The sequence below is a fragment of the Lissotriton helveticus genome, chromosome 4_1 (assembly GCF_964261635.1).
Source record: "Lissotriton helveticus chromosome 4_1, aLisHel1.1, whole genome shotgun sequence".
NCBI lineage: Eukaryota > Metazoa > Chordata > Amphibia > Caudata > Salamandridae > Lissotriton > Lissotriton helveticus.
The window spans coordinates 2132906237-2132978325 of NC_136063.1; positions in this window are offsets into that span (position 1 = coordinate 2132906237).

Below are 72089 nucleotides of genomic sequence, written 5' to 3' on the forward strand. Positions count from 1 at the left end.
TAACTAATTACACTGGCAAGTGTAATGTAGTGGGCGGTGCTTCTGAAGTGAGGGGAGGCCCCCATCGTCTTAACCCCCCAGGAATGAGCAATTGTGGAATTGTCTGAGGGTGACGTGATGGAGCTAATAAAAGAAGCCTGGACTTTCAGGAAGTTAGTTACCAGTCATGATTTTCTGTCCTGCTCCTGGGTCATGAGCTGGTCCACCATGCATGCCCCCACAACAGCAGGGTTAAGAGAGCTGACTGTGGGTCAATATTTAATTTGTGCCGGTGATTGATGTGGCATCACCACATTTAATTGAGGGGACCAAGACTCTTATCCACCTCCATCCAGAACAGTCCTTCTTTTATTTCTACTAATGTTTACTGGAATAGAAGTTTGGCCAATGTAGAGATCCATTCAGAGATTTTGCAGCCTTTCTATGTTCAGTTCCTCAATGGAAACAAATGAAGGGCTGTTCTCAAATTCCCCTTAATTTGTCTGCATGCTGCTCCCCAACCAGACTGTTTGTTGAGGCTACAGGTGGACAGCTATCCAATGTAGTTGATGTCTCCAACCAGCCGTGGAGCTTGGTACAACTGATCAAATTTGGAGGCCCATACTCACTCCTCATGCAGCCTCATGAGAAAAAAGAATCTGTACGAAATATAATTTTTCCGATTTCCAGATCGCGAATCCATAGAAATAGCTATTTGTGAATCACAAAACAATATGTATGAAATCGCTGCAAATAGCGATTCCTAAAGATTCACATTTGCAAATAGGAAATTGCAAAATAGGAAACTGAGCTTTCTGGCTGCGTAGTGATTTCAGACTAGGAAGTTTATTAATATAGGTTGTGGTCACAACCCAGAAGCCTAGGAAAATGCTGGAAGTAAGAAGTTTTCCAGCATATCACATCATTCCTGAGAACACCATGTCTACAGAAGTTGGGAACAAGGACTCAGGGAGCAGGACGGAGAAGGTAAAATTCTCAGAAAAGGAGTTGGAGCTCCTGACAGAAGAATGTGTCTCCCATATGGATCAACTGCTTGACAGTATCAGAGAGCCAAAAAACAAAGATCTGGACCAGCGTCTTAGAGAAGGTGAACTCCCCAGGAGTCACACAGAGGACCAACCCAGAGATACACAAACCGTGGTATGCTCTGAGGTCTCGCACGAAGGAGAAAGTGGCCAGCAGGATGGCTGACGGTCATGGAACAGGTGGTGGACTGTCAAAACAACCTCCTCCCACTCCGATGGAGACACTCGTTGAGGGGACTCGAAAACCAGGCAGTGTGGCAGGAGTGTCTGACATTGACACCTCCAATCCAACAGGCACCAGCCAGGGTAAGTAATCTTCCCTTTACCTACCTAACATAACATAATGTCAGAAAATGAATATTTCATACATCACAGCAAGAATAACTCAATTGAGATGGTTGCCCAACCCTGGCAACCCTGGCAACCGCTTTTTCGGCCTGTCCTGCCCCCCCACTTGCCCTCTTGAACAACTCTCTCTCGCTTGGGGTGGTCCCCAGTCAGTTCAAGAGTGCCGAAGTGGTCCCCATACTAAAAAAAAACAACGCCGACCCCTCGGTACTGGGCAACTTCCGTCCCATTTCTCTTCTTCCTTACCTTAGTAAGGTACTTGAGACTCATGTGACCAGCGTCCTCAGCTCCTTCATTGAGGATTCCAACTTTCTAGACTCCCAGCAAGCCGGGTTTAGACCTGCCCATTCGACAGAAGCGGTCATCCTCTCTGTCATGGAGGAACTTCGTAGAGGCGCTGACTCCAACACCAGTCAAGCCCTGGTGCTCTTAGATCTGTCGGCGGCCTTTGACACGGTCGACCACACCATCTTAGTCGACCGTGTCAAAGAGTCGGGCATCAGCGGGATGGCCCTTAACTGGGTTCGCTCCTTCCTGGCGGACCGCCACCAATCAGTCCGTCTTTTCCAGTTTACGGCAGATAGGACGAGGGTCACCTGTGGCGTTCCACAGGGTTCGTCCCTGTCACCCCTTCTTTTTAACCTGTACCTCACCCCCTTGATCCGCTCCCTCCGCGGTAGGAATGTCACTGCATTTAATTATGCAGACGACATTCAGCTCGTCTTCAATCTCGACTCCTCGGATGAAGCGGCCCAAGATTTCCAGTCCACCCTTTGCCATATCAGCAATTGGATAGGCGTTCATCATCTCAAACTTAACCCCGACAAGACGGAGCTCGTTCTTGTCGGAGGCCCATCCAATCCCTGGAACCCCACTTTCTGGCCCCCTTCCCTCGGTCCCCCCCCTCTCCCTGCTGACAAAGTGAAAAGCCTGGGGGTTTACATCTCCCAGGACCTCTCAATGAAGCACCAGGTCAGTGCTACTGTGTCTTCCTGTTTTTTCCAGCTCAGGAAGATCCGGAAAATAGCTCACTTTCTGACCACTGAAGCCCTCACCTTAGCACTGTTGGCATTAGTCATCTCTCGGATCGACTATGCCAACGCTCTGTACGCTGGCATCCCACAATACCAAATTAATAGATTACAGCTGATACAGAATCAGGCAGCTCGCCTGATCTATCACCAACCTAAACACCACCACGTCCGCCCCCTCCTTAAAGCCCTCCACTGGCTTCCAGTCTAGAGCGCTGCAAGTTCAAACTGGGCTGCCTGACTCATAAATCTTTGGCCGGCATTGGCCCCTCCTTTATCTCCTCCCTCCTGCACCCTTATGCTCCCTCCAGGCTCCTCCGTTCTTCTCATCTTGCGCTCCTACAGACTCCCCGTTTTAGACGCAAAAAACACGGAGGCCTCAGATTCTCTTTTTTGGCACCCTAATTCTGGAACTCCCTCCCGTTGGAACTGAGACTTTCTCCCTCCTACCTCCACTTCAGGTCTCTCCTAAAAACTCACCTCTTCCGTAGCATCTACACATAAGCCTTCCTCTCCCCGCCCTCTGCCTCTCACCAAACAAAGTGACCAGCGCCAAGAAACCGTCTGGTGAATGCCGCGCTTTATAAATAATTTTTACATTACATTACAAAGTATCATGGTAGTTGGTTGCTGTACTGTGTGCTGATGACTCCACCAAACATATCTGTACAAAATAAATATGTCACAAACACATGAAGCACGGTTACATCAATATTGTAGACAAACATTAACCATTTATTTACACTAACTATATACATACATTTCCACAGATCACATCCCAGACATGTCAGGAATCATTGCAGCCGAAGGGGCTGCTGACACTCATATGGAAACTAAGGACACACCATTACCATCCACTCAGCCCATCACCCCTATTCCAACTGACAGGAGAGCAACCATCTCTCCACTGCCAGAGTTTGTAGACAGTGATGAGGGACTATCGCAGAGCAGGGGCCCCACAACATCGGAGGGCAGAACACACAGACAGCGTAATGATCAAACATCCCCAGTCTGTCATGGTAATGTGTCAGACGACATGTCGAAGAGTTCTCCTGTGAATGGTGGCTTGGGGAGGTCCATCATCTCCGTACAGCGCCTGCAAACAAAACGAATAAGACTGACTGCTGCGAATTTCTAGGTCAATGCAGAAATCGGAGAAAGGGTAGGACCGGTGGCTAGCTGCAGTGAAAAAGAGTACTGTGTGCAGAGACAGGGGCACAGGCAATACCTGGCAAAGCTTGATTCATTCCATCACCCAATTGGCAGTAACCACAACAACACCTGCAAGGCAGACTGTGAACATACAGAATGACATGGCTCACTGCTGTCAGGACATTGCACGTGGGCTAGTACAAGTGACCACACCCCTAAGAATATACAGACCCACAACCTCTGTATTCCTAACATCCAGCCCCCACCTGTGAGCAAAGAGGGTTCTAGCCTCAGTGGCACATCCATTCAGGAGGCATGCAGTTCCAGGCGTTCACGCCAACACACTTTTGAGGCTGACATGTCAACAGTCCCACAGGCCAGTGTCACTGACAAGGCACCCAACCCCAGAGGCTGAAAGAAGTGAACCACTGAACACTCAGAGGAATGAGTTGCCTTTGTTTTGTTTACCATCACGTAATTTGTTGTTTATTTTTAACAATGTTACATCCACAAGGATACAGTTGATCCTTGAGTAAAACAATGTTGTCACTATCTGAATAAATGGTGGTCTCAGTTATGCACGAAGTGGGAACTGTGCTACCCTGAAGAATATTGGGAAACAGTGCTACTCGGCAGAACATCAATTTGGTTTGTAGCAATAATTGGGAGGTATTGGGGATAGTTATATATTAGTTAGCTTTGCTAACCATGATGAACAGGAACCTGTGAAAGAACTTGGAAAAGGCACTTTGTGACACCCCCTGCCACAGATTTGACTCTTTGGTAATTGCCAGAAGGTAAGAGGTGTAAGCAACACAATGATTGCACATGTTGTGGGATTGCATCGCTTTTGAGTGTTGGGGTCTGTAGCTGAGGTTACAACTTTGCAATTAAATCAATTATTATCTGACTACAGAGTCTGTACCTCTCATAAACCTCCTCAATCTGTTCAAACAGGGTGACCCTCACCCTAAACATCCTCTACTTTCTCCTTCTCCTTCTCTGTCTCTGAGCCAAAATCCTCTCCTCCTCGCCAGAACATACAAAGCCTGCGAAAGGTCCTGATGTATTTTGAGTGCCTTTTTATATTTTGCACCTGGTTACCACCTGATCCGATTCTATGGTAAATGCATTTTCTAAATGGCCAGTTTGCGACTGGTCACAATTAGGAAATTCGCTATACATGCGGTTATCAATTCGCAATTCGGAAATCCCTATTTTCGATTTCCTATTTTGCAATTTCCAAAATGCGATTTTTACTATGTAGAAATTCCATTTTGCACCAACGCAAATGCCTTTCATACATTCTGAAATGGCAGTTTGCATTTCCTAACGGCCTGGAATTGTGAATCGCACCGTTAGAAAATGAAAACTGCCTTCGTTCATATGGCCCTCAGTTTGCTACAAATTAAGCACAGCTGTGATGAAATGGCTTTAATTTTTTCAGGACTCAACCCATAGACTCAGTCGCAACCGGCATGACTCTCGGGTGAGGGGTTGCACGGGGAGGGAGGGTGAATAAAAAAAAATAAACTTACGTTCACCTCCGGCCCGATTCGCCTCTCCTCTCTCTGCTCCGAGTCCCAGGAAGCAGGCAGCCTCCCTCGCCTCCCCTAAGCCAATCACAACCCTGCAATGGTAGTGTTGTGATTGGCTGAGACACAGACCGCACAGGCGTCTATTGGGAGGTAGTTTTCTCCATGCAGGCTGCATGCAGCCTACAAGGAGAAAATGGGAGAGTGCGTATGACTGGTTTGGTCAGCCCTGGGCCGACCATACAGTTAGCGCCCACAACAGTGGACAAGCCACTCCTACCCTGCCCTGCAGCTGGACCGCCTGCCCCAAAACAAACCCTTCTTTCTGCTTTCTCGCAGTGCAAGAAGCAGAACCATAAAATGGTATTCATAATAGCAGTGAGGCAACGCTCCTCCCCCCACATGGAGGAACTGCCCCTGCACAGACAAATGTACTGATGCACCTCCATCTAATCCAGAACCAAAGTAGCCTCCCACTCTTTCCTATATTTTCTCTTGTTAGGATTCCTATACTATGTCTGTAGCAGAAAGAGTTTAAAAAAAATTTAGTTTGATGCTGATGTCGATCATACAAACATTTAAAATCACAGTACAGACCAAGAGAAAAAATCGAGAAAAGGAAAAAGTTCATAAAATAATCAGGTCTGCAATTGAATTGTCACAATGCCACTCAGATAGTCAAAGTTCTTTAAAAAAATATCAAAGTAATTAATCTTGAGAATTCATCATGCTTACAACTGTTCATGACTGCACACATTTTGCTTGATCCTGCATATGTATTTAGCACAGCTGAACTCACATTGAACATCTCTGTCCTTGAATTCTAAATATGCGCTAAGGATTCTGATAGAGCGCCATGTCGTTTGAAAAATTGTAGGGGTGCATCATATCCACCCGTAGTCAGCACCGGAATATTTAGAGGGCCATGTTATTGTGTGATTTTATAATGTAGTATTAGGCCGGGGATCAGTGCAATATGTAGAATTATGCTCATATCATTTATAGATTAATGTAGTGCTTTAGGTGAGAGAATGATGCCTTAATTAACTTAGAATTAATTGCTTTGTGTATAAATTGTGCATTAGGATTGAACCTGTCATATTAAAGTTGCACTGTAGGCTGTCTAATAGGAAACATGATGCTTTAACATGAGAATAATGATTGCCAATGGATTGATTAACGAAATGCTTATGTTGCTGTATTGGAAATGCATTTAAAGGAGTAAAGGCCTGAGACATGAAAACGCCAGCAGAGGCCTAACTGTGTTTTTTTTTAGCATGGCTAGAAATGTCGAGTTGGAAATATACCTTGGGAAAGAAGCTCCTGTTTGCAGTTGAATTTGGAATTGTAACTTAGAGCGTGCAGGGGAATTGTTTCTCATGCATTTCTTTTTCAGGTGCAAGGCCATGTAGCTCCTTAGGTAGAATGAGCCATTGTTTAGAAGTTAGACTGGTAGGAGTAGGGACGAAGGAGTCTACAGGAATGTGCAGTTGCAACTTTTTGCGGAGAAGGTGCCTGGGATCCAAGGACACAGCAATGGTTTCTGGAAGAAGAAGGTTCAACGCTGGAAATTACGAGGGGCTGCGCCTGCCTGAAGGAGGAGTGTCATGAGCGTATCCGTTGTTTTTGGGATGTTGTATTAGGGAAAGTGCCACGAGGGTGGAGAGTCAGTTGCTATTGAGGCTAGGGTTAGAGTTAGTTGGAGTCCTGTCTAAGGCAGTCCAATTGGATATGCAGTTAGACATGGGACTTAGAGGGAACTAGGCAGGAGAATTTAAGGAGCATCTTAGAACAAGCTTGGTAGTTTAGGCTACTTACTTGGAAAAGTGAATGTGGTTCTTAGGGAGCCTTCACAGCTGACACCTTTTTCTCTTGCCTGGGAGGTATGTTAAGTAGGGATGTCACTTTAGAATTAGTGTAGGGACAGACTAATCTTTTCCTTTCCATTGGAGCAGATGCGTTCGAGTTTTCCAGTGGGATCTGTAATTGCGTGCCTAATGCTTCTTGAATTAACTTTGCTATTTATTTTGAGTCGTCTGAGACTCCTGCGTAGGATTATGTTTGTATTAGTGCCTGTTTATATTTTGTTAAGCTCTTGCTGAGGTGCTTGTATGTTCAGTTGTTTTTGGCTTTGTAATAAAATGTTAAACTTTTCTTCTGAGTTAGTGGTCCTTCAGATTAAAATGCATTGATTTAGGGAATCTGTCAAAAAGGTCGACCGGGGATTCCTCAGAGTGGTAAGGTAAAAATCTAGGTGGGAATCCCAGCGTAATCAATTCCTTTGCATGAGTGAAGGACGAAAAGTACCTTTAGCTGGTTCAACACCTTATCTCACACCAATTATTTAAAGACAGGGAAGTCTTATCTCAGTAATTTTTTTTATCTTAACAGGACATTGTCACTGCTCTATGGTCCTTAAAGACGGACACCATTGTACTGCTAGGTATAGACAATGAACAAATTGCTGTCTTTAACAAGCTTTAGATCTTTTTCCCTAGATTTCCTACATACAATAGACTTCAGCTTAGCTCCACATTTTAGACAGAATGTATCATTTGGATAATCCTTCAGGTTACAATAACTAGGGTAGGTACAAGATTGAACTTCTAGGCACATCCACATTAAAATGCATTGAGTGGCCGGGGGCTCACTATAAAGAACCAATTTAGAATAGAAATCAAAGTAGTCAACCAAGCTGACCTAACCCCTAGTCCAGCCTGGCGAGTTTTATTGGCATTGCAGATGTAAGTGAAAGGAGCCACCATCAATCTTCAGTCTCTTTCACATCCAATGTCCTGGAAAATGTAAGTAACCATAGCTCAGACAGAAAGGTCAGAATTAGGGTCACTTTAGCAAACTGAGGGGTTTATTTATGAAAATAGTAACGCAAGTCACCTTGCTGCACTGCCCTGCGTCACTGGGAAACTGCAGGAATGCACCATATTTAAGCAATACAGCGCATTCCTGTTATGTCCCCCTGGGCTGATGCCGTTTTGGCAGCTTAGTACCAATGCAGGCATGCTTGCACAATGGTGGTGCAAGTATGCCTGTGTTGTAGGCAGGATTGTTTTTGTGCAGGAAGGCGCACATTCCTGCACAAAAACAATCCATAGAGGTCTTTTCCTCTTTCTATATGTGCTGCAAAATATAGAATAAGATATTCCTCCTTGTTACGCCTCACCTGGGGAGGCATATCTTTTTGGCGGGTGCTGCCATGCCCAATAAGCCTCACAAGAGGGCTTTGTCAGAGATCTTTTCTTATCTGTTCATCTGATGGTGTTCAGAATGAAGACAGTTCCATTTTTGTTCCATGAAGGCAAATAGAAGTAATAGATTAAGACCATAATCCTTAAATTGTTCTCCGAGATATAAGCAGCAACTACCTCCAAAGATCTCAAGGGAGAAGGAACTCTTAGGTGGATGTATGCTATTTAAATGCACTTTATCGCAATATAGCCTAATATACTATGGTGTAAATAACAATTTGTTGCATGCATCAATTCCTGACAGCAAACTAAGACTATGGCTCCCTTTATCTAGACCATAAAGAGGAGAAAATTAAGTGATCAATGTAAACCAAGGTTAGGAAGACCCAAGCTACTGAGCTACTTTTTCCAAAGTGCAGATAACATATTCTGCAGGTACCTGTTTTTTGTTAATTGATAAACCTTTATTATTCATGCTTTACCCAATGACAACCATGTTGGTCCATGCTTAAATCACTTGATTGGTCGTCCATTTGACGGAGCCCTTTGTGTCATAAAGAGTCTTATTAAATTAGGATAACAATAATATTTGAGCACCTTATTTACATATGTTTTCTGTAGGTTGTGAGCTATAAATACTGAGCCATGGTACTGAAATAACTATGTTCAGAGGGACCTTGCTAGTCTCAGATTAGAAATATGAAATTGTCACACCCTAACCTAACAATAGCTATAATCATCACAGCTTAACTGGGGTATGAGCTAGCTCTGTGACATCTGTGTTTCCCATTTACATAGTTACATATTATTTTTATTTGGTTTCAGTAAAAGTCCAGATGTTGTAATACAATGTGTCTGAGCCAAGTTCTATATGTGGGAAATCTGGGTGTGTGAAGCTGAGTGAGTGTGAGTGTCTTAACCCATGGGCCCAAGCATAAAAATAGATCTTTGTCTGCAGTACATAGGCTTGTATTCACATGGTGCCTTGGTGGGTTCTTGCATAAATCTACATTGTAGTGTATATTATCTGATGCATTTTATGCAACAGCAGGATTGGGAAATGGGAAAGTAGCCAGTGAGTTGGGAATTAGAACATAATAAGATCAGTTTAAATAAATGGGATAAATTTACGTGCAAGATATTCCTGCTGGCTTTTTGCATTGTGTAAGTTAGGGCCAGATGTATGAAGCCCTTTTCCCGTTCACAAACGGGCCAATTCTCCGAATTGGCCCATTTGCGAACGGGAAAAAGCCTTTTGGGATGTATCATCCCAAAAGGCCCTCGCAAACTAAGGAATCGCAAACTTTGCAAATCCCTATTTTGCAAATGCATTTAAGGAATCACAAATTGCGATTCCTTAAATGCAATGCAGGAAGCATCCAAGTTGTGCAATTATCCCTTAAGAAATCGCAAATTACCACCAACTGCAAGTAGGATTGTGATTAGCAACTTTTTTTGAAAAATTCACTTGTTTGCACTTTTCAAAGTGTCATGTGCGCCACATGTGCACGCATATATACTTCAGGGGTGCTACAGGGTGTCCTTTTGACACCCTTGCACCCTTGAAATTGCATTCCCAATTTACGAGTGCCTGATGGGTACTTGCAAATTTCGAACACCTTCCCATTCATTCCTATGGGCCTCTAGACCCATGGGAATGAATGGGAAGGTATTCCTTAATTGCGAATCGCAATTTGCGATTCGCAATTAAGAAATATTAAAGAAGCGCAGTTATTATTGCGATTCCTACATACATAGCATTTTGCAAGTCCTTAATAGTGATTCGCTAAAAATCGGTATTAAGGACTCGCAAACGGCTAGGATGATACATCTGCCCCATTGTGCTTACGCTTTTATGCTAGGTTTACAAAAGAAAATATTCACAATGACAACAAGCAGGACTTACAACATACTTAATCACAACTCTACATATAAATGCGTACTGTTGACACCTATGTCACAATTGTATGTTATACATATTAGATGTACAGCATACAATTGCAATTTCTGTTCATAATTGGAAAGTCCATTAAAGTGTACATATACATTTTCACAGTGATAAATCAAATAAAACACAGGAGACTTCATTGACACGTCATAGTAATAAAATAATAAATGGGTTGTAAAGTGCTTGGTTATACCGTTCGGTGTGTCCCCGTGCTGAGACCAAGACCTGAGTTTACTATTAGAGATAGAGAAACAACAATACATTTAGGGAAATCTCCATCAGATACTAAAAAGAGATGAACAGCCAGGATTTAAGTTTGGTCCTAAAGATTTTCTCAGAGAATTCTGCTCTCAGGTGTGACTGTAATCGATTCCAGGCTTTGGAGGCCAAGAAAGAAAAGATTGTCCAGCTAGTCTGGCCCTACAGATCCAGGGCACCCGTGCTAACTTGGCTTTAGAAGACCTTAAGTCATGAGATGGAGAATACGGTTGAAACATGGTGCAAAGATGTTTGGGGCATTTCTGGGTGAGAATTCTTTGACAAAAGCACTTGGTTTCGAAACAAAATCTTTTTTCCAAGGGAAGCCAGTGAAGAGAGGCGAGGGCCGCTGATGCCGATGACCTTCTAGGGAGGTTGAATACCCGGCGTGCTGCCGCATTTTGGACTCTTTGAGGTTTTTTCAGACTACCCTTGGTAGCTCTCAAGCACAAGACATTGCAGTAGTCAAGTTGTGACGTTACCAGAGTATGAACAATGGTTTTTCGTGACTCATTAGGAAGTAAGTCTAAGGTTTGCCTTAGGGTCTTGAATTTCCCTGCTACACTGATGATCTTGTTTTTAAAGGTAAGTTTGGAATCAAACCAGATTCTTAAATTTGGGTTCAGGCATCTGGCCAAGGGCATTCGGCCACCAGTTCGATGTCCAGTTGGATGAGGCCCTTACCGCAATCAAGATTTCAGTTTTGTTGGCATTTAGCTTCAAACTGCTATTAGCCATCCTCGAGGCCAACTCTGCCAGGTAGGATTTAGATTGTTTTATTGGCTCACCCTTGGACTATGAGAGAGTATCAATTAACTGAGTGTCATTGGCATATGACACTAATCTTACCTTTTACCTGTCAATAATCTCTGCTAAAGGGCAGATGTATATGTTAAACAAGGTGGTGCTTAGAATTGAGCCCTGCGGGACTCCCTGAGGTAAGGTGAGGGTCTCAGATATGAAAGGCTTCTTGGCAACTTGAATACTACAATCAAGCAGGAGGGATGTAAGCCACTGTAGCGCAATGCCACCAAAACTGCACTCCCCAAGCCTCTGTATCAAGGGGCCGCGGGAGACGGTGTCAAAAGCCACACTCAAATCAAGTAATATCAGGGCTGAGGTATGACTTTTATCCCCACTCTGTTTCAGAGTTTCCTTGCAAATAGTAGAGCTGACTCAGTGGAATGGCCTGCCCTAAATCCCGATTGGGAGAAATGGAGCAAATCATTGGCTTCAATGAAGCCTGTTAGTTGATTATTGACATGTTTTCAAGGATTTTTGCAAAGAATTGCTGAAGAGAGATAGGTCTCAAATTTTCCAGAATCGTAGGATCTAGTGAGAGTCTTTTATGAACGTGGAGCACCATTGCGTGCTTCCATTTCTTCAGGACTTGCCCTAACTTGAGAGACATAGTGATCAACTGATTACGAAGAAGAAGGATAGAGGTCACGCTTAGAGGCAGTTTTTTGGGCGCGGCTGGGTCAAGAGGAGAACCAAATTTTATTTGTGGGAAAAGAGCTTGAGTTCATCAAGGGAAGAGCAGACAAAATTGACCATCCCACCAAGGTTGATTAAATCTTCTCTAGTAGCTAGTGTGTTACAACCCTTCTTAGCCTTGATCGGGATAGTGTCATATATCTTAGCTACTTTCAAAGCAAAGAAAGTGGAAATATTGTTACAGTTTTCTATGGAGGGAATTCCTGTTGTAAACACTCGTTCAGGAAAGGATAATTAATTGACTATATAGAAGAGCTCTTTAGATGATTTGTCTATACTTTCAATTTTCTGTGCATAGAACTCTCTGTGAGCGTTTCTGATGAGCTTATGGTACTGTTTAAGCTCAAGTTTAAGGCAAGAAAGGCTAGTCGGGCTAGTAGTGTTTTCCCCAGTCACGTTCATGGCATGGTCAATGTTTCTTGGTGGCTGCTAAGTGCTCATTATACCGGGGTGCAAAGCAGGAGTTTTTAGGTTGACTCCGGGGAGCTTGGGGGGGTGGGGGTGTATACCATCTAAATCTGCATTAATCCATCCATTTAAATTGTTCTCTGCTAAATCCATGTCCTCGCCTAAAGTAGGATCAGTGACTGCTAAAGCCTCCATGGAGTTCTCTAAGTCAATCTTAGCCCATTTCCTAGATGAGACCATCTGATAGTTATTACCACATAGGGTGGATTTAGGAAGTGGAAGAGAAAAGGAATCATGTAATGGTCTGACCAGGATATAGTGATAGGAGTTTCCACCAGAAGTGAGAGAAAGTTAGAAAAGATGGGGTCCAACCTACTGCCTTTAACATGTGTGGGTGCCCAACTTGTTGACAGAGCTGAAGGGTCTCTAGGTCTCTAATTAGGGATCTCGGCCTGTTGCAGGAGCTTTCCTCAAAGTGGAGGTTAAGGTCACCTAAGATGATCATCTTGTTGTGGCATAGGGCAAGTTGGGCGATGGTATCTACGAGAGTCGATGTGAATCTAGCAGCTGGCCGGGGCAGAGGGAAGTCCTGTTAGCGTATAGCTGCTCGAGAAAGTTAGAGAGAAGTGAGCTGCATCACACTCCGCTATATCCACCTCGCTGAAAGAGCACTTCATAGTGAGTTTGAAAATAATTGTGATGCCTCCACCTCTCAGGGTTGAGCGGTCCCATCTTATGATGCCATAGCCTTTTGGTATAGCGTATAGAATATTTGGGCAGGAGGCTTCTGTTAACCCGGTTTGCCTGAGGAATGAGGCGTACGGTTGTTTATAACTGAGGTTGACAAAGATTTCATGTTTATGTTTCAGTAGACAGTGGCAGTTTATGGAGAGGCAGAGTATTAGACCTGTGGGTGTTAGGCTGCACTCCCTGGGACCACCCGCGAGATTACCAGTGGTGCAACCGCAGGAATTGCATTTAAGATGAGAGCCACCTGCCTCAATAGAATTCCAGCAGTCTCTCGGTAGAGCTGGAGCCAGTTTCTTTAGAACAAGGGCGGAGTAACACACTCTCTGGGTGTTAAAACGGGCAGGGGTTCTGGCTCCAGGCCCCGAATGATGGCGCTCCCGCTGCTCATTTGTGCATTGGCCATAGTGAAGTATGCCGCCTCAGGAAGGGCATGTCAATTCTCCAGCCAATACGGACAAGGGCAGGCAAACCAAACACTAATCGGGGACCAGAAACCCGCACGGGTCAAGTTTTTGACCCAATTTATCTCTTTGGGAGATATTTTTTATTTAAAAAATGTATTCACCTGATGATACTTTTTCATCAAGACTAGTGTTGGTGTATTTGATATTAGATGTCTCATAAGCTCCCTCTTAGGCCAATCCACAGCAACTTTGCATTCAACCAACAAATCACCTGGAACCACAATTTCAAATAAGGTATTCTAATCGATCCACAGAACCTTTGATAACTTTACAAATCGATCAACCCATATGTACCATTCCACTGAGTTTTTTCACAATTTCGGAAAATCATTTGTGAATGTCGCAAAATCAGTCCTGCCCCAAGGTATGTGGACATAACCTCCAACAGGCATTTCTCTCATGGGAAGTATGTATATATTCTCTTCCTCCTCTGTTCCAGATGGAGGTAGTTCTATTCTGACTTTCTTCGGCTCTTTTTTTTTGGGCCATCTACCTTCCCATCGATTCAGCTCACTCCACTTTCATACATAGGCAATTACTTCCTTGATTTGTAATTTCATTTCTGACAGTCCTATGTTTGCAAGATCCCTGTCATTAAAGCTTAAATGGTAACTTCTCTGTAGGACTTTTGATTTTTGCAAGTCAATTTCATATCTGTGAGCCAATTCAGACAATCTTTCACAAGCCTGTCCTGCATGTCTAGTAATGTGTTTACACATGAATAATAGCTTATCATCCCAATAGACATTTAATTGGTACATGCCAATATTTTCCAATATCATTTTGTCTAATTCTAGTTTTAATTTAACCGCTTCTATTGTCTTTTCTCTCTCTGAAGCCTGAGTATTCCTTCCACTTGTTCCAGGATTCCCTCTACCAGTCATGGTGTCTATACCCTTGAACCAATCATCAAGTTCTCGGGCAGTAAGACCAGATTTTTCTACTGGGGTTTTAAGAATTATCTTTCGATTAAGGCAATCACTTTTTGCATTAGGTAGTGAGTTCAAAAGAGACATGTCAGAATTTGACAAACCCATAGTTTTTTCTGCCCTGAGGGTACTGTAATTAACATTTGGAAGCACATTAATTTTAGGCATGAAAAAGGATGACGATCTTTGGGAGAACTTTCCAGTCAGGTCAAACCCTGTCTGATTTATTGTTAGGGCACACAGAGAAAATTTCCTAAGAGAACATTTAAGTTGCATATTTGTGACGTGGAAGTGTGGAGCCAATATTATACTGCTCCAATCCCCCCTTTGATAGCAAATCAAGTCATCACATCTAGATACAATTTTTTTATCAGATGGACAAATCACAATCTGGTTGTTTTCAGCATCTTTCTTCTCGATACCTCCAGGAACTTCATGTCATCATAGTATTTGCTATGTTTATTTTCTAGTTCTATATCTGCTCTCTTTCTCTTTTTTACTTGTGCACATTTGTATCCCTTATAGATTACTAACAGAAATAATCCACAAAGAGCAATAATCAGTAACGGTTTCAAGATGCTTCCAACAATTCCACTCCCTAAGTTTCCAGACCATCTTCCTCTAGAGAAATCCATTCCCTATTACTTCCCAAGTGCCTGCTGCTTCTAACCCATTCAACTCTCCCTGTAAGTCCGTACTGTATTAATGTATTTCTTAAACTTTTTACTTTTGCCTGGAATGCAATTACAACATTGTTGAACTTTTAACATCCGACAGACTCCACTCTCTTTCGCGAGAAGGACGTCTAATGCAAGTCTATTCTGCAAAACCATTGATCTGATAGCAACCATCTTCGTAGTCATGACTAAAAATCCTCCAGCTGTACTGGTGGACAACTTTCCAACTACATTGGAAACCTTTGTAATCTTATGCAAATTTAGTATCACTCTTACAGATGGCATTATAGCACCGAAGATGTTTCCCACAATATCACTAGCACTGGCACCTCTCTTAGTTCTCAAATGTTCTTCCCTGGTGGGTCATCAATATGTCTCACATGATAGACTTTCTGAAAAATGATCCCAATGTAACATGTTCCATACCATCTCTTGAGTAACCTGCATTATGCTCATTTCCCACAAATGTAATAACTCCAGGAATAACAGGATCTGCTCAATCCAAATATAACCCCCAATTTCCACGAACTTCAAAAGTATGGTCACATTCACTGTTTCCCACATAATTTGTGCCTAAATAGGATCGGCATAATTTCCCATTGCCAATCTAGCGGTCATGCTGCTAAGGTTTTTACTAACCTATGTTTACTTTCTACTTTGGCCAACTAGGGTATATTATATTTGAATGATTTGCTGCTTTAGCCAATAGATCTCTTCTTCTGTTTTCTATTGTATTTATGAATTTCTTCTCTATGTTTGTTGAGGAATAAGTTAAATGATGTATATGCACATAAGCAGTGTCTGATGTTATATTGGGTCTAAAGAGATGTCTAACTATCTCTGCCATTTTAGTATCAGACTGACAATTCAGATGCTTCAATATAGGAACTTCTTGAAAGTCTAAATCATAACTTGAGTAATAATATTGAAGATAACCCTTTCCATAGATTAGGCTCAACAGTAATTTAAAGGTAACTTCATATGTCAATGTAAGATGATGACAGGTAATTCCCTTAGCCTAGGAGGCAGGCAATTGCATGCATACATATCAATCCCTAGCATCCATAGTGTCAACATATTCATAAAACAGTCTGGAATACATATTCAATAAATAGTCTCCTCAAGATGTATCTACATGTAAGTCTTTCTCATCTATTGAAGGTAAACAACTGTCAGTAGGAAGTTGTATTTTAGGGGCACGTCTAGACCTAAACTTCTCTACATGAGAAGGGTGGGGTAAGCTGAACATTCTAAGCAAAGCAATGAATACTAATGTCACAACAACAAATACTCCTACACATAAGCATCTATGTCTACTAATACTAGGGCTAGGCTCCATGAGTTCTCTGTGGTTAATCCCTCTGTGTTTAAGTAGAAGATAGGGCACAGTCCTCTCGGTTTGTTTCCTCCTGCCTGCGCAAACAGTAAACAAGATTCAAGTGTATTTTCTAGAAAAAGTAGGTACAAATGATCTACGTGATATTTTCTTACCCCTACTCCATGTACTTCTAAGTGACAACCATACGCTCCTTCAGAAGACTCGAGCCATTATACTCTTTTTAGTAATTTTGGCAAAATCTGTTAAGTTCTTTCTAATAAAGTGCAGTTAAAACTCCCTAATGATCACATTCAAGATGAATTGACTCAATCTAGTGACAAAGCAATTTCAAAGCTCAGTTGAGCTTCAATGTTCAGGTCAAGGAGGCTCAATAGAATAAGAATTTTTATAGCAAAATGTCCAAAACGCTCTTTCCCAGTCATTGACAGAAAGATATGTCAACTCAGGTGAGGAGTACCTACAACACAGTACTGTTGCTTTCTATGATCTGCTCACTGCTAACCTTCCTCATCATTGTCTCTTAGGCGAGATCCTTCACTATCTTCTGGAAAAGTGTATGGCACATGCACTTCAGGCAAACTATGTCTCCCTTTCTCCTGTCTTCTTGGCCACCGGTCTCCAGGTATAACTTGTGTTACTGTTGCACTAGACCCTACGCCAGGGTCTGAATCTGGCTCATTCACCACTACAGTATGAGACCCTTCTGTACTGACTTCAACTGTTGACTCTCTCAGTCCCTCCTCAGGCTTAACAAGTGCTGTCCCAGCTTCTTGCTGATCCCTACAGTTTGACTAACCTGCTCCCTTTGTCTCACTGTAACCAGCAAATTGTAAAGTCATATATTGTGTAGGGTGATACATATATCAATATTTAAAAGCACAAGACTGTTTCTCAACATAGAGAAATACATACATATTTATGAGCCAGATACATTTCATAACAACTAACACAATCCAAAGACTGTAGGTCAATTGACCATTTTAACACACATAAAATATGAAAACTTGATTGGGCATCCTTATAACCTAATTGTACACATTCAAACATATGCTCTTATTTTTTGGCGTGGATATGTCTGATTTGAAATGGAGCACCTATTCTTTACGTCGACGTTTCAACCCCCAAATGTAGAGTGTGATCACAAAACATCACCTTGGGGTCTTCTTCAGGACTATGAACACAGTGGTGAACAGCCTGTTAAGATTGTTTCTCGGTAATTAATGCCTTTAAAAACAGTTGTAACATTTCCGTCTGGATGTGATTATACTAAGGAGCCAATAAGTGCTTCCTGAGAGGAAATTAATTCTTAGTAGTCTATATATCTCATATCAAATGATTATTGTAGCAGGGACTCGCTGCCGAGTACGACTTTTCAGCATGCCGAAGAATTTATTTATATAGAGAAGCTCAGGAAGCACCAATTGCTCTTGTTAGTCAACGCCATTACTGATGATTGAATGAGCACTGTGGCAATCTAAGAATTCATTTGCCACTCAGGAAGCTCTTATTGACTCCTTAGTACATCCAGTCGGTAACTACAATGTAGCCTCTGTTCGACCTGTAATGCTGTGCATATCATCTTCAGAATCTCATTATTAAAATTCGTTCCTCTGTTTGACTCCAGAGAAGTTGGGAACCCGAAGCGTGGTATTAAATCACTCAGCAAGAACATAGCCACTGTGAGACTATCATTTCTCTCGGTCAGGTAAGCTTCATCCCAAAGCAAGAAGATGTACACAATCACTAGGACATATCTCATGCCATTATACACAGGCATCTTGATAAAGTCCAGTTGCATCCTGTTGAAGGGACCTCCTGAATTCCCAATGTAACTTCTGCCTACATTCTGCTGCTGACATACAACACAACTGTGTGCACAACCCTTCAGCCATCAGTCTGAATCTGGGGTGGGTTAAACCTTGTTTGCCTGAACAAACGCACTATAGCATCTCTAACTAAATGTGAAGGTCCATGATAATATCTCACCGTTGGAGGCAACAAGCTATCTGGCAACACAAGTCTTCCATCTCCGGAAACACAAATGTTTTCCTCATCTCATTTTACAGAACCAGCTCTAATCCAACCTTGCTGTTTCGCTTCTCGCACTTCCTCCTGAAACACAGCATGTTTAGTAAGAGCAATCAATTCAGCCACTTGTGCAGAATATACTCCTTGTAGCCAGGAAGCTTGAACCACACCTGAGACAGTACAGACTGCGTAGGCAGCACGCAGGCTTCCTTCATGGTCTCATAAATGGAAGCCATCAACAAACATCACACAATTTGATTCAGGTTGTGGCTCATCTTGTATGTCAGGTCTGGGCTTGGTGCATATTTCACTAACTTCAAGACAGTCATGCTCAACTTCTCCTTCACCATTGTCATATCCAGGTACGGACAAGACCGTTGCAGGGTTAAGTGTAGTACAGCGTTTTAAAGAAATATTTTGCATGGCAAGTCTGACCTGCTCATACTTGGTAAGGCAGTTACTGGTAAGATACTGCGTTTTGGTGTGAGTTAACAGTATCTCTACAGATTGGGGAACAAAAACAGTTAGAGGATAACCCATAACAATGCTCTCACACTGCTCGATGCTGATACCTGTGGAAGCCACAGATTTAAGACAGCCAGGCAAAGCAACAGCTAATGGGTCATGTGTAGCTAAAAAATATGCATAGGATCTGTGAGTATTCCTGTGCATCAGGGTTAGCACTGAGAGAGTGTAGCCCTCCCTCCTACTGCAAAACAAAGCAAAACATTTTCTATAAAGTCAGGCCCTCCCAGTGCTGGGGTACAGTGTAGACATTCTCTCAGCTCTGAGAAGGCATGCATGCAGCTGTCATCCCGTGGTACCAGATCTGACACATCCTTCTTGCATGTCAGCCTCTGTAAAGGCTTGGCCACTAAGGAAAAAGTGAGAGTTCACTGTCAACAGTAGCCCACAATTCCCAAGAACATTCTGAGTTCTTTCTGGGTAGTTGGTGAATTAATTTTCAGAATCACCAAAATTCTCTCTTGTGAGTGACACCCTCCTCGCTCCTTTCTCAATGTGATGTCCTAGGTACAGGGCTTCTTTCTTACAGTACTATAATTTGGTCGGGGACACTCTATGTCCATCTCAGCTAAATGGTTCAACTGATTGCAATTGTGTCTCATTTGCAATCCTCCTGTGTATTTGACGCCACCAATCGATCGTCAATATACTGAACTAGGACTAAGTTATAGGGCATCAACAGAGGCTTTTGATTCTTTTTAAGTATCTGGTTGAAGATAGGAGGACTCTCTGTATTCCCTTTTGAGACTTGGCACCATGCCAAAACATGGCTGCTGACCCACAATGCGAAGAGAAATTGGCTATCCTCATGTAGTCTATGAAGAAGAAGGCTCACCATAAGTCGATGACAGAGAACTACTCGGCCTCACATGGAATCTGAAACAAAATTACAGCTGGATTGGGTACCACAGGACAACAAGGGCTCACAATGTCATTAATTCTTCTCAAATTCTGCACTATGCAATACTTACCATTGGGCTTCTGCAAACCCATAAAGGGAGAGTTACATGGACTCCCTATAATCTCCTCCATAATGCCTTGCTCAATCATTGAGTCAATCAAAGGAGTAATCCCAACAATGGTTTCAGAGGTCAGATTGTATGGTGGGATTCTTGGGTAGTCAGAATTAAGTTTCACAGTTATGCAGACTGATTCTGCGCCTATTATGAGACTTATGTCTTTCCCTCAAAAGTCCTAGACTTCAGATAACACTGTATCTATCAGCTCTGGGGGCAAATCATATTTTGTCAGCATGGGGTGCAATCATATCTCTGGTTTCTGACTGACAAGTTTAAAGGCAACATCCTCATCATGAGTCTGAAACTCAATACCATATGAGGTACAGTAAATGGAAAAATTCAGTTTTCACAAAATATCTTGTCCTAGCAGATTTACAGGACTCAAATCACACTCCACAAATCAGTGATTCTTCTCAAAAGACCCTATTTTAACAGGTACCGCTTTTGAGACTGGGCAAGTCATTTGTTTATTTGTAACTCCTACAATTTGTATTTGTTTTCCAGAGAGGGATAGGTTAGGAACGTCTATTGCTCTCACAGTAGAGAGGGTAGCACCAGCATCGATGAAGAATGATATGGGGAGGCCATTCACCTCACCATCCACAAATGGACCACTCTGGTCTACGTCTATGGTTGCGCCAAGCGTGCAATCTTGCTCTCCCCTCCGGCCCTGTGATTGCAGTAGGTCTGAGCTGTAATCTTTGTTTGTTTGTATCATAGAGTACTTTTGAGATACACCCTGATTCATGAACAGATTGGTGTTCGCATTGGGAACCCGATTTGTGTTAAACATGAGAACATTTGCATTTTGTTGAGGCAGTGGGGCTTGTGGAATCTGCATTGCTTGAGCTTGGGGAGCGTTGAAGTTTTGTACTCTCGGCCTCTGTACTTGCTGTGTCTGAACCATATTATAACCTTGAGGTTGCACAAAGCCACCATTCTGAACCTGATTCCCTTTTGCCATGTTACCAGCATTGAGTCGACATTCCTGCTGCCAATGCCCCAACATACCGCAAACGTGGCAAGGAATAGACTTTTTCAAAGTCGCCACATCAACCCCTGTACCTGGATCAATCAGGACACGACGTCCTCTACATTGAGGTTGAAACCCATTACCACTTTGCATCATCGGAACTCCATGTTGATAAACTCCCTGTTTGGGACCAGCACTCCCAATAAACCGCTGTTTCTGACATCGCTGTGCAGCTTTCATTTGTGTTATCATCAACTTCTCTTTTAATTTCTTGTTTCATTTCCAATTCGTCACTGCAGTACTTGGCGTATCTCAGGATTTCATAAATGAACTTACTCTGCCAACAAATCAAATGCTATTGAATCATTGAACTAATCTCAGGTTTTAATCCATGCACAAACCTCTACACAAAATGTCCCATGTCTTTTGGCTCCATTGTCTCTGTCTTACTATACTGCTTAAATGCCTGCAACGGTCTCTCATTATAGACATGTATTGATTCTATGCAGGGCTGTGCGGAATTTGTCTAGTCGCGCTAAGCAAAGCTCAGCGAAACAGTAAAAAATCTCCGCGAGCAACGCAGAGTTCTGCAATCACGTGCCATTGCTTGTTCCACCCATTCGTGATGCTTTTTTCCTGCTTGCGAACGCTGTTTGCGTGCTCGAGGGAAATATCACACAAACATGCATTTTGAAAGAGCGAAGAAGCTAAAAATTCCGCGAAGCCGTGTATCGTGGAATTTTTGGCATTCACGCATTCTCTGCGGAACGCCAAATTACCCAAATTCCGCAAATTTCGCAAGTGGGTCAGAATTTACCACCCAGGCCTAATTCTATGGACTCTTGAGTTCAGTCAATTTTAACCCAATTTATCTCTTTGGGAGATATTTTTGATTAAAAAAATTGAATCAACTGATGATACTTTTTTCATCAACACTAGTGATGGAGCGCTTGATATTGGATGTCTCATAGGCTCCCTTTCAGGCCAATCCACAGCAACACTACATTTGACCTACAAATCACCTGGAACCACAGTTTCGAATAAGGTATTCAAATCAATCCACAGAACCTTTGCTATCTTTACAAATCGATCAACCTATCTGTACCATTCCACTGGATTTATTTTCAGAAAATCATTTGTGAATGTCGCAAAATCAGTCCTGCCCCAAGGTATGTGGGCATAACCACCAACAGGCACTTCTCTCGAGGGAAGTATGTGTATATCCTCATCCTCCACCTCTCTTCCAGATGGAGGTAGTTCTAATCTGACTTGCTTTGTCCCTTTTTTTTGGCCCATCTACCTTCCCATCTATCCAGATCACTCCACTTTCGTGCCTAGGCAATTACTTCCTTGATCCGTAATTTAATTCCTAACAGTCTCATGTTTGGGACATCCCTGACACTAAAGCTTAAATGTTAACTTCTCTGTAGTACCATTGATTTTCGAAGTCTAGTGCATATCCGTGAGCCAATTCAGGCAATCTTTCATGACTCTGTCCTGCATGTGTAGCTCATCATCCCAATAGACATTTAATTGGGACATGAATTTTTTTCATTTTGTCTAATGCTAGTTTTAATTTATCCCTTTATATTGTCTTTTCCCACTCTGGGACCTGAGTATTCCTTCTACTTGTTCCAGGATTCCCACTACCAGTCATGATGTCTATACCCTTGAACCAATCATCAAGTATGCGGGTGGTGAGACCAGGTTGTTCTGCCGTGGTATTAAGATTTATTTTTGTATTAAGGCAAACACTATTTGCATTAGGAAGTGAGTTCAAAAGAGAAATGTCAGAAGACGTGATGCAGAACAAATCAAAACATTCACCCCAAGTCAAGAGATCTGGGTTGAATCCATCATTCTTTTGCTCACCATGCCACCCCAGTTTAGACCTGGCCATATGCAAATTAGTCTTGACCCTGTGCCTCATGGGAACAGTCCTGCCCGAACTACCATGCCAGGTCCTCCCTGGACTGGAAACAAGCATCCTAGGACCAGTTTCGGGGTTTCACCCCTCTTCAGCCAGATTAGCTTGATTCCAGGTGCACAGTGAGCTCAGGACCCACATGTGGGCATACCTGGCGCACTTAGGGCGATAAAGCAAAAGACACACAATTGATGGACGTGATGCAGAACAAATCAGAACATTCACCCCCAGTCAAGAGATCTGGGTTAAATCCATCATTCATTTGCTCACCATGCCACCACAGTTTAGACCTGGCCATATGCAAATCATTCTTGACCCTGTTCCTCATGGGAATAGTCCAGCACGAACTGCCAAGCCAGGTCCTCCCTGGACCGGAAACAAGCATCCTAGGACCGGTTTCAGGGTTTCACCCCTCTTCAGCCAGGATAGCTTGATTCCAGTGGCACTTAGGGCGAGAAAGCAAAAGACACACAATTGATGGATATGATGCAGAACAAATAAAAACATTTACCCCCAGTCAAGAGACCTGGGTTAAATACATCATTCTTTTGTGTCTGGTATGCCCAGACGTGGGTCCCAGGCTCACTGTGCCACTGGAATCAAGCTATCCTGGCTGATGAGGGGTGAAACCCCAAAAACGGTCCTAGGATGCTTTTTTTCGGTTCAGGGAGGACCTGACTTGGTAGTTCGGGCTGGGCTGTTCCCATGAGGCACAGGGTCAAGACTGATTTGCATATGGCCGAACTGGTCTAAACTGGGGTGGCATTATGAGCAAAAGAATGATGGATTTAACCCGGATCTCTTGACTGGGGGGTGAATGTTTTGATTTGTTCTGCATTCCGTCCATCAATTGTGTCTTTTGGACTTTGAAGCAGGCAGTCACAATGTGGCATCTCGTCAATGCATCAGGGCAGCCAGGTGCACAACACTGCACAGAGATGGGCCATATCTCTGGCCACTCACCTCCACGATAATTGTGTCACCCCACCGCTGTTTAGCGGGTCCGGTCTCCGGGGAGACAGGGGGCAGTGAGCGCCATTTTTGTGTGGGAGGAGAACTGTGGGCGCCATCTTTGAGCGTTCCAGCGCTCAGGGACACTCGGACCTGCCTATTTAAGGCGGAGTCCCTACCTGGACACTCTGGCATTGGAAATTTGAAGATCAGTACTGCAGCAGCGCCTTGCTGCTGGGTGTGCGCGCTGTTCTAGCGTCTATAGGGTTTCAGGCAATTTTTAAACCCCCCGTTTTCCATTTTATTTGCTTATTGTTTACTTTCCCCTGGTTTTAGTTACAGGGTCTCTGGCCACTCACCTCCACGATAATTGTGTCACCCCACCGCTGTTTAGCGGGTCCGGTCTCCGGGGAGGCAGGGGGCAGTGAGCGCCATTTTTGTGTGGGAGGAGAACTGTGGGCGCCATCTTTGAGCGTTCTAGCGCTCAGGGACACTCGGACCTGCCTATTTAAGGCGGAGTCCCTACCTGGACACTCTGGCATTGGAAATTTGAAGATAAGTACTGCAGCAGCGCCTTGCTGCTGGGTGTGCGTGCTGTTCTAGCGTCTATAGCGTTTCAGGCTATTTTTAAAACCCCCGCTTTCCATTTTATTTGCTTATTGTTTACTTTCCCCTGGTTTTAGTTACAGGGTCTCTGGCCACTCACCTCCACGATAATTGTGTCACCCCACAGCTGTTTAGCGGGTCCGGTCTCCGGGGAGGCAGGGGGCAGTGAGCGCCATTTTTGTGTGTGAGGAGAACTGTGGGCGCCATCTTTGAGCGTTCCAGCGCTCAGGGACACTCGGACCTGCCTATTTAAGGCGGAGTCCCTACCTGGACACTCTGGCATTGGAAATTTGAAGATCAGTACTGCAGCAGCACCTTGCTGCTGGGTGTGCGCGCTGTTCTAGCGTCTATAGCGTTTCAGACTATTTTTAAAACCCCCGTTTTCCATTTTATTTGCTTATTGTTTACTTTCCCCTGGTTTTAGTTACAGGGTCTCTGGCTATTCACCTCCACGATAATTGTGTCACCCCACCGCTGTTTAGCGGGTCCGGTCTCCGGGGAGGCAGGGGGCAGTGAGCGCCATTTTTGTGTGGGAGGAGAACTGTGGGCGCCATCTTTGAGCGTTCTAGCGCTCAGGGACACTCGGACCTGCCTATTTAAAGGACTCCTCTCAACGCGCAGCGGTGACGCGCAGCGGGAGCGCCTTCTCTGCGCCTGAGTCGCGCCAGAGTCCCGCCCGTCTGCGCTCGTCCGCGCCTCGGAAGCAGGCGAGGTAGGCGTATTATTTTCTGGCGGTCGGCCGTTTGTCGTTTGTTGATTAAGACGTCTTAGTAGCTCTGATGCTTTCTTATTCTTCCACGGAGCTTCTAGCGCTTCGAGGACCTTTCACTTTATGTCATCATGTTTTTCCAGCAGGCCGCGTGCTTAGGAAGGGTTACGCTGAGTGTGGCTGGACTATGCCGAGGCGGGAACATGTATTGCCCGTACCCCCATCACCACATGTTTTTTGTCATCTGCTCAATACTAGATCCCTGAGTAAGCATTCCACCGATATCTGGAATCTGATTTCTGATTCAAAAACCTCCTGCCTGTTTCTTACAGAGACTTGGCTTAGTGAGTGCTTTGGCCCCGATATTACCACTGCTGTCCCTCCTAATTATACCATCTACAGGAAGGACAGAGTCGTGGGTCGTGGTGGAGGTGTAGCATTAATCGTCGACAAGAGTCTGTCCTGTTCGACATTCCCTGTGGATAACATCAAGGGGAGTGAAGCCTTAGGCTTCACCCTCAAACAATCCCCTCGTCAAACTTGCACAGGGATTATTATTTATAGAGCACCTGGCCCTTTAGGTTCTTTTTTTGAGGACCTACAGGCGGCACTATCTGTACCGTGTTTGAGATCGGAGCATTGTCTCCTATTGGGAGATTTTAATCTCCATATGGACAATACGGCTGACTCTGACACCATTAAGCTCCTAGACACAGTAGGTCCGCTTGGGCTGTCCCCTTTCATTTTTAGCCCAACTCATATTAAAGGCCATACGATCGATCAGATCTTCTCCACTAGATCTATAGAAGCCTCTCCTCCACTTCCTGTTCTTTGGTCAGACCACTTTTTGGTAGAATTCTGCATCTCCATCATGGCCATGCCCAGTGTTAGAGGAGCAAAAGACATCAAGAGGTTGTCGCGGCCTTTTCACCAAGTCACGGCAGAAATGCTTTCTGTCGCTCTCTGCCAACACCCCTGCCCCCTATCAGGGAATCTGGAGCAAGATATAGAATCGGTCCAGAAATGGCTCGAAATTAGGTTTGAGGAATTAGCCCCTGGTAAGACAGGTAATTCAGGGAGTAAATACATCTCGGCCCCCTGGTTCACTCCTCTTCTCGGCAAGTTACGGCAGGAGTGTAAGAGGGCGGAAAGAGTCTGGAGGCGCCGGTATGATCCTGAAGATAAAATCAATTACAGGGGATTAATTTGTTTCTATCATAAACAAATCTTGGATGCAAAAAATCTATATCTGGAACATAGAATTGACGTAGCAGATAGCAGGAGTAAAGAAATTTTCAGAATTGTACAAGAGTTTATTTCTCCTGCCGCGAGTTCTCCTAATCATTCGCACACGGAAGCATGGATCTGCCAACTTAGTGAATTCTTTGTTAACAAAATCAAGCTTATCCAAGATTCCTTTCCTAGTGCAGGCCTTAGCCCAGGAGCTTGTCATCTGATTCCTACGCCTTCTCTTTTAAAGGAAACAGGACCTCTGCTCCTGGACTTTCCGTCCATATCTCTTGCCTCCTCCCTTAACCTTCTAACCCGACTTAAGTCAGGCTCGCCGCTTGACCCTTGTCCTGCTACCTGCCTTGGAAGGGTTGCGCCGGCAATTAACATCTTGCTTAATTCATTGCTTAATGCCTCCCTTACATCTGGCGAAGTACCCTCGGCTTGGAAGCACGCCCTAATTCTGGCGCTGTTAAAAAAACAACATCTGATCCCCTTGTACACGCGAATTATTGACCAATCTCCCTCCTTCCATCCATGGCTAAGGTGATTGGGAAACACGTGCACCTCTCCATCTCCAGCTTCATAGAGAATAACAACCTACTACACGATTCTCAATCGGGTTTCCGTGCGAATTACAGCACGGAGACAGCTCTTTTAGAGATTACCGATGCCATTCGAGAGACTCTGGATGGTGGAGGAAAAGCTATCCTGGTCATGCTGGATTTGTCGGCGGCGTTCGACACCGTCCCCCACGTCGGTCTCCTTTCAAGACTATGGGAGATCGGTTTTCGGGGGACGGTGTGGAAATGGTTTAAATCATTTCTCACCAACCGCCGACAAGTGGTCTGGGCACCCCCGTTCTCCTCTGAAATGCCTCCGCTGGAGGTAGGGGTTCCGCAAGGGTCCATCTTGAGCCCCAGCCTTTTTAATATCTATATGGCTCCTCTGGCGGAGGTAGCGGAATCTTTTGGTGCCCAGATCATATCCTATGCTGATGACACCCAGCTACTTTTCACGTGTAACAAGGGAGAAGATTTTGACAGCAATCAGATTAGGGAATGTCTGGAAGCCGTGTTCGAATGGTTTCAGAGACATATTCTGAAATGCAACTCGGATAAGTCGGAGCTGCTCTTCTTTGGAAGTCCTCCTAACCCCGAGTGGAAGTCTTGGTGGCCGCAGCATATGTCACCGCCTGAGGATACCTCGCATAAAGCCAAAAATCTGGGCATCTTATGTGATGTAGATCTTTCTTTTAGACCCCAAATTATTGGGCTGACCGGAAAGTGCTATGGCATTTTGAAAATGCTGCGGAAATTCCTCCCACTAATATCCCTCCAACATAAAAAATTATAGTTCAGGCCTTGATAGGTTTGCGTCTTGACTACGCGAACGCTCTCTATCTAGGCCTCCCTAAATATCTTTTAGCTCGCTTGCAGGTCGTGCAAAACTTGGCCGCTAGAGCCATCTTTGTACTGCCGCGAAGGGCCCGTGCGTCAGAGTTGCTAGAGAGACTCCATTGGCTCCCAATTGCCAAAAGAGTCACCTTTAAGATCTTGACTCTGGCCTTTAAAGTTCTCCATCTAACCGGCCCTAAGTACCTCCGGAAACGGATGGTTTTTTATGCTCCAAAGAGGGCCCTGAGGTCCGCAAGACAGGCTAAAGCAATTGTCCCCAGCATTAAACGTGCTCGCACTGGAGGCCGCTCTTTTCGATATCTGGCTCCGTGTCGTTGGAATGAGCTCCCCATTGCATTAAGAACTATGTCTAATCTGCTTGCTTTTCGAAAGGACCTGAAGACGTGGCTTTTCGCCCAGTAATTTCCTGCTCCCACGTGGAGGGCACTGTGTTATGTATTACCCTTCTACTTTTCTCTTTGCCAAAGCGCCGGGATACTCTTCGGAGTAGCCGTACGCTATAGAAGAGCCTTCATAACATAAACTGAACACAAAGGGTACCTCTAGAGAGACCTATATTTCTTTTTACAAGGAGTAAATCCTAATAACATTCACAGTGGCAGGATGCTAAAGAAGGAACCGGAAACTTTAAAGTATTATCAACACATATTTTTGTTTATTTTTTTATAGAAATTAATTTGAAAATATTTATGCATTTGGACATTTCATTTTGTCATATAAAATACTTAACACACATTCATCAACATTATCTATATCTATATATCTATATCCAGATTGTGGATGTACGGCCGTACATCCACAATCTGGATATAGATTGGTCAACAACACACAGACCAATGACTAATTGGTAGAACTGTTAAATCTAGTTCCCAACTGTAAACCATCATATACACCTTTGGGTTTTGTCTTATTGTGTTTAGTTTTTGTATTTATGTTGTTAGTGATCTTATTACATTGCAAAGGAATGACTGGTATGTAAGAATGCTTGTATGTATGGTAGGAACATACTAATTTGTTAGGGGTATCTTCTTTTCCTTTTTTTCTTACTTTCTCAAATCTGCACTTTATTCTTATTACATAAATTGTATTATGAATGTTGATGAATGTGTGTTAAGTATTTTATATGACAAAATGAAATGTCCAAATGCATAAATATTTTCAAATTAATTTCTATAAAAAAATAAACAAAAATATGTTTTGATAATACTTTAAAGTTTCCGGTTCCTTCTTTAGCATCCTGCCACTGTGAATGTTATTAGGATTTACTCCTTGTAAAAAGAAATATAGGTCTCTCTAGAGGTACCATTTGTGTTCAGTTTACCTTTATCTCTCCCCCCTCTGGACCTAAAATTAATTGGGAGAACTCTTCCTCTTTGCGAGCCTTCATAACATAACATAACATATCTAGCTGAGCCAAGCAGAGCGAATGTAGCAAGGATTACTACAGGTGCAAAGCTGGGTTACAGTAATGCCTTCAATGAACATTTCAAAGGTGCATATTATACATCACTTTGCAGCCACAGGAGTTACTAATATTGACTCCCAGGAGGGCATCACTCCCATACAAAGATCCATGCACTTGTTGCCAGTAAAAGAAAGAGTCAAATGTAAAGTTTTAACTGTTACATACAGTGCGATCTAGGATGATATACCAGTGATTTTCTGAATTGTATAATCTCATATCACTCTAGCAGCACTTTATGCTCTAGCGCAGGGTTCCCCAAACTCGGTCCTGGAGGGTCAGATCCATGACAGATTTTAAGACAACTACATTTATCTAAATGGGGCTATGCTAAAAATCTGTCATGGATCCGTCCCTCCAGGACCAACTTTGGAGAACCCTGCTCTAGTAGGATGCCTCTGCTTGCCCCGCCTAAGATCAGAGTCACTGGAATTATGTGACTCGGAGGTGGCGGAGTTTTCCTTCATGATTATGGATTTATCGCAGTTGCCACATAATCCATAATTCTTCTGCATAATTTGCCAATTTTAACAAAAAATTATTTGTTTCTATCTCAAACCAAAGGATCAGCATTTACTACAAACGATGCAACGCGTGTTGTTGTGCAGTAGAAGGACCTTGGCAAAGGTTGACTGGTCATCTTTTTGTAACTTATACCTTTAGTTAGATGCCAGCAGGAACGAGATAAAACATGAGCCCAGATACTGTACATATGTACAAATGACAAATTAATGAGGTAATACTCTCACAAAATGTACCGCATTATGCTGCATAATTTTACTTGTCTTGTCACATAATTTAGTTCTCCCCTGCTGCATAATTTATTCCTCCCCTCCCGTATAATTCGAGTGGCCCCACCCAAAATCAACCTTATCATGCCTGGGTGAATGGCAGAATTTCCCAGTCAGGAACTAGACAAGATGTGACTAACAGACAAGCCCCTGTTAGGAAGTGTAGGAAATTGGGTGGCTGGAGGACGGTCTAATTTTTGTCTCCGCCTGTATACCTTTGGCTAGGCCACATATATTCTACCTTTCGGGTGATGCAATGTTAAAAATGTAGAGATTACATAGAGAAGTGAATACATTATGTGCTTTCGATTTGTGTGTGCATATTAATGTTTTCCGTTTCAGAGTATATAGGATGCTCATGTTAATCTTATAAAGGCTTAGATTGTAGGGTGATGTGCTAAAAGGCACGCTGGTGCGGTGCATTTACCAGAATATAGTGGAAAATGAATCCTATAATGTGTGGTTCCTAATGTTTAAATATTTCATATTGATTGATAGTTCTCACTTATAGTTACATAAATATTTCACTTTGTAACCTTATTCATCATATATACATAATGGGCCCGATTCACAGAACTAACTTAATAAAAAAATCCTAAACTTACTACCATTTTGGTTCACAGAAGGCACATACTCATTTTGCTATTCACAGAAGGCACTTACTCATTGATGAGTAAGTGCCTTCTGTGAATACCAAAATGAGTAACTTACTCTTTTTGAGTAACTTACTCATTTGCTATTCACAGAAGGCACTTACTCAATAAAGAGTAAGTGCCTTCTGTGAATAGCAAAATGAGTAACTCAAAATGAGTAAGTTACTCATCTTGGTATTCACAGAAGGCATTTACTCATCAATGAGTAAGTGCCTTCTGTGAATACCAAAATGAGTAAGTGCCTTCAGTGAATACCAAAATGTTAGTAAGTTTAGGATTTTGTCTTAAGTTAGTTCTGTGAATCGGGCCCAATATGTCGGGTGCACAATGACTTTTTTTTTAACTTAGCATGACTAAAGGCCTGAAGCTATTGGGGATTTTAATGTTTGACCATCATGTGAAAGGTGCCTACTTGCATGTTTTTTTCTCCCCTCTGCAGGTACAAGGTAGACTTTGTAAGCTAGTGAAAAAACTAGGGTGCAATGTAGTGATAACCAGGTACTATCTTGGCAAAAGAAAATATGTTGACATGTATGAAGACGAGTTTCATGGCGGAAAGGAGATGCTCAAGGTCAATTGGTGTTGCAAGAGACATTGGGAGAGAAGAAGAAAAGTTGCCAATTGTTACTGTGGAGATGGAATTGTACTGGAGACAAGGAGGTGGAGTTTCTTTGAACACTTTACATTAATTAATATTGTTTTGCTAGTCAGAGTTCAAATGCCTTTAGACTATCCAGATGTACAGACTTCACTACTATATCTCTGAAAGTGGTTTCAGTACGGTGTCACCTTTCTTTGACTCTTTGACAAATTAGGGTTTTCCCGTACTATCGGGTGGAGTGGGATATTTAAAATCAACATCCCGGAAAGACTTTTTCCTGGTTCGTGATCAGCAACATCAAGTTGCCGATCGCGAGCGTGGAAAATAAACGTCCTGGTGAGATTCTCAACGCGGGGAGGTCAGGTTTCTCATTGCGAGTGGTCGCATATGCTTGCGACCGCTTGCGATGAGAAACTACCAGTCCGCGTTGAGAAAGCTGCTGCTCGAGTACAAATCTACCCAAGTGGCAGAAAACGACCGCTTGCACTGTGCAGGATGCCGTTTGCAATTATTGCACAGTGCGGACAAGCATCCTGCACTGTGCAATCAGTGCGAGCAGCATTTCCCTACCGCTCTACGCAGCGTGCAAAGTGCACTGCGCATCGCTATGCATAGCGCTACTACGCAAACTACGCCCAGGGTTATCTATCACTAGTTAAGGGGGGTGAAATCCTACTCAAGCAGCAACCACAATCGATGTCAGGGTGAGATACAAGCAAACCCCAAATTAACCTGTGCTCAGCCCTCTGCTAGCTTGGCACTAAGCAGTCAGTCTTAACTTAGAGACAACTTGTAAAGTATGGAGCACTTTAAACAGAATAAAATGAAAACACGAACCAAGAAAAATCCCACACCAATTCAGAAAAACAGAATAAAACGTATTTCATTATTTAAGATCAAAACAACAAAAATCTAATTAGTAAAACCAGAGATAAGCATTTTTTTAAAGTTTTAAGTCAAAATAATGCCTATATGCCAACTGTGGTTATCTGGTCACACCAGACAGGGAAAAAGTCACAAGTACGGATACAAGGACTATGTTATGTCTGTTGAACAAAGTACCTTAAATCCTGGTTGCAGTAAGTTGCAAGATCATGTGTCGAGGATGCAACACGCAGCTGCGGTTTCGAGGCTGCGATGCAGAGTTCTGCATTGCTATTGAGGATGCCGTTTATTGGGGGTTTGCAATGAAAAAGTCCTGCTTCGAAGATGCATTGCTCCCTAGCGGTTCCCAAGAAGTTGTGGGTCTGGGATGAGAAGTTGTGGGGCTGTGATGAAAAGTCCTGCGTCATCATTTATGCTGCCATCAATGAGGGCCTTGTGATGAGAAGGCCTGCATCGAGTATGCGTCGTGTAGCGGTGGTTTCAAGGAAGCTTCAAACTAAGATGAGAGGCTTGGTGACAGTTCTGATGCGGAGTTGCAAGGAGTTGCGTGGTGTTGCATTGGTTCTGACCACAGCTGGGTTAGCAGATCACCATCAGGTCCACTTCCAAAGGTCCAGGACTGAGTTGGCATCACTTGGGGCTAGCACTCACAGTAGACAGAGTTTAGGTGCTGGGTTCAAGGTGGCTGGAGCCTTTTATGTCCCTGAGACTCTGATCCAGCCAACTAGCCATTGGAGTCACTGGTCCAGTCCTTTCCACTTAGACAGCAGGGAAGGAAGACATCAGAGTGGCCATCCGTCTTGCACAGCAGCACAGCAGTCCGTCTCAGTCTTCCCCAGGTCCAGACTCCAGAGGTGTACTGAAGAGATGGGTCTGAAGGTCTAATGTTTATGCTTGGTGCCATCTTTGAAGTAGGAGAAGTTTCTAGAAGCTTATACCCAAAGAGGTTCTTGGAATTCCTGCCTCCGACCCTGCCCAGCTTGTCTGGAGAAACAAAAGACTAGTGCCAAACCCTTTGTGAGTGTGTCCATATAGAACCTTTGTGATATGCAAGTGTGGTAGGTGACAGCTCCTCCCCCTCATCAAGTCAGGGTTGGCCCATCCTGTCCCCTTTGTCTCACTGTCTGTGATCAATACACAATGACCAACTGCTAGTGACACTTATTCATGTGACCCAGGATACAGGCACCAAATGGTTGGGACAAGATAATGCCAACTTTTAAAACGCTTTTTCTAGAAAAATTCATTTGCCTTTCCTGGACACAAAACTTAATTAGCATGGCCACAGATTAATTTTCTTACATTCTTTACAAATTTATGTCAATTACATTCAAATTCAATATGTCATAAGCTTTTAGAATCCCAAAACCAATTGTGAAACTCAGGTAGCTGCATGGCAAGGCCGCCACAATAACAAAACAAAAACTTATATAAACAATAACAAACATTCCAATCATATCTTCAAATCACAGGAATGTACATGCAAATTATTCTTTTTGTTTAAAACATGACTTAAGTGATGGAGCAGGGGAGAGACAAACATTTTTGTGCACACCTTGTGAAGTTAATCTCTCATAACAGTAACATGCATTAAACGTATGGAGCATGAGAACTAATCAACAAAGCATACATAAAATAAAATTACACATGGGAAAACTAACTTGCTGAATTGCACAAGCTAATTTACTAATAAAGTGAACAGTCATACTAATATAGAGCTGTCGTATTTTTAACATTAATTGAATAAAAGTGTGTATTTGTGCTTATATTAAACGTTTGTGTTACAAAAACAATGAATTTGGAAAGTAAAATGACACATATGTGTACACTTTTTGCTAAGTAACCTCTAACATGGGAAAATTCAATGGTGGGAGGTAAACAAAAGGGCTAAAATTCTCTATCTAACGTCTGTTGTATTTGTTTCATATTAGTTCCCATTGAGGCCCATGCAGCCTAGTTCGAAAATGGCTGTTTATGCAAGACTTCAAGAAACATGGTCCCTACGCATGCGCGACAGTGCTAGAGATGCTTGAATGGCCAGTGCTCGGAGCGAGAGATGTCAAGGCCGACCTGTCCTATTACTGGGAGGTATGCCAAAGGAAGCTTGCATTTGAAAGCCTGGGAAACAAGCGTCTTGTAACCTTATGATGAAGGAAAGATACAAGGATGGAATGACAATTACCAAGTGGCCAAAATTGTACCATGAGAAATATGCAAGGATGACATAGCAAAACTAGAACTGGTTTGGACACAGAGGACATGAGGTGATCATCACCACCCCTCTAATAGACCATCGAGAAATGAGTGCGGACCCTAAAAGTTTCAATTTTGAGTTAGATAGTTAGGGGAAAAGGGTATAAAAGAGGCTGAATGAAAGAGGGAAACGTTGGTTCCATGGATTTTATTGAGCACCACGACATGCTGTCGGTTTGAACGATTTTTGGTGTGAAAAGACTTTGAATGAGTTTTTGAACTTTAAATTTTGATGGGACAAAGATTCGAATGCGGAGTCCTGTTGAGAGGTAGACATCGATGAGGTAAGAAAGAAAGTCAGCTTGGGAACCTGTTACGCTGTAGTTCTGTTATCGTCTATAGCAGACTGGTAATATGTTTTCTAAATTGTCTATTTCTTGAATGTTTTAATAAATGCAAAAAATGTTGTTCGAAATGCTATTTTCTCTTCTGACTAAATTTAGATAAACGCATCTATAAAAGTACCTGAGTCTGTGTTCCTTTTAAATAAAAGTCATGACAAGGTAAATAATAAAGTAGGAAGATATAGATGGATTATTTGACACAGTTGTACCTGCTGATTTGTGGACAGAATGTAAAATTACAGTTGATTGTCCAAAAGAAGAATATCCAAGAGATGCTAAAACAGGTGCTCCAGGTCCAGAGGTAATGAGGAAATATGATCAAGTTATAACATTTTTGAAAAATAAAATTCCTCCAAAAGATTGGGTAAAAATTGATAGAACTCTTCAAGAACCTAAATAATCTGTACATGCTTATTATGAAAGATTGCTTCTAGTTTTTAAACAGTACAGAGTATATGAAACCTTGAGTGAGAAGGATATGAGTCATTTTGTGAATAGGTTTGTGTTTGGTTTGAGAACTGAAAGTCATGATATGATAAAGCACTACATGATGTGTTGGCAGTCCAGTCCAGTTCAGTGGATGACGTGCTGAGATATGCAAAGTATTTTACCGATGAAATTGATGCCAAACAGCGAAAACTTAAAGTAAAGGCTATGTGGGCACAAGTTAAAGTTGCAGAACAACAGGAAGCGTAGTTAACCAATCAAAATAATAAAGCAAATAAAGCAAAAATGAAGGGCAATATCAATAAAGGGAAAGGACAAATGAATATAGATGAAGCTAAAAAGAAATGGTCATGTCATAATTGCTTCAAGTTAGGGCATTGGAAGAACAAGTGTAAGTTACCTCTAAAGGTTAATCCTGAAAATAAATCATTGAATTCACAGGTGCAGAATGAGATAAATCCACTGTCATCACCACAACAACAGGTAGTTACTCAGCAGAGTCAGGTGCCAGTACCACCTCTCCCACAGAGTGTAAATCTTCAGAAATACAGTGCAGAGACGGGATTCTATGGAGGAGAGCAGGTAAAAAGATCACAGCGTGCTGCTGCTGTTCCACAGTTTTGGCTGAGGTCGGATGGAAATGAGTCCGATGAGAGTTATTGATGGTGTCTAGGGGAGTAAGTGGAGTGTGTGCTTGGCGCAACTCTGGAGGTAGATCAGTCCGGTCCTTTTGTGAATGGAAAAGTGAATGGTGTAAATATTACTTTTCTAGTGGCCACACGTGCTACCCGTTCTACCGTTAGATCAGTAGAAATTCAAAACCTTCCTCTCTCAGGTGAGCATATCCAAGTTGTAGCTGTAACAAACAAGCAGTTTAAAACCCCAATCACACAACCTGTGGAGGTAGAAATTGGACATTTTAAATGAAATGCATCACTTTGTTGTATGTGACAGCAGTCCTGTTAATTTGCTTGGACGTGACATACTCTGTAGAATGAACTGTGCCATTTATTGTTCACCAGATGGCATTGCTTTCCAGACAGCAGATGATGATAGTCTGTATAAAATGACCATGTCGATAATAGATTCAGAGAAGAGTGCAATGTTTCCTGTGTTTGACAAAGAGAAAATTCCAAATGAATTAAAAGAAACAGTCAAGGAAGAAGTGCGGGATTTTACAGGAGAAGAGATAGGTCTAATGAAGGGAGTGAGTCCTGTAAACATTTCTGGAAAAGAAGGAGCTATTTATCCAAATACCCCACAGTATAAATTAACACCCGAGATAATTGAAGGAGTAACTCCTGTAATTGACAAAATGATTGAACAAAGAATTTTGGAAGAAATAATGAGTAGCCCATGTAATTCACCTATAATGGGATTGAAAAATCCAAGCGGAACTTTAAGGATAGTGCAGGATTTACGAAAAAATTTATAAAATCATTGTCCCATGTTGTCCAATTGTACCAAATCCAGCTGTGATATTGTATCAGATTCCACATGATGCAGAATGGTACACTGTAATTGATTTGTGTAATGCCTTCTTTACAGTTCCATTACATCCTGAAAGTGAGCCAATTTTTGCGTTCAGGTTTGGTGAGCGTACTTTAGCATGGTGCCAAATTCCTCAAGGGTATACTGAAAGTACTTCCATTTTTAATCAGATATTGAAGAAATCATTAGAAAGACTAAAAAGGCCTGAGTAACCTGTTTTGGTTCAATATATTGATGACCTATTAGTAGCATCACAAATCAAAGATGTGTGTATTTCTGACACCAAAGCATTGCTGAATCATTTGGCAGAAGGAGGACATAAAGTGCCTCCATCAAAATTACAGTTTTGGCAACAAGAAGTACAATATCTAGGTCATTAGATTGGAAAAGGGACGAGACAAGTGACCTCAGAGAGAATTACAATTATCAGAGGAATGAACCCCCCAAAAACACGGAAGCAAGTGAGAATGATTCTGGGGATGGTTGGTTATTGTCGACAGTGGATAAGTGTATTTTCTTTAATTGCAAAACCCTTCCAGTGCTTAACAAAAAGAGATGTAAAAGACCCCATTGTGCTGAATGAAAAAGAAATGAAAACATTTGAGCAATTGAAGACTAGCTTAAGTGAAGCACCAGCGTTAGGCATGCCTGATTATGAAAAAGAGTTTGAATTGTATTGCAGTGAAAGAGATGGATGTGCATTATCAGTTCTAATCGAGAGACATGGAAGAATGAGAAGACCAATTGCATATTTTTCAGTTGTTTTGGATCCAGTCGCCAGAGCGTTGCCTGGATGTTTGAAAGCTGTGTGAAGGTATAGTGATGGGTTATCCAGTGAAGGTGTACGTGCCACATTCAGTTGAGATACTCCTCACTAGAACAAGACCACAATACATGACAAACAGTCATTTGACCGTATATGAGAAAGTGAATCTAGGGGCAGACAAGGTGACGGTTGCAAGATGTGTTAATATGAATCCTTCAACTTTGCTACATGATACATTGGATGTGGGAGTCAAAGATGACATTGATCATAAATGTCTAGATGTGCTTGAGCATTGTACCAAACCAAGACCTGACATTAAGGATGAACCTTTGGAAGAATCAGATTATGTGATGTTTGTGGATGTTAATATGAATCCTTCAACTCTGCTACATGATACATTGGATGTGGGAGTCAAAGATGACATTGATCATAAATGTCTAGATGTGCTTGAGCATTGTACCAAACCAAGACCTGACATTAAGGATGAACCTTTGGAAGAATCAGATTATGTGATGTTTGTGGATGGTTCATGCCTGAGAACAGATGAAGTTGTTTTGAGTGCTGCATATGCTGTATGTACAGTGGCAGATGTCATGGAAGCATCTTGTCTGAAAGGAATACGTTCCGCCCAAGTGGCTGAGCTAATTGCTTTGATTCGAGCATGCAAACTGTGCAAAGATGTCCGAATTACCGTAGTGACTGACAGTCAATATGGATTCGGAGTTGTTCATGATTATGGACAGCCGTGGTCTCAAAGAGGATATATGACTTCTGCGGGATCGCCTATCAGAAATGCTGAGTTTGTGAGAATGTTACTTGAGGCGATACAGCTGCCCAAGAAAATTGCTGTAGTGAAGTGTGCAGCTCACAGAAATGGAGATGACTATGTTACAGAAGGTAACCAATTTGGTGATGCATTTGCTCTGTACTGTGGTAAAAACACAGCCTCTATTAATCGGGACAGAGAAAAAGAACATGTTTCAAGTCCTATGATGCTTACTAACATAGTTGAGACTTGGCAGGAAGTAAGACAGTTGCAAGAAGGGTCAAGTAATGAGGAAAAAGATACATGGATAAAAGCAGGTTGCAGGCAAAATGAAGAAGACGAAATTTGGATGTACAAGTATGAAAGACCAGTAATGCCTGATAACATGTTCTCTAACATAGCCCGAATGTACCATGGTCAAGCACACATTGGTCGAGATGCAATGATTAGACTTTTTAGACAAACCTGGTATAATCCCAAGTTCAGAATGATTGCAGAAAGCTTATGTCAAAGATGCCTAGTGTGTCAACAATTGAATCCAGGACGAAAAACTGTTGTAAGTCTGGGAATCATAGGACGGGAGGGAGGTCCTCTTACCAGAATGCAGTTAGACTTTATCAAGATGCCACCATGTAATCGCCTGAGATACGTACTAGTAATGATTTGTTTGTTTTCACAATGGGTTGAGGCATTTTCCACAAGAAGGAATGATGAAGTTACTATTGCAAAGCTTCTTCTTACGGAAATAATTCCCAGATTTGGATTTTCAGTGACAATTGAAACAGACAGAGGAAGTCACTTCCAAAATGAACTGATACAATTGATATGTGAAGCACTGGACATTCGTCAGAAATTACATTGTGCTTACAGACCAGAGGCTTCTAGGGTAGTCGAACAAGTGAATGGAAGAATCAAAATCAGACTTGAAAAAATGTGCTTGGCCATAGGACTGAAATGGCCTGATGCTTTGCCACTTGTTCTAATGACCTTAAGGAGCATACTAGATAGAAAGACAGGACTGAGTCCTCATGTAATACTCATTGGACGAGTAATGAGACAAGCATTTGTACCAGTCGACAAACTGTTAACTATAAATGATGATAGCATACTGGATTACTGCAAGAGTCTTTCTGACGTGGTATTTCACCAGGTTGGGATTGATACAAGTACTAACACAAAGCATCCAGCTCATGACCTAAGTCCTGGAGATTGGGTTCGGATAAATGTGTACAGAAGGAGAAACTGCTTAGTTCCATGCTGGGATAGACCACGACAAGTAATCCTGGTCGGCACCACAGCAGTGAAGTGTGCCGGTGTGAAAAGGTGGGTGCACGTAAGTCACACCATTCGTGTACCAGACCTTGAAAATCAACATCAAGAAGAGACAAATACTAGTTCAGACTCTGACACTGAAGAGGAAGCAGACTAAACCCCAGATAATGAAGCTCAACCTGTGCGTCGACATCTGGAGATATCAGATACAAGTTCAGCTTCTGAAGCAGAGAACGAGATAATTGAAATTCCATATCTTGAAGATCGACTTTTAAGTCGACATCTGGAAGTATCAAATACTGCTTTGGACAGTGAAAAAGAGTAAACTGATACAAGTAAGAACTCTGAAGATCAAATCGAGAGTTTGGAAGAAAAGAACGTAAATCTTGAAAATGCTGACAATAAGGATGTGATTCCCAGTACCCATCATGGAGATGTTCCTTGTGAAAAAACTGAATTAACGAAAGGAAAACAAGAATCAGTTGATGAGCCGGAAATCATAAAGTTCAAAATAAGGGGAAGTGGAATAAGATCTGAAAGAGAAAATGATTATAGTGAAGGAGAAATAACTCAAAGAAAAAGTCCCAGAAAGAGAGCTTGGAAAATTGAACGTGGAATAATAGAGCCTGAAATAAAATAGCCAAGAAAAGAAGATAATGGGCATAAAGATATTAAAGGATTGAAGTTCAAATTGATAAACTTAAATAAAAATCAAAAAGAACAAGTGAATGAAATAACAAGTCAAAAGGATCAAATAAAAGAAAAGGTTGAACTAGTGCAAAGGCCAAAAAGAGTAAGAAGACCAAATCTGAAATACAAATCACCTTAGTGGACCTACATCACTCTACCTGATATACAGGAAGTCAAAAGTAGCCAAGAAAACCAAGAAAATTTTGGTGAGTGAAGAGGATGATGACAGATGGTACGTAAACTGGAAATGTAAAGGATGACAAATTAAAGAAAGCTGGAAAATTAGAAAAAAAAGTGACATCCCAGAAAAGAAAGATTTTTTTACGACACATATTTTTCATGAGCAAGAGGTAAAACAGACATTAGAAAGGAAAAGGATCGAAGGACATTTGTTATAGTGTGGAAAGCGCTTTGTAAAAAAAAATATATGGCTGAAATGTCTGCTTACGATATTAAAAGATCAAAATGTGCTATTTTTCGTAAATGGTGTAGAATGTGGTTGATTTGTACAGGTTTATTAATGCTTATATGGCTCATTTTAGCAATAGTGATTCCTTTTAGACCAAATTTTGAACATGGAGAACAGAATAATAGTAGAAGTGAAAAGATTCATGATTTAAAGAATGATGTGAAACTTGTGGCTAACACTGAATTGACTACAGATAGAACTATTAATGATTTTTCAAAGAATGCTTTTACTAGAGTTTTGTATGAATATGTAGAAACTATGGAAATTAGGGGCTGCTACTTTTGCATGCAGTTACCATCACCTTCCTTTGACTTATGGAATAACATGTAGCGTATTAGCTAGTTTATTTTACAAAACAGCTAAATTAGAATATTATTATTCTGATTCAGATGACACTTTTGCAACTTTGTCAATTACACATGAGCTGAACAAAATGAAAATGGGTAAAGTTTTTTGTGAATATTTACTGGAAACACAAGAACTAACTTTAGAATATGCTTTTAAGAACAACTTTACCTGTAGAATGCGTAAAGAGGAAAAGGTTTTATTTGACATGGTAAAAGAAAGGAGAATCAGATATCAAAGAAAAGCAACTGAAAGTAAATCAAAAACGACAATGTGGAACTTTGAAGATAAAAACCTTGATAAAAGTAATGTAAATGTAGCAATAGGTATAGATAAGCCACATCAAGGGGAACTATGTATTCGTAGAGACAATTCTTTGTATGACAATTATTTTGTATGTGCAAGTGAATGTAAAGACATGTATATAATCCGAGGAGGATGGAGATTTAAAGGTGGAAATGATTCGGTTTTTCCTGGAATTTACTTTATATGTGGAAACAAAGCTTATTATAGGTTACCCGACCACTGGTAGGGGACTTGCTACATAGGTTTGGTCTTTCCAAAAATATTTCATGTGGCTAGAGGAACTAACGGAATTGGAATTCATGAGATAGGTAAACCATTAACACATAGAAGAAGGGAAAGTTTTTTAGAAATAGAAGGTGACAGTTTTGGAGCATTGAGAGCAGCAGTGGGTATATCTTTTAACGCAAATAAAATTTGAAAATTGTCACTGATAGTAAATCGTTTGTCAACAAATACTGCCGGAGGATTTTTAATGGTAAATACTGAAATGGTTGCTATGAGAGCTATGGTGATGCAAAATCGACTTGCCCTTGACATTTATTGGCAAAAGAAGGAGGAGTGTGTGGAGTTTTAAAGGTACAGCACTGTTGTACGTATATCCCTGACAAAAGTCAGAACATTCGAAGATACATTAAAAATATTACTGAATTACATAAAGAAATGATTCCACTCGAGGTTGATGTTCTAGAGAAACTTGGTAAGTGTTTTTCTGCTGTAAAGAAGTGGTTTGTAGAAATAGGTAGGTCAATAATAGGGATAGTATTAATCCCCCTGACAATAGTAATTCTTATAGCATTACTATTAATATTAGTGTGCAAATGTGTTAGAAAAAGGAAAACTAAAAAATTGATAAAAGAGAAAATAGACAAAATAAAGGAAGAGAACATGAAATGGGTGAAATAGAGTTGGAGGAATATAAAGAAAAGATGTATAAATATTCAAAAAGACAAGGTATAGAGGATACTAGAGTTTGAACTATAACCCAAGAAAAGAATTTGAAACATGTTTTATTATGGAAATTTAGTTGGGGTGATTGGTGGTGATAAAATCACCAAAGGGGGGAGTTGATGGAGCAGGGGAGAGACAAAAATGTTTGTGTACCCCTTGTGAAGTTAATCTCTCATAACAGTAACATGCATTAAACTTGTGGAGCATGAGAACTAATCAACAAAGCTTACATAAAATAAAATTACACGTGGGAAATTAACTTGCTGAATTGCAAAAACTAATTTACCAATAAAGTGAAGAGTCATACTAATATAGAGCTGTGGTATTGTAAAATTAGAATGGTGGGAGGTAAACAGAAGGGCTAAATTTCTATATCTAACGTCTGTTGTATTTGTTTCATATTAGTTCCCATTGAGGCACGTGCGGCCTAGTTCGAAAATGGCTGTTTATGCGATACTTCGAGAAACATGGCCCCTACGCATGCACGACTGTGCTAGAGATGCTTGAAAGGCCAGTGCTTGGAGCAAGAAATGTCAAGGCCGACATGTTCTATGACTGGGAGATATGCCAAAGGATGCTTGCATTTGAAAGCCAAGGAAACAAGCGTCCTGCAACCTTATGATGAACGAAAGAAACAAGGACTTAATAACAATTGCCAAGTGGACAAAATTGTACCATCAGAAATATGCGAGGACGACATAGCAAAACTAGAACTGGTTTGGACAGAGAGGACATGAGGTGATTATCACCACCCCTCTAATGGACCAATGAGAAATGAGTGCGGACCCTAAAAGTTTCAAGTTTGAGTTAGATAGTTAGGGGAAATGGGTATAAAAAAACCTGTATGAAAGAGGGAAAAAGGTGGGTTCCATGGATTTTATTGCGCACCATGACATGCTGTCGGTTTGAATGATTTTTGGTGCGAAAAGACTTTGAATTATTTTTTTTACTTTAAATTTTGATGGTGCAAAGAATCGAAAACGGGGTCCTGTTTGGAGGTAGACATCGAGGAGGTTAGAAAGACAGTCAGCTTGGGAACCAGTTTCGCTGTAGTTCTGTTATCGCCTTTGGCAGACTGGTAATATGTTTTCAACATTTTCTATTTCTTGAATGTTTTAATAAATGCTAAAAAAGTTTGTTTGGATTGCTATTTTCTCTTCTGACTAAATTTAGATAAACGCTTCTATAAAAATATCTGAGTCTGTGTTCCTTTTAAATAAAAGTCATGACAAGGTAAATAATAAAGTAATGGGAATATTGTGATTGAGCTGGTCTTAATCGCCATCAACTAACTTCTACTAGCTGGTGCATCGACCAAAACAGTGGGGTGCCTTGATGTGATTTCCTAAAAATTTTAGAGAAAGGGAAAATTTATATATACATGTATATAATGTATAAAATTTTAATTTAGGTTAATAAGGTACTCCGCTGTCCAGCAGCTCGCCTTCTGTTTTCACTGATTTCAGGAGCAGTGTAGTGTGTGAATGTGTGAATGTGTGACTCGCTGTGCTATGGGCCCCACCGATAAGTAAAGTAAGTCAGCTCCTTGGGTTAAGTGAGATGAGTTGTGAGGGTTGGTTGAGAGCCGCGCTGGATCACAAGTAATAACAATATTAGCAATGGCCCTGTACTTGAGTCAAATGTTCAAGGAGTAGGTTTTTACTTTTCTCTATACTCCTACACAAAACAACTAGGGGTTGGAGAACCTGCTTTTGTATGTACTTTAAAGATGGGACCAGGGCTTACTTTCTATTTTCTTCAGGTTCCCTTTGTCCCATAGTTTTTTGCCAACTCCCTAATATTGAAAGTGTTGATGCCTTTTGAACCCAACCATTTCTGGGTAACTGGGTAACATTATTTTAATGTGTATGTTAAGAGACGTGCTAGTGTCTTCAATTTCCTTTTGGTGAAGAGTTTGGCTCAATGATTAAGCTTGCCAGAGCAGTGCTCATGCTTTTTATAGTTTGTGTGTGAAGCTCTCACTGCAATGCACAATTTGCTATTGATTATCCAGGTTTTGAAATGGTATAGTTTGTCTGTAAGAGCGGACTGCAACATGGGTTAAGCAATCTCAAGCCATTTAACGTTACCAAGTTCATGGTCCTTAGGAGAACCCAGGAATGGTTGGGTTCGAAACAATAGTACTACACATAATCAAACATGCTGTTAATTCATGTCAGGAAAGGCAAATTTATATTTCTAGAAATATACAGTGTCCTAGCCATACTAACAAAACATAGACCCAACCCCTCAATATATACAGCTTTTTTAAAGTTGCATTTTCAGAATTGTAACTTAAAATCCGACTTCATCATTAAAGAGGATTTTAAATTACAATTCTTTCCACGCCAAATTCAACATTCCTATTTGTTCCCAATTGAAAGTTACTACTTATTATGGGAGAGTTATGATTTAGGTTTTTCACTACCACAACATGTAAAACTTAAAAGTACATGGCCAAGGGGGCGTGGTCTTGCCTGCGGCAAGATGGCTGCGTGCTTGAGCGAGGTCTGCCAGCGGAGCCCGTGATATTTGTCACCATCCACCATCAGAGGGAAGCAACCGATCCCCAATCACTACACCTGCTTCTGGTTACCCCACTGTGGCTCTTGGTGACCTTAACTCCTGCGGCTGGGACGTTACTCAGTGAGGGGCTTGCCAGCCTCTCCCGCTCTCACCTGGGCCTAGTCACCTGCATTGGCCTGCCTGTTCGGCGGGGTCCTTTCCGCGGCCGCTCCTGAGAGCGTCGCCATGCTGCAATCTTGTGCCTGACACTGAGTGTCAGTTCCCGTTGGAGGGCCCACATCTGTTCTGGCAGCGCCTGTCCTTCTGACAGCTCCGGCCTGCTCACGCAGTGGGTGCCTGGCTCCCATGTGGCTCGGCTTGGCTGTGGACCCCAGCCCTGCGGATCCTGCGGATGCGGGGAGTCTCCCTGCCGACGGCTGCCCAGATTGAACTGTGGTGGAGGGCTAAGATGGCTGCATTTATCAAGTAAGGTCACAGTGCGACCCCGCGTGACTTCTCCTGGCTGCCCGGCCCGCTCTCATGCCTTGCTCCTGGTGTGGCTCGAGGGGGCTGCGGCACCCTGGCCCTCAGTGGCTTGGCCCCTCCGGTCTGTGCTTTGGGCTGGAGCTGTGAGCTGGTGGACCTGGCGGCCTTCACGACCTACCTACCATCTACTGGTGACATGGGGCTGGGCGCCCCAGCTGATTTCCATCTGACTGTGCCTGCTCCCACACACGCCCACCTGCAGACTGCATGGACCCATCTGAGGAGTCATTCCCCCCCTTTAGTTGATCCTCCCTCTGCAGGCCAGTCCTCGCTACATTGCCTGTTGTCCGACCGGCCCAAGCCCAGAGCGCACCACCCCACCTCCCCCAGCTACATTGACTGCGGCCTGGCATGCCTTGGTGTAGGCTTACGCATTCACGCCTGGTCTGGCATAATCTCACTACGCATGCCTGTGGGCCCTGTGGGCCCTGCGGTGCTCCTTCACAATGTTTACTGTCCTGGGGGTCACCCTTGCAGCTCCCCATGCCCTGAACCATTGCTATTGGCATGTCCCCCCATCCCGCATGGCCTGCCTGCGCTGTTCTCTGGGCCTTCTGTGAGCTGCTGCCCTGGGCCTCCCGGAGGAGCGTCTGTCTGATCTGCCCTGAAGCCTTGTACCATCTCGAGCCCTGTCAGGACCCCCCAACAACCTAAGCTCACTTTCACGGGCGGGGAGTGGGCAGGGGTGGAGAGCTGCCCCCGATGCTGATGACCAGTCCACCCAGACCGACCATTCGGGTGAGCAGGATCACAGCCTTCAAGCCATTCGGTTGGACGTCAAATGAGGTCTAAAGTCAATAGATGCAAAGATAGACCACCTAACCAGGTCAAACAGCGGGTGGACTTCCAGAGATGCCCTCATCGTCCAGCTCGAATCAAGGGTCTCAGACGTGGATTATGCTGGAGCTGAGAAAGCGCAGTAACTCCTCAAAATGGACAAGATCATCAAAGTCATACCTGCCAAGTATGAGGCCCTGGAGGTGCTTCCGGAGGAACAACATTAGGGTTGTTGGTTTTCCAGAATGGGAGACTGCCTTGAATCTCTGCTCCGCAACCTCTTTGGCCCTTTCCTGTACAAACATTTCATTATTGAATGGGCACATAGGTCCCTCGGCCCACGTCCTCCTGCTGGGACCCCTGTGAGGCCAATCATTGCCCATTTGTTGAAATATCCATTACTCCATTCTTCATAAGGCCCAGGAGCTGGGGGAGGTCAACCACCAGCTACCCTGATTTCACCCTGTCCGTCCAGGTGGCCTGCAGGGAGTTTCTTCCTGTCAAACATATTTTGCAGCAACTCCACATCACTTAAGCCATGTTGTACCCTGCAAAACTCCGCATTGACTTTGGTGAGAAACTGACATTTTTCACTGATCTGAAGGATGCCCTCACCTTTGCCAGGCAGCTACACATGTCTCCTCCATGGAGCCGCTGCACTACATCCGAAGACAGTCGTACAAGTGATAATGATTGACTTTCGCTTGCCCAGCTTTATCTTAATGTGACACTTGCCATTCTGTTTACATTCTGTCCACCCTATATTTTGCAGTGATCTATGCATTTTGTTTTATGTGCCTTTTTGCTATTGCTTCCTTCTGAGATCCCCAACGCCCGGCCACCCTGCCTTATTGGCAAGGGGGTTACTGGCTGAGTCCTCGCACCCCGAAAGGATAATTCCCATAACTGTTCTAAATTTTCCAAGTTTGGGTTCCTTGGGTGGGGGAGATTCTGATGCTCAACCTAATTGGGGGGGTTGGAGTGGGTGGGGGGAAGCCATGGGAATTTAATCCTTGCTCACTTTGCCACTGGATGATTCAAGCTAGCCTGGCTGATGAGGGCTGTTAGCCCGAAACTGGTCCCAGGATGCTTGTTTCCTGTCCAGGGAAAACATGGCTTGGCTGTTCAGGCTAGACTGTTCCCATGAGGCACAGGGTCAAGACTGATTTGCATATAGCTGTCTCTGAACTGGGGTGGCAAAGTGAGCTACAGAATGATGATGGATTCAACCCAGATCGGTCACTGGGGGTGAGTGTCTGAAACATTTCAGTGCTCCGTCCTCGCCCTAAATTGGCAGGGTATGCCCATAAGTGGGTGCCTTGATCACTTTGCCACTGGATTCAAGCTAGCCTGGCTGATGAAGGGTGTTACCCAGAAACTGTTCCCAGGATGCTCGTTTCTGGTTCAGGGAAGACCTGGCTTGGCAGTTCGGCCTGGACTGTTCCCATGAGGCAAAGCGTCAAGACTGATTTGTATATAGCTGGGTCTGAACTGAGGTGGCCAAGTGAGCTAAAGAATGATGATGGATCAAACCCAGATCTGTGACTGCGGGTGAGTGTCTGAAAAGTTTCAGAGCTCCGTCCATCATCTCCTTGTGCTTGCTTTGGCCATACTTGGCACCCTGTTGTATGGGTTTTGTTATGCTGCTTTTTTCATATTGTTATAGGCATGTCACTGTCCGCATACTTTCCACAACTTTTTACCTTTTATGACACTGGGTGCTTCTGCTTGACCACTGACTAATCGATCAATCAATCAATCAATCAGGGGTTTATAAAGCGTGCTACTCACCCAAGAGGGTCTCAAGGCGCTGGGGGAGGGTGCAGCTCCGGATCAGTTGAAGAGCCAGGTCTTAAGGTTCTTCCTGATGGTGTGAAGAGATGGGGAGCGTATGATGTTGACTGGGAGCTCGTTCCAGGTCTTTGCTGCGAGGTATTAGAAGGCTCTTCTGCCTGCTCTGGTTCTGTGGATTTGTGGGGGCTCTGCTAGGGTGAGGTCGGCAGAGCGGAGGTACCTAATGGGTACGTGGAAGGAGACTCTTTCTTTGGTATTTGGGTCCGATGTTGTGGAGGGATTTGTAGGCGTGGGTGAGTAGCTTGAAGGATACTCTCTTCTCAATGGGGAGCCTGCGGAGGTCTCGTAGGTGTGGGGTCATTTGTGGGGTCAACAGCGCCGGAAAACCCTTTGTGGGTAGCAGTGCTGCGCGTTACAAATGCAGTAAATAAATAAATAAATTGCTTGTGCCGTGGGGTTCCCAAGGCGAGTCTGGCTGCGGTGTTCTTGATGGTCTGGAGCCTGTGTAGCAAGGTTTTGTTGATTCTGGCATAGAGGGTGTTACCGTAGTCCAGTCTCCTAGTCACAAGTGCGTGGGTGACAGTCCTTCTGCTTTCGTAGGGGATCCACTTGAAGGTCTTGTGGAGGATGCTGAGGGAGGTGAAGCAGGTCGAGGCAGCAGCGTTGAAATGGCGGGTCATGGTGAGGGAGGAGTCTAGAATGATGCAGAGGTTCCGGGCGTGGTCCGTCATGGTGGGTGGGTTTCCGAGGGCAGGGGGCCACCAGGAGCTGTCCCACGCCATGGGGGAGGGACCAAGGATGAGGACCTCGGTCTTCTCCGAGTTCATTTTAAGACAGCTGCCGTTCATCCGGGCTGCGACTTCTTTCATTCCTTCTTTAAAGCTGAGTCTGGTGTTTCGGGGTTCTTCGTGAGGGAGAGGATGACTACAGATGCTACATCTTTATTTCCTTCTGGCCACTACAGGACTGACACCACGTTCCTGACCTGGAACATAAGGGGCATGAACGACTATTGTAAGGAGCGTCTCATGCATGCATACCTTATAACACATAAAGTGGACGTGTTTTCCGTTCAAGAGACACACCTCCTCCCCACCACTTCATCCAGACTGTGTTCTCGTCATTGAGGGAATCCTACTCCACATTCTATTCCAACTATGTGAGCAGCGTCACTATTCTCTTTAGGAAGGACCTCCTTCTCCAAGATATGGCAAATCAAATCCTCCCTGGGGCCCCACTCTCTGATCTGATTTCAACATTGCGCCCTCGTTTACACTGGATCGCTCAGGGCTTGCATATATCACCCACAGGCCACCGCCACACTACATTCTATATTAGAGGATAATTTCCTGTAAATGCCTGGCACCACACACACTTTGACATGTGTGAGGGATCTTGCATGTCATGTACGCATGGATTCTGGTCCCGTATCAACCTATGGCTCATCACCCGCGATGTAGCATCTTGGACCTCCTCTGTGGTTCATTTGGCCCACATACTCTCAGATCATGCCCCGGTACACCTGTGTTTGCGATTCCCACTCAACCTCCACCACATGTTTGCTTGGCGCCTGCCTCCCAATGCGCTGGGCGACGCTGCTTTTCGTGAAGAGATCTGAGGTGCCATCACAGACTATTTTGAACATAAGTCTGGTTCTGTGGAGTCACCCTCGACGCTCTGGGAGACCTTCATGGTCATGATCCGGGGGAATGCATTGCTAAACAATCTGGGGTGTTAAAGTCCATCAGAGGAACCCTCGTGCGCTTAGGGTCAGACATTAAAGCACTTGATTTGTAGCAGGCCCAGTATCCCAAACATGCCACCTTTGCCTCCGTCAGCACTAAACTTACTGAATACCACGCGGAAGCAGGTAGAGAGGTTGCATTCCTGAGCAGAGAATCTCGGGCCCGCCTCTATGGAGAGGGCGACCGCCCGATAAGACCCCTGCAAACCTATTAATAAAGCCACATGCCTTCTCATACATCACATCACTCAGCGATGAAACTGCCGAAAGGACCACTTCCCCCGGCGACATCATTGCTAGTATCTCCGCATTTTATGCCCAACTATATACTGCAGGTGATGTTACACCTCATGAAATCCTGGATCAATACTTTGACTTCGTCAAGCTTTTATGGCTCAGCAACAGGAAACGTGAATACCTGGATGAGCCATTCACCTCTGAAGAAATCACTAACGTTATTGCAGGACTTCCGGGCGATAAAGCTCCTGGCTCTGCTGGGCTTACTCTCACAATTTATAAATGATACGTGCACCATCTCGTACCCCATCTGGCTGAGATGTATAATGAATCCCTTACCTTGGGCAGAATTCCCCCTTCACTTTGCGAGGCCATGATCACTCTCCTTCTTAAACCTGACAAATCCCCTGAGAGTTGCGGCTCCCCTTATAGCTGATTAATACAGATAATAAGATCTATGCCAAATTGTTAGCCAATTGTCTCCTCCCCCTCATGTTCCTAATAGCCCACCCTGATCAATCGGGTTTCATCGCTGGTCGCGCAACTTCCCACAACCTGCGTACCATTTTCTCTGTATTATACCAGATTAACCCCCCTTTACCTGCAGTGGCTGCTCTACTGGACGCCAATAAGGCCTTCGATACATTCGAATGGCCCTTCCTTCTTTATCTTCTGTCCCGGCTGGGCTTCAGCCAGAGCTTCGTTCAAAAAATCCATCTCCTCTACACAGTCCCGACAGCGCGCATCAGGATTAATGGACAGGTCACCGACTCCATTGCTATCACCAGGGACACCAGGCAAGGCTGCCCCCTGCCCCACATGCCATTTGCCATTGCTATGGAGCCTCTTGCAGCACGTCTACGCCAGCATCACACACAACTGGGTATCTGCTTCTCATCCCATGCAGGTTGCTACTCATCCCATGGCCTCTATGTACGCAGACGATGTCACGATATATATTCGTGAGCCTCAGGAGAACATGGGAACATGACAAGGGAGGTAATTTGCTTCGGCTGCTACTCCGGGGTGCAGGTCAACTGGGGTAAATCCGTTCTCTTACCCCTTACTGATTGAACTAAACCATTCCCCACGGACCACCCATTCATTTGGGCGACTGGCCCCACCAGGTACCATGGCATCTGGCTAAGCAGAGACATGGAGGAGCTGTGGAAATAAAATTTCAGTAAAGCAATACATTGGCTCGAAACCAAAATACTCTCCTGGCCAAAGCTCCCTCTCTCACTAGATGACATATCGCAATAGCTAAAATGGTTGCGCTCACAAAATCTGTATATTTATTTTTAAATATCCCCATACCACTTACATCACAATTTTTTAAAAGACTGCGCTCAAATATAATTACACTGATCGGGACCAGACGCCAGCCCTGTATCGCCTACGATGTTCTGACTCTTCCTCTGACCTGTGGCGGTCTGGGAGCCCTAGATCTCAGGCTATCCGCACTCTGCCAGTTTCCTTCATTTTTGGATCCACCCAATGCCTTTTCGTGGTGCTCGAGACAGACCTCGCTTCCCCTTGACCTCTGCAGACAGCATTGTCCCTACCACACAGGGACCCTAGGGCATAAATCGACATGGTGAAATGTGTGCGCTGGGCCTGGGATGTGCCCCGCGGGGACACTCGAGCTAGGGATCTATTTGCGCCTTCAATACAGCTCACTAATAACCCGTCCTTTCCCTCCGCTTCAAACTGCCGGCATGGCTCGCCGTGCCGCAAATGTGTGTGTATTCACACCAACGCTGACCTCTATCCCAATACCAGCTTTCTCACTCTTCCAGAGAGTGCAGCGTCACTCGACAAATTGCTCTATTATCAGATAAGGGCCACATGTAAACGCATTAATCCTACATTTCCACTCGCTCCCCAGCTAATGCCACTCTTGAATGCATCCAAGCTTCCGCTTCCCCACGTAAACTGGTTACAAGACTGTAGGCCCTTACATTGGGCGGCCTCCCCACTAGACAGTGAGCGCGCCCGCAACTCCTGGGGTTCTGACCTAGCTGATGGTCTCTCTCTTGATATTGCTGCAACCAAACTAAACATCGCTCCCCCAATTACCGGATACGAATTATCCATTTTAAATATTTGGACCGATTCTACAGCACTCCAACCACACTGCACAGGATGTCTTATCTTATCTTATCTTATCTTAGGGGAGACTTATATAGCGCACGGACACCGAAAGGTTTACTGGCGCTGGCTGAGTGCTGGTGAGATGGAGAGACGAGGGTCTAGCCAGTCTGTGAGAAGAGGTGAGTTTTCAAAAGTTTTCTGAAAGCCAGAAGGGAATTGGCAGATTTAAGAGGGAGGGGTAACTGATTCCAGAGGACGGGTGCTAGGTAGGCGAATCTCCGACCGCCGTTTTTTTTTTTTTGGTAGCAGGGACAGCTAGCAAGAGGCGATGGGAGGAACGAAGATTACGTGCCGGACGGTAGGGAATGACCAGTGATTTGAGAAAGGCAGGGGAGATCCCGAACACAGCTTTGAAGGTCAGGCAGCCGATCTTGAATGCAGTCCTCTGCTCCACCGGCAGCCAGTGGAGTCTGTGAAGTAGGGGTCTCGCAGATTGCCACTTTGGGGTTTTAAAGGCCAACCTTGCCGCTTGGTTCAGTACAATCTGGAGCCTACTAAGGAGGAATTTAGGTAGGCCGTAATACAGGGAGTTTGAAAAATCCAAGCGGGAAAGCACCAGGGCAATCAGAACTTGTATCAGGGCCTCTGGTGTCAAGAGATGGGAGACTTTCCTGATCTTTCTGAGCTGAAACATGCATGAGGACACAACCGCACCAATCTGGGGCTTGAGAGAAAGATCCGAGTCAATTATAACCCCAAGGCTCTTTGCTGACTTAGCCGGGGCGGGCGGGGAGCCGAGCTCTATTGGCCAGAACTGTGGGCCCCAGTGAGTAAGACTGTTTCCTGGAGGGATTAACTCGGTCTTCCCCGGGTTCAGTTTGAGCTGGTGGGAGTTCATCCAGTGTTGGATGTGTAGCATCGCTGCTTGACAATCGAGGGCTGCATTGGGGGTGTTAAGCGGAAAGATGATTTGCAGATCGTCTGCATAGTTGAAGACGGTGATATTCCACCTCTTCAAAGAAAAGATAAGCGGCTGAAGATAAAGATTAAAAAGCAAAGGGGACAGGGAAGATCCCTGAGGCACTCCGCAGATAGATGGAACCTGTGCGGCTGTGAAGGAGCCTAGCCGGACCGCCTGCATTCTGCCTGACAGGAAGGATTTGAGCCAGGCAGAGGCCAGACCCCGGATGCCGGCTTGCTCGGCACGGTGGATAAGGATGTTATGGTCCACCGTGTCGAACGCAGCCGACAGGTCCAACAGGACAAGCGCATGTGGTGTCCCCCTATCGGCATTAGCCCTAAGCATGTCCATGACTGCCAGGATCACAGCCTCGGTGGAATTGGCTGGTCTGAACCCAGCCTGGTTAGGTTCGAGGAAGTTAGAGCGCTCAATGAATTCAGATAAGCAGCTAGTGACATGTGCCTCCAGGAGTTTGGATAGGTAGGGCAAGAGAGAAATGGGCCGATAGTTGGCAAGGTCGTCCGGGTCAGCTCCCGGCTTCTTCAGTAGGGGCACGAGAACAGCCTCCTTGAAGGAATTAGGTACTACTCCTGTCTCCAGTGAGGCATTCAATAAGGGCAAAATGCAGTCCGGTATGGACAGGCAGATGTCGCGGAAGACAGAGGGAGGACAACAGTCATTGGGTGAGCCAGATTTGATTCTGGCAACGAGTTTGGCCAGAGTGCTGGGGTCGAGGGCAGGGAAGGAAAGCAAGGAGAGCGGTTAATGGACAGCAACAGATGTGCATGCTGCACGGCTCCTGATGCGAGCTTCGTGCACCTGGCTTGGTCTTGCCCCAAGGTTTCTGAATTTTGGCTGTAGTTGTGCGCAACAATCAGTGCTATTACTATGGAGTGCATAGTCCCTGACCCTCACCTTCTGTGTTATGTTAAAGATATTTCTGACGCCAACTGCAAACTAACCGCAATGCTACTGGTGATGGCCAAGCATTAATTGGAGCCGCAGGCTGGCACCGCAGGCCAAGCACTGGATAGCTGATGCAGCCCATTGCCAGTCACATTTAGGCGAATTCTGGGACTATCAGCCTGATTCATGAAACGAAAATCGGCTCGCAAAGGGCCAGATTCTGAGAATCTGGCCCTTTGCGAGCGCAATTATTGCATTTGGGATTCATCATCCCAAATGCAATAATTGCTATTACAGAATTTGCTATTGTGCGAGGAATTGCATTTAAGGAATCTCTATTAGAGATTCCTTAAATGCAATTCATCAACCAATTTTAAATTGATAATTAGCAATTTCAGGCCGCTATTTACCGAGAGGTCAGACCTCTCGGTAAATAGCAAAAACTTAGAAAAATGCTTTTAAAAGCATTTTTCTAAGTTGCATGTTGCACACACACATGTCCTTTGGACATGTGTGTGCGCAACACCTGTTCCAATTTGCATTTAAGGGGTGCTACAGGGTGTCCTTTGGACACCCCTGGCACCCTTTAAATCGCTATCTTATTTGCGAGTAGCAAATTGCTACTCGCAAATAAGGAATACTCCCCATTCATTCCTATGGGCCTTTTGGCCCATAGGAATGAATGGGGAGTTATTCCTTATTTGCGAGTAGCAATTTGCTACTCGCAAATAAGGAATGTGTAGGAATCGCTATTTATTTAGCAATTCCTACATGAATACCGTTTTGCGAGTCTCTAATAGCGATTCCTTATGAATCTCTATTAGAGACTCGCAAAACGGTACCTTGATGAATCAGGCTGTATGCAGTATGCAGCCTGATTCATCAAGGTACCGTTTTGCGAGTCTCTAATAGAGATTCATAAGGAATCGCTATTAGAGACTCGCAAAACGGTATTCATGTAGGAATTGCTAAATAAATAGCGATTCCTACACATTCCTTATTTGCGAGTAGCAAATTGCTACTCGCAAATAAGGAATAACTCCCCATTCATTCCTATGGGCCAAAAGGCCCATAGGAATGAATGGGGAGTATTCCTTATTTGCGAGTAGCAATTTGCTACTCGCAAATAAGATAGCGATTTAAAGGGTGCCAGGGGTGTCCAAAGGACACCCTGTAGCACCCCTTAAATGCAAATTGGAACAGGTGTTGCGCACACACATGTCCAAAGGACATGTGTGTGTGCAACATGCAACTTAGAAATATGCTTTTAAAAGCATTTTTCTAAGTTTTTGCTATTTACCGAGAGGTCTGACCTCTCGGTAAATAGCGGCCTGAAATTGCGAATTAGCAATTTAAAATTGGTTGATGAATTGCATTTAAGGAATCTCTAATAGAGATTCCTTAAATGCAATTCCTCGCACAATAGCAAATTCTGTAATAGCGATTATTGCATTTGGGATGATGAATCCCAAATGCAATAATTGCGCTCGCAAAGGGCCAGATTCTCAGAATCTGGCCCTTTGCGAGCCGATTTTCGTTTCATGAATCAGGCTGATAGTTCCGTTTTGCGAATTCCAAATAGCGATTTTTAAGGAATCGCTATTTAGAATTCGCAAAACGGTATGTATGTACAAAATCGCTTTTTTATAGCGATTCCTTACCATTCCTAATTTGCGATTAGCAAATTGCTAATCGCAAATTACCCATTCATTTCTATGGGCCAGGAGGCCCATAGGAATGAAGGGGCAATTTGCGATTAGCAATTTGCTAATCGCAAATTAGGAATTTTTTCAAGGGTGCAGTGGTGTCTCAAGAATACCCTGCTGCACCCCTGAAAATGACGTTTGGGGGCATATGGCGCACATACATGCCCTAAGGGCATGTATGAGCGTCATATGGCTCCTCTGTTTTTTAAAAAAAAAGCTTTTTTAAAAGAATTCGCAACTTACCACCAACTAGAAGTTGGTGGTAATTTGCGAATCCTTATGGGCATTTTTTGAATATTTTTTCTTTGATACATTGCATTTAAGTAATCGCAAAATGTGCGATTCCTTAAGTGCAATCGCAAAATAAGGAATAGCAAATTTTGCGATTCCTTATTTTGCATCAAACATGTTACATACATACCATTTAGCTAATTAGCATTCGCAAAGGCCTTTGCGAATGCTAATTAGCTTGATACGTATGGCCCTTAATGCCTGAGGCTAACAGACCACCTGATATATGGGGTCCTTTCATCTCCTACGGACACCAAATAGCTAACCCCGGAGAACCCTCTGCTGGATCCACCGCTCCAGATTCCCAGGCTATAATAGATGGCCCGACAAAACTGATTCCGAACACCCGACTGATCACCTACACATCACACTTGCGAACCGGACACATTTTCCCTCATTGGTGGCATGCTTTACTGCACATTGGTCAACGCGCCTCTGAAATGGTCAAATATATATATGCGTGTAATGGATGTCATGTTATTCTATGGAACTGGATACTGTAGCCCGCCTTAATGTTCAATAAAGGTTTTTGAAAAATAAGACATTTCAATAAGTACATTGTCACATTTTAAAATACACGGCACTCTGCCCTATGTGCTGTTTAGGGCCTACCCTAGGGGTGAATTATATGTATAAGAAATGAAGGTTTAGTGTTGGAAAAAGGTTTATCATGCCAAGTTGAAATTTCAGTTTAAAACTGGTCACACAGGCAGTAATGGCAGGTCTGAGACATATTTAAAAGGAGACTTAAGTGGGTGGCACCACTAGTAGCATTTAATTGACAGGCCTTGTGTACATGTAAAATAAGCAATGGAGTGGTGCACTTCCCAAATTTTATAATGTCAAATAAGGAAGCCAAATCAGTGTCTTCTTTAGAAGGAACTTTATTCAGGTGCATCAAACATGATAATGCAAAACATTAGCCAATGCGTTTCGTTCGTGTTTCGAACTTCGTCAGGGCGTATATGATGTGTCTTGGACAGCGTACGCTTATCAGTGAAAAGGGTCCAAGATCGTCATAACCAAATGTGCAATCAGCGAACCTTTGTAGCCTCCATATTAAGGGCTTGCGTTCAGTTTTCTGCCGCGTGGGTCTGGGCTTTTCGGCTGTGCTGAGCACAGCCGAAAAGCCCGGACCAAGACACATTATATACGCCCTGACGAAGTTCGAAACACGAACGAAACGCGTTGGCTGATGTTTTGCATTATCATGTTTGACGCACCTGAATAAAGTTCCTTCAAAGAAGACACTGATTTCGCTTCCTTATTGGACATTATAAAATTTGGGAAGTGCACCACTCCATTGCTTATTTTATATTTGTTCCCGGCCCTTGCGGGTTGCACCCTCCAACGGCAGGTGCAGGAGACGACAGTGCACACCCTCCACTCTATTTAACCTTAACTTACTTCGAGTACGCTGCCAAAGGCTAGTGCGGCACCAGGAGTCCGCCGTTGTTCTTCTAAATTCTTCCTTGTGTACATGTAGTACCACTTTACTGAGGACTTACAAGTAAATTACATGTGCCAATAGGGTCTAAGCCAATTTCACCATGTTTAAAGGCCAGAGCACAAGCACTTTAGCACTGGTTAGCACTGGATAAGTGTGCAGAGTCCTAAAAGCCAACAAAAATAGGTTCAGGAAACAGAAGTATTAAGGCATAATATTTAGGGATGACTGTAGAAAGGGTCAAGCCCAACGGGAAAGAGGGCTTAATGAACATCATTGTAGTCTTCTGACTCTGTGGTGCACACAGCGCTTGGTTGCCTGAGAGTCTTAAGCACTATATAAATGTATTGACGATGATAATCATCACTAGTGCAGGACTCTGTCCAATCAGCATCGCTAGAACAGTGGACATCAGTCCTGCTCCAGTGAAACTGGCTGGATTCCTAAAAAGAGTTAATCAAAAGAATTGCTTGTCCCTTAAGATTTACGCAATACTCTGTGTAGATCATAAGGGATTATTATAATATCTCAATTAAAAAAAAGTTTCGACATTTTTGTGGGGTTAGGTATTGGGCTTGCAAGGAGAGGTGCCTCGCCAATGACCCCTGCTTGCAAGCGTGGGTGGGCTGCTGTGATTTTTAAGTAGCCATACAAGGGAATCATTAGGAAAAAAATATATGTTTTGAGTCCAGAGCGATGCGAAAGAATCACATTTTCCAAAAGGTGCATTGTTCTTCGCATGAAACAACTCAAAGTGATGAGTAACAACTTGGAAGCAGCTGTCCCAGGCATCAACACTCAGCAGAAACAGAGCGGCCTTTTCCATGGTGCGCCTTCTTCATGGCTTTATTAGTCAGATATTTTCCTCAGGGAATCCCTGTTTAATTTTTTCTCTTTTTTTTCTGTTTAATGTTTTCTTTTTTTAGGTCTGGCCAACGAACAGAAGTTGCTATCCGTCTAAACCTCGTGTAATGAATATTAATCACAAATACAAAATATATATAAATGTACATATACATAGAATGGCTTTGGGTCAGTCCTTCCTCATTCATAGGTCTCTTCCAATGTCATTCACGTTTTGCTTCCACCTGCTACATTATATAGGATGGGGGAATAGATCAGCCCACTGCAGCCTTTTACTTTCTTGCACTGTGAGTGAAGGGATTTTACCAACACAGCTGTGCACATTTGTCTTAAGAGTGCACCTAAATGGCAAGTCTGGGACAATACTTTTTTATTTCCAGGCTTTATATTTTTTGAGTAGGAGGCGCGTCCGCAGAAATTTTTCCAGGGGGGGGGAAATGTTAACGTCATGACCATCCTCCAACATGATATGTGCCAGGTGGGGCACAAGAAACACTGGGGCACAGGAGGAGCCATGAGGGGCATGGAGCAGGCTACATATGATCTCATACACCATAGGGTTGTTGTGCCGCAGCCATCTCTTTCTTTTGTGGCTTTTAGTAGATATCATTCACACCTTCTAGCAGTTGGCATCAGAAAATGTACCGCATTACACTGCAGCCCTATTTTTGCTGCATAATTTAGTTAACACTGCAACATAATTTTATCCTCCATTGCTGCCTAATTCTGTGGCCCCAAAGCAGACAGCACATGTTAAAAGTGCTTGTGCATGAAGCAGAGACCCTTAAGCTTGCAAACTTAGTTTGGTGTGCGTGCAAAATCTGCATTGCCGATCCCTGGTGAGTTGCACTACTTCTGAAGAAACAAGGTCAACTGAGGTACCAATGGGTGTGGCGGACTAGCTCAGGGTCCTGTGATCTCAGTGACAGAGTCACTGTCGCTCTAGCGTGTGCTACTTCGTAGGCCTGCCCAGAAGACTGAAGGTGAACTTCGGTATGGATTGTGGGGGACAGACCTTCAAGGTTAACTCACTCTTGCCACAGCTATAGACATGCTGGTGCTAAGACACCAGGGCTTCTAAGGTCTAGCGGGGCCTTATAAGGTCTAGCATGGGAATGTGCTCCCTTTGGAGAGAAGGCTGAACCTGGTTCCCCAGTTCCAAATTCGACAGCTCTGGCCATAGTGCCACATCTTCTCCCCCACTGAACACCATACTCTTCCACTAAAAGAAACTTTAGATGCAATCCAATTGTGTTCCGCTATAAACGCCTGGAAACAACTCAATTCAAGTTATGCACTAGACAAGAGTAATATTCTGTCTGAAAAAACAGTAACAACCTCCTGGAAAAAGCAAACACTCACAGGGAATGCAGTACTGAGTAAAGTATGTGAAATGTAAGCAGGAACAACATGCTTACCTTAATGCTTGTGCACTCGTTATTCAGAAATCAATGAGTGTTTTTGCCTGAAAAGCTAAGGACGTGACTACATGGCCCGGAGGGGACCCGTTTCAATGTCCATTGCTTAAATCCTTACAAAACATAAGGAGTATGGTTTTAAAATACCACATTCATTAACATAAAGCTGCAGTACACTATACATTTCATAAACTAATAAAAGGAAAACAGCTGATAAGGATCCCGTGAAACATTTTCTACACCATGCATCAACCAGATATCACAGTACCTCCAGGAACCCTGAACTTCCTCACCTGAGGAGAAAAATGCTATTCAAAAACGACAAAAAATGAAAGTAGTACTTCACTGGGAAATGCTGTAAAGTGGAGCTAATGTTTTTGGGTGTTAATAAAACCAATCTGGCAGCTTTGTGACCACTCTGTCTTGCTTTAAATTATTTAGTTTAAGCTAACACATCTGTGGGTTGAGGTTCAGCCTATAAATAATAGTTTTGGTCTTGTATGTGCGATCTGGAGGGATGATCCAACACTGATGAAGCAGGGTATGGCAGCACATTATTACATAAGGTGAACTCTGAAGGAAAACCAGTACACTTTGTAGCAGAAATCACTTGAAATTATAATGTAGAGAATAGCCCGGTGTTTATTATTTTTAGTAGGAAAGGTGTTCCAGAGATGAAATATTAGTCAATTGAGGTACACGCATTTGAATCTAGAAGCGCCTCGAACACTGAAAGAGCTCTACAACATCTGCAACGCTAATGGTATCAGAGCACTTCACAGGAGCACCAATTGCATTACAGACGGACACGTTCATTTTTTTTCATCAATAATATATAGTATACTTTTTGGGGGAAAAATAAACTTCACAATGTATGTCAGTTAATACAAGCATTGTCATTGCACATTGTTGTTTGAAAACTTCATTTCAATAACGCTGTAGTTAATCATGGCCAGTGTTTTTAGTTCGTTTTGCTGGAAATGTAGTTTAAGACTTTGGCCTCAATCACAAATGAGGTAAAGTGTACTGAGATTTTACTAAACCATGTGAATACCAATGCTGAGAGTGAGTGAGTGAGTTATTTATTTGGTGAGGCAAATACTTCCAATTATGAGTTTTCTTCATATAAATGTGGAATTACGTGTGGAATTGGGGCTTTCCACTCAGTGGCGGCTAGTGATATTTGAAAGTGGCGAGGCGAATCACGGCAGCAGGTTTTGGGGCTCACGGCTAACAGGAACAACCCTGTAGCCCAGTACCCAATGTCTCTGCATTTCACTGCCACACAGATCTTAATTTAAGCAAGCACGGGTTGTAACAAGAAATGGACAAGGGCAAATGAGTTTCTTCAATTGTGTTTTCTCAGGCCAGTTACCCTCATTTCCCTACACCTGTTATATTTCGTTGTGGCCAATTTACTGACTTGTTGCTGTCAGAAATAACTTGCTTTTATCAAACCTTGAGATTTGCAAAAGACTGTTTTCTGGAAACATTAAATAGATTTGTGTCCTTGTGAGTGTTTTCAGGTCTGCAGCTTCCAAAGGTTATTCAGAAAAGTGTAGGGGCCTTATTCTAACTCTCGTAGTGATCAGACCAAAAGTATGCTTGTTGTTGAGTGGTAAAGGAAAATCCACCTATTTCTGGAGAAATAGTTAGAAACAGTGGAGAATCTACAGGTGTCATTTCTTTTACTATGTAATCCCTTTCTTGAAGGGGTAGTACCATATTATCCCTTTTTAGGTTTCGCCTGGGCCGTAGCACTGCGAAGCAGTGCTCCACCCAGGCGAAAACTTTTGTTTACAGTATGGGGGACTTGAATCCGCCCCTTCTTCCATTGGCTAGCTCCATAAATGGAGGCTAGCCATTGGAAGACAGAGGCGTCCGTCATTCACCGAGGCGATTCGTGGGCGTTCCTGGGATGTTTTTCTCATTCAGCCCCTTTTAGGACGTCAGTGCGGCGGTGGGCGGGGTTTATTTTTTTTTGGCGTCCAGGTTTGTTTTGGCCATTCCGCGGCAGACCGCCGCCGGAGGAAGTCGAGGTGAGTGCTTGTTTTTCTTTGCCTTCCCGTCCCCCCTCCCGCTGTCCGTTCCCGCCCCCCCTTCCTCCCGCTGTCCGTTCCGCACTGTTCTGGCTCTCACTACTCGCTTTTGTTCCCCTTCATTTGTTGCTGAGGTGTGAGCGACTCCACGGCCTTGTTCTTAGTCTGCCGACTGAGGGCCCCTTGACCTCGCGCGCCTTTTACCTCACAAGCCAAGCCTGCCCACCACGAATTGCAAACTACACCACGAATTGCAAACTAAGGCGGCCCCATGCTCTTGCCCCTCCCTCGCCGAGGAAGGGGCCCACTCACCCAGCCCCGCGCCCCCTCACTCGTGCAGGACTGCACTGAGCCAACGAGAGAATCCAGCAGACGGGCTCCTGTCCCTGTGCGATGCCCACCCTGTGGTACCCCTGCATCCGGCTCGATCCCCCATTGCCATCCACTCCGACAAGAACCAACCAGGAAGTACGCCTCCTTTCTGACTAAGGACGCGCTGTCTCCATTTGCCTTGGAACACGTTCGGCGGCACAATTCATTTGTAGGCTCTGCCTTTCAAAATCATTGCAACTATGGTTGATCTGAAATAAACGCCAAGCTAAATCCCGGATTACCGTCCACCACGCCGAGACCGGGTCATTAAAGTATACATTCACGAGAGTAAAGACTTGTTTACATCTGACTGTCCTCACACAGGAGAATTAAAAAATCGTGTTTGGTCCTCAGGAGAACCCCGCAACTAGGGGGTTCGAAACGCGTCGACCTTTTGGTTCAGTGTCAGTTAAAAATCTAAAGTATTGAGCCAAAAACATAAAATGATCTGTCTGTGCAACAAATGCCAGTGTTATTCATATTATAAACGACAAATGTATATTGTATCATATGATTTAATGCAATATTGACACGGACCCATACCTCAGAGGTATTTGTTTTTGTTTCAGGGATACAAGTTGTATGCGTGGAGTGTGAAAGTATCAGTGTGAATGTGTTATAGAGCTGTTTTTGATCTGGTTTGTAAATATTTGTAAAAGTTTGTATCTAGTTGTATATTTTGTATATATTCGTGATATGCACAAAAATTTCTGTTTGAAAAAATGAAAAACTTTTGAAAAATTATTAAAGTTAGTTCAGTACTGGCATTTGTATTGTTGGTTTAATCCACTCCGACAAGGCACTACCCTGCTGCCTAGCAGACTATCCCTCCTAAAGGCTGAGGGCATGAAGACTAGGCCTCCAACCCCTGCACGGGTGACACCAGCAGCTCCACCGAACTTGTTACAGCTAGCAAACCAAACCCCCGGCAGCTATGTACCCAGGGGCAAGACTGTACATACAGGCAGTACTGTATTCTACCCCTGCCTGTAACATCCAAGTACTCCGTGTATCGTCGGCATGGCCCAACCCCGTGCAGCAGGGGAGGGGGGGACTCTGTCGACCATACAGCACAACATGGAGCATTTGTGCACCCGGCTCCCCCCACCTTTGTATCCCAATCTGAAACACTTAGCTGCAACAAGCACCAACCACCTCCGCCATCCCTGCATCCTCCACCGCCATCCCCCCTCCAGAACGCACCTAACCTCCGCCCCCGATCGCCCACCGAACTGCACTCCAACTCAAATGGCCTCAGAAGGATGAAAGGCCCCCTGCATGCATCCACCCCCTCATGCAAGGTCTCTCCTGCAAGCACTCCCCCCAGGTCCTCAAGCGCATCGCCGACCGCCTCACTCTCCTACCAGCCCCAGGTGGAACCGCAACATAACCTGCCCCATGGAACAGCCCACTCTCCACTCCAGGTCCCCCCGGCCTCGCTCCCTCCATGCCTTTATTTATTTTATTATATTTATTGCCGAGGGCAATTGTCTTCGCGACACCTCTGCTCCCGTCGCCCTCGGCCATCATGCATCCTCCACTACAATCCCCCCTTCCAGGCAGCGACCCCACGCCATGTCACGCCATGTCTGCGGGGAGGTCCCTGGTGCCCGTAGAACTACACCCCAACCTAACCGGCCCCAGAAGGATGAAAGGCCCCGGCATGACTGCCACCCAATTCATGCACAGGTCCCCTCCCGCAAGCCCCACCCCCTGCTCCTGCGCACCGCCATCTCCCAACCGCATCAGCCGCTCCTCGCATAAACCCTGGTCCGCCCCTGAACACCCCCCCCCCCCAACTGCCCTGGCAAGCCACACCCTGTGCTCCCAGGGCCCCATCCACGCATCCGCAACCCTCACGGGAGCCACCAACAATTCGAAACCAGGCCTCCTTTCCTGAGCGCCCTTCCCTGCGACCAAGCCTTTCAGTGTACCCACCCATCCAAAAACCTCGCACCGACCCTCCCTGTGCTCGCCCTCATCCCCTCTGCCGCTATTTATGTTGCCCTAACCCCCCTGCCCCTCCGACTGCACCGCGATCCGAGGTGCACCCTCCCTGTGCGTCCGGACCACCCACTAATAGGCAGTGCCCCGTATCCACCTCCATCATCTCTAATTGGCGCCCAAGCAGGCCCTCTCCTAGCACTTGTGTATGGCTGGGGTAGTAGATTCAGATATTATCCAGGTTCAATGGGCCCCAGTGCCACTGCACCTGCTGCACCAGTGTAGCCGTACCCCTTACTTCATCCAGGGAACCTGTCACTTTCCTTTTCCAAAAAGTGATGTGAAACTCTGGCTACAGGACACGTCTTTGGCCGACGACATCGAAATTAGAAATTGCAGCAAAGTGCCAAATTGCAACTCGGCCCAAATCAACAGTTTATACATTTTAAATAAAATAATCAGACAAGCTCTTTCCTTTCATGAAAATTCCCAGTTACAAATGGTCGCCAGTCCGCCATTTGCTGGCAGACAAGGCTTTGGACATCTGCTGAATTGATACATCGGGGTTAGCCTGGTTTCAGCTGCTGTTTGTAGCCGGTTATTGACGTCTGATGGTTACTGATTTCATTCCCCTCTCGTGGCTGGGTGTCGGTGTCTGATAGTGTTTATTGATTATATCGCTTGCACTTTTAATTACCCAATTGATTTTTTTCTTGCTCACCCCCAAGCTGAACCATTGAAACCCATTTGTAAATGGACAGCTGAAATTTCCCCCAGAGGAACGTGAAACATTGTAACTGCAAAACCAAAACTTGAGTCAGATTTTGATTTTAACATCATTTTATATTCTGTAAAAACAGCACCACAAATATCTGTTGCACTATCAACACTCCTTTATCCTAATTGACTTGTTTATTAGGGGGAAATATCCGCGTAGACTGCCTAGTCCTGTTTTTATTTCACGTAGTATGCTGCGCCCTCCACACAAGCCCTGCCACAGAATCTAACCAGAACTTCGTTTATGGAAAATAAGTTAAACGTGGCTAGATCACTGTTTGTGAGAGCCCTTCCACCAAAAAATTAGACCGCAACAGTCACCGTCAAAAAAAGGTGGTGGCTTGGTGTTATGTGTGTGTGTCTGGCTCTGTGTGGCTCTGTGTGTGTGTGTGGCTGTGTGTGTAGCTCTGTGTGTATGGCTCTGTGTGTGTGTGTGGCTGTGTGTGTGTGTGGCTGTGTGTGTGTGTGTAGCTCTGTGTGTGTTTGTGTAGCTCTGTGTGTGTGTCGCTCTCTGTGTGTGTGTCTGAGTGTGTGTGTCTCTGTGTATGTGTGTGTCTCTGTGTGTGTGTGGCTCTGTGTGTGTGTGTGTGTCTGGCTCTGTGAGTGGCTCTGTGTGTGTGTGTGGCTGTGTGTCTGTGTGGCTGTGTGGCTGTGTGTGTGGCTGTCTGTGTGTGTGTGTGTGTTTTTGAAACATAAATAAAACGCATTGTTATTTGCAATGTCAATAGCTCAAACTCACGTAAATAGGCGACCTATTGCATTGCAAATGCAATAGGTCTCGCATTTGCGAGAGATTAAGCTATTGGCATTGTAAATCACAATGCCATTTATTTATCTGTTTTCAAAACCAACACATAAATAACAAATTTGTCATTTACAATGCCAATAGCTCTAACTTTTGCAAAGGCGAGACCGTTGCATTGTAAATGCTTGATTTATCTGTTTTCAAAACCAACACATAAATACAAATGTTGTCATTTACAATGCAAATAGCTCTAACTTTTCCAAAGGCGAAACCATTGCATTGTAAATGCTTGTTGGGTTTTGCTCTAGATTTGGCACCACCTCAAGGTATTGCCAACCTCTAATTCAGGCTGTGAGCCGCTGGGATGTCAGAATAAGAAGTGTTTGTAAGGCCTTGATCCACCCTTTTCTTACTACTGACCAGGAAACTTCTAACTCCCTCTTCTGCATCCATCCTTCAGTTTGTCATTCAGTGTTCTGTTTCTCCCATTGCCATAGCCCTTTACTTCCCTTTTCCAAACTCTTGTTTTACCCTTCTCTCCACTTAGTTTGTCCTCACTTCATCTTTTCCTTTGTTGTTTCCCTCTCTTTCTCCTTCTCCCTTAATGTTATCTAGAATTGCGATTCTCCTATTAACATGACCAGAGAATCTGGATTTCATTAAAGACACGGAGGCTGACATTATGCATTAACCTTTAATAGCAACTCACACAGCCGCACTACATCATAAAGGATAAAGTTCTAGAGTTAACAACAGTGAACAAAGGATGTATCCAGGAGATGATCTGCCTCTTTTAAAAGAATCGCAGCAGGAAAGAACTTCAGAAACTGAGAGATCCGGGTAATAGGAAAGAACTTCATAGGCTGAGAGATCCAGGTGGAGCTTGAAAAACATCATGGAAGAAACTTCAGCATGTCAATGGCCAGCCGGTTAAACGGAATTGCCTGAAAGAGAGAAATTAATAAGAACCAATAACCTAAAAGAGCTATCTCATCACACAGGCATAATAACAGATTAAAAACAATTGAAGCAATCAATAAGATCATGAACAAATACAATATATCAAAAGATGTTGATAGAGATCGTAGGTCACCCGACTACTAATTTCACCATATAGTTTTCGGGCCCATAAATTTCAGTTCAACATATACATTAGTCAGATGACCTTACAATTCTACCATCAGTAACCCTGATTCCTTCCTATTGGTTCCAGTGTACCCGACTGACCATCCACCGTTACGGGTACCTATGACTACGATAGATCAGGGAGCTAGCTGTGAAAGAAAGGCAGGCAAAATACAAATACCAACTCACTTTATATTCATTGAAATGACCACGGACAACTGGGAAGTTTTAAAAGTTTGATCTTAGTATTCTAATCTTAAAATATACATTCCACTACAAGGAGACAGTCTATAATCAAATTAGCAAAGAGTACATAACCATACAGAAACACTATAAGGGCAATCATTTAAGGCCTGTAAATCCGGAAAAACAGAAATAGAACTTTAAGGATGAACACCTATGAATGGGCAAACTTTGCACGTACTAGAATTATACTATTGGGACGTATTTCAAGAGTGAGAATCTAGGGAAACCTATATATCAAATAGGAAGGGTAGAAAGGTGGAACACGCTATAGTTCTAGCATCATTACTTCAATTCAGTATTTTAGAGAAATTAGAAACCACATCAATAATTCATAAACAGTATAGAGAATTGTGATTCTAAAAGGTAGGGTAACATAGGAACATGCTATGAAAACTATATGCTTTGATTCTTCTTATAGTAATTTGCGGAAAGCATGGAAAAATTACGTATGCAAAAGTATGTCTTTATTGAAGCAAAAGACAGAAAAATAGAAAGGTGCAGGTTTAGAGTTCTCAGCGATATATTTACCTAAAATGGTGTGAAAACCAACCCTGGCCACGGATCAGTCAAGGACAGGAAAACCCTCAAGGAAGGACAGCCATCAATGGGACAGCAGGTGCAGAACGGACACCCCAGGACAGGACAGGGAAACCAGATTAGGATCAGGACAGGACCACCAGGACACGACCAGCACCCGCAGTTTGGAAGCAACGCCTGCGCTCCACCCTCTCTGCAGCTATCAGTCAGACCCCCGATTGGGTTAGCGAACTCCCCAGCAAAGTGCTCCGCCAGCACTTAAGGTTTAGTAAAACCTTTGAGTCTATGGTCAATTTCAGACAGAGTGCTCCGCAGCACTTCTGTATTCAGTCACCTATTGAGTGCGATGGGTCAATGACAGGTCAGCTATTCAGACAAGTCGGACAATTTCTCTAGCTGAACCTAGGCTAGATATACTGTTTTTGGGTCCCATCAGAACAAGAGGCAAGGCATTTATCCAGTTCATGCCAGTAGAGTCACACATCTTTGCTAATCTCGATTTTATAGTGCCATTTATTTGCTCTACTACTCCAGAAGCCTCTGGACGATATGCACAGTGCAGCTTTTGTGTGATTCCGAATGCTTTACAGAGCTGCTCGATTACCTCATTCTGAAAATGTTTTCCTCTATCTGATTCAATAGTGACTGGAACCCCAAACCTAGGTATCAATTCTTTCAGTAACAATTTGGCTACGGTTATGGCGTCACTTTGTTTGGCAGGGTAGGCTTCCACCCACTTTGAAAACAGGCAGACAATGACAAGGACATATCTTTTTTCCTCACAACGAGGCATGGTGATGAAATCAATCTGTATTCTCACAAAGGGACCCCCTGATTATCCAATTTTCCCCAGTTCAACTACTGTTCTTTGCCCAGCATTGAACTGCTGACATGTCAAGCACCTCTGGCAGAGTGATTCTGCTACCTTCCTGAACTTCGGGTTATACCATGTTTGTTGGAAAACCAGAACCATGGCGTCCCTACCAGTGTGTGAACCTCCATGTATCAGTCTGGCCATAGAAGCAAGCAGATGTCTAGGTAACACAGGCATACCATTTGGGCCCACAATGACACCATCCTCACTTCTCAGTCGACAACCAAGTTTTCTCCACTTTTCTTTCTCCTCTGATGGCACAGCATGCTGCCAATCTCTCACCTCATCCCAAGTAGGCACTTCTTCAAACACCATAAGTTGGCAGCTGTTTCCAGTTCCACCCAATTTAATATTTACAGACATACGGCTTTTTGCACAATGTCTGGCCACTTCATCTGCAAAATTATTTCCCAAAGATACAGCGTCAAGGCCCTTTTTATGAGCAGCACATTTGACCACTGCTAATTCTTTTGGTAATTGGATTGCCTCCAGTAAATCCTGTACCACCCTTCCATTTCGAATGGGAGTACCTGAAGAAGTCAGGAACTCTCGTTGAAGCCACAATTGGCCGAAGTCATGCACAACCCCATAACAGTACTGGCTATCAGTATATACTGTTATTCTTTTGTTTTTCCCAATTTTGCAGGCTCTTTTTAATGCGATCAATTCGGCTACTTGTGCAGACTTCACCCCAAATAAACAGGAGGCTTCTTTAATGCTGTTTAGAGTGACTACAGCATAAGCAGCGATTAGGCCCATAAGTTCGTGTCTTATACATGAGCCATCCACAAAGAACTCCTCATCATGTACAGGCAAAGGTGTTTCCTTAATGTCTGGGCGAGGTTTAGTACTGAATTCGGTCAGGTCAATGCAGTCATGCTCGTTCTCTCCCTTTTCTTCTACAATCATTGAGTCAGGGAGCAAGGTGGCTGGATTCAGGATATTACAACGAGTAATGACTACATTTGCAGCACCCACGAGAATCCTCTCGTATTTAGTCAGCCGACTAGGGGTGAGATACTGGGTCTTAGTTCGGGTCAGTAAAATTACAACTGCATGTGGAACATACACAGTTACAGGATGTCCCATCACAATGGATTCACTCTATTCTAAACTCGTGCAAGTTGCAGCTACTGCTTTCAGACATCCAGGTAATCCAGCAGCCACTGGATCCAAAGTGGCAGAGAAATATGCCACTGGACGTCTAGTCAACCCATGCTCCTGGGTTAAAACTGACAGTGCACAATTGTCTCATGTGTCACAGAATAGGGCAAATTCTTTAGAATAGTCCGGCATTCCCAAAGCAGGTGCTGTACACAGACAATCTCGTAATTTAGTGAATGCTGTTAAGCTTTCATCATCCCATTCCACTGGGTCCTTTGCTCCTTTCTTGGTCATATTTATCAAAGGCTTTGCCAGGACTGCAAATCCCACAATCCATTGCCTGCAGTAACCTACCACTCCAAGGAACATTCTGATCTCTTTCTGAGTACGGGGTAACTGCATCTTTTGAATTATTCTGACTCTCTCTGAAGTGACTTTTCTGATGCCTTTTTCTATCTGGTGCCCCAGATATTTCACTGACTTTGAACAGAACTGCAATTTTTCAGGGGCCACTTTATGTCCCCTTTCACCTAGGTGATTCAGCAAGGCAATGGTGTCAATCACACAATCTCTATGACTTTTAGACGCCACCAAGAGGTTGTCTATATATTGCACCAATACAGACTTTCCAGGTAAGACTAAAGATTCAAGGCACTTTTTCAAGATCTGATTAAAGATAGAGGGGCTTTCTGTGTACCCTTGAGGGACACGATTCCAAACATACACGTGACTGTTGAAAGCAAATGAGAAAATAAACTTGCTGTCTGGATGCAATGGGATCGAAAAGAATGCGTGACATAGGTCTATCACAGTGAACCACTCAGCATCCCAGGGAATCTGATACAGGATCACTGCTGGGTTCGGGACAATGGGACAGCAAGGAACCACAATTTTGTTTACCTTTCTCAGGTCCTGCACTACTCTGTACTTGCCACTAGGTTTCTTGATTCCAATTATGGGAGAGTTACATGGGCTGCTCATTACTTCCTGTATGATGTTGGCTTCTAGCAACTTCTGTATTACAATGGCAACTCCTGCTCTCACTTCTGCACTCATTTTGTATGGCTTGGTATTGGGGTAAACTGCATTTTCTTTCATGGTTATTTGTATGGGGTCTACATTTGCCATTAATCCTACATCCTTTCCAGTAAAGTCCCATACTTCTGGTTTCACTGTCTGTTGGAGTTCTTCAGGTAAGTCTTCTATAGTCATTCGTTTAATTTCTGAGTCAGGTCTGATTAACATTAATTTATAGATGCCATCTTCGTCTGGGGTTTGAATTTCGACGCCTTTTGGTGAGCAAAAGATGGTACAGTTCATTTTGCACAACAAATCATGTCCCAGTAAGTTTACTGGACTGGTATCACACACGACAAATCTGTGCATTTCTTTGAAATTCCCTATTGTGATCTCCATGGGCTGGGTAACGGGGGTACTAATCAATTGATTAGATACGCCCACTACTTGGATTGCTTCTCCCGAGAGGGGTAGGTTTGGAACGTCCGCTGTTCTCACAGTAGAACGGGTAGCACCAGTGGCCAATGGGAAGGTGACATCATTTCCATCAACCTTTCCTTCAATGTATGGCCCTGACTGGTCTACCGGCAAGGATGCGCCAAGTACGCACTCCTCGTCCTCCCCTCTCAGGCCCCGTCAGTACTGGTCGTCACAGAGAAAAGTATCATTCAACAAAAAGTGCGAAGTTGCTGCATTTCTATTCTCATTTCCTCCCCATATTTCTATATCGTCACCCTGTGGTGATTTTCCCTTGAAATTTGGCTTTGGCGCTCTGGGCAATTGACTTGCCTTTACCTGTTGCTGGGCCTTTCTTGGTTTTTCATTCTGCGTCTGTGAAATTAAATCAGGGGTTTGGGTATTATCATGCTGTAAATATGGACACTCGTCTCTCCAGTGCCCGATTTCTCCGCACTGGTGGCAGGGAAATTTCTTTTTAGCTTCTTCCCTGCTCATTTTTACTTTTGGCTTCCCTCCACCCCCAGCTCCTTGATTTTGGGTATTCTTATTCATTTTACTTAATTGCTTTTCCTGCTGTTCGGCTAACTTTACTCGTGCCCACATGACTTTCTCCTTCAAAGCCTTTCGTTTGTCTGCCATCTCGTCTTCGCAATACTTTGCGTATCGCAAGACTTCATCTATCTTCTTAGACTGCCAACAGATTTTATTATCTTTGATCCACTGACAAATTTCGGGTCTTAAACCGTTTACAAACCTGTAAATGAAGTGGGTCATGTCCTTCATCTCGATGTTATCTATCCCACTGTAGGTTTTGAACACCTGTAACAGTCTTTCATAAAAGGAGTGTACAGTCTCATCCCTTTCCTGCGTGGTTCTAACTATCGTGGTCCAATCAGTTTCCTTTGCAGGCACCTTTTGCTTCAGATGTTGAATTACCTGATCATATTTCCTCATTACTTCATCAGAGGGTGCTCCAGTGTTAGGGTCCCTCGTGTATTCCTCAGTAGGCCAACTTATGGCAATCTTACACTCAGTCCATAGATCTACAGGGACCACAATGTCAAAGAACCCATCCAGGTCCTTCCACAGGCATTTTTGTACCTTTACAAACCTTTCCA